Source organism: Pyrus communis, chromosome 15 (assembly GCF_963583255.1).
Source record: "Pyrus communis chromosome 15, drPyrComm1.1, whole genome shotgun sequence".
NCBI lineage: Eukaryota > Viridiplantae > Streptophyta > Magnoliopsida > Rosales > Rosaceae > Pyrus > Pyrus communis.
In genome coordinates, this window is record NC_084817.1 from 5,749,419 (window position 1) to 5,821,141 (window position 71,723).

At 37.1% G+C, this 71,723-nt stretch overlaps 7 protein-coding genes across 8 annotated transcripts in view; 3 read left to right on the forward strand and 4 right to left on the reverse strand.

Moving 5' to 3' along the window:
* The window catches only part of LOC137718491 (protein DCL homolog, chloroplastic-like), a 2,617-nt gene extending 1,892 nt beyond the window's left edge, over positions 1-725 (reverse strand). The window contains exons 1-2 of the mRNA XM_068458054.1: positions 332-725; positions 137-251 (exon numbers count right to left, since the gene is read on the reverse strand). Of these exons, the coding sequence (XP_068314155.1) occupies positions 137-251; positions 332-669 (453 nt within the window). The 5' untranslated portion in view covers positions 670-725. The remainder of the gene's footprint in view (positions 1-136; positions 252-331) is intronic.
* Positions 726-8,992: 8,267 nt separating this feature from the next.
* On the forward strand, positions 8,993-13,126 carry LOC137717623 (putative disease resistance protein RGA3). 2 transcript variants are annotated; one of them, XM_068457042.1, is made up of 2 exons: positions 8,993-12,082; positions 12,379-13,126. In XM_068457042.1, exons 1-2 carry the CDS (start codon positions 9,103-9,105, stop codon positions 12,387-12,389), a joined length of 2,991 nt encoding a protein of 996 aa, XP_068313143.1. In that variant the 5' UTR covers positions 8,993-9,102; the 3' UTR covers positions 12,390-13,126. The 2 variants fall into 2 exon arrangements, with proteins under 2 accessions (XP_068313143.1, XP_068313142.1); XM_068457041.1 differs by having other exon boundaries at positions 12,427-13,126.
* A 7,599-nt stretch (positions 13,127-20,725) lies between these two features.
* On the reverse strand, positions 20,726-23,720 carry LOC137718303 (protein DCL homolog, chloroplastic-like). Its single transcript, XM_068457822.1, has 3 exons — positions 23,241-23,720; positions 23,046-23,160; positions 20,726-21,013 (listed from the first exon to the last, which is right to left on the reverse strand). Exons 1-3 carry the CDS (start codon positions 23,585-23,587, stop codon positions 20,843-20,845), a joined length of 633 nt encoding a protein of 210 aa, XP_068313923.1. The 5' UTR covers positions 23,588-23,720; the 3' UTR covers positions 20,726-20,842.
* Positions 23,721-26,028: 2,308 nt separating this feature from the next.
* On the forward strand, positions 26,029-28,008 carry LOC137717546 (F-box protein At1g47056-like). Its single transcript, XM_068456944.1, has one exon. The coding sequence runs from the start codon at positions 26,259-26,261 to the stop codon at positions 27,849-27,851; it is 1,593 nt and encodes a 530-aa protein (XP_068313045.1). The 5' UTR covers positions 26,029-26,258; the 3' UTR covers positions 27,852-28,008.
* Positions 28,009-29,848: 1,840 nt separating this feature from the next.
* Positions 29,849-33,055, reverse strand: LOC137717633 (mannose-P-dolichol utilization defect 1 protein homolog 2-like). The gene is made up of 8 exons (XM_068457054.1): positions 32,776-33,055; positions 31,850-32,003; positions 31,436-31,508; positions 31,253-31,319; positions 31,016-31,075; positions 30,747-30,807; positions 30,618-30,659; positions 29,849-30,307 (listed from the first exon to the last, which is right to left on the reverse strand). The coding sequence occupies exons 1-8, from the start codon at positions 32,920-32,922 to the stop codon at positions 30,198-30,200; spliced, it is 714 nt and encodes a 237-aa protein (XP_068313155.1). The 5' UTR covers positions 32,923-33,055; the 3' UTR covers positions 29,849-30,197.
* A 9,784-nt stretch (positions 33,056-42,839) lies between these two features.
* On the forward strand, positions 42,840-44,839 carry LOC137716804 (uncharacterized). Its single transcript, XM_068456179.1, has 7 exons — positions 42,840-42,985; positions 43,080-43,133; positions 43,225-43,356; positions 43,568-43,676; positions 43,790-43,831; positions 43,918-43,974; positions 44,186-44,839. The coding sequence occupies exons 1-7, from the start codon at positions 42,840-42,842 to the stop codon at positions 44,783-44,785; spliced, it is 1,140 nt and encodes a 379-aa protein (XP_068312280.1). The 3' UTR covers positions 44,786-44,839.
* Positions 44,840-64,815: 19,976 nt separating this feature from the next.
* On the reverse strand, positions 64,816-68,471 carry LOC137716939 (uncharacterized). Its single transcript, XM_068456282.1, has 4 exons — positions 66,205-68,471; positions 65,805-66,113; positions 65,611-65,716; positions 64,816-65,508 (listed from the first exon to the last, which is right to left on the reverse strand). Exons 1-4 carry the CDS (start codon positions 68,469-68,471, stop codon positions 64,816-64,818), a joined length of 3,375 nt encoding a protein of 1,124 aa, XP_068312383.1.
* Between the last annotated feature and the right edge of the window lie 3,252 nt (positions 68,472-71,723).

Below are 71,723 nucleotides of genomic sequence, written 5' to 3' on the forward strand. Positions count from 1 at the left end.
AAACATATTGGCAATGACTAATGAGTTACTTACACTCAATATTTTATATATTTGATTACAATCCAACCTAAATTCTTCACAAGACATTCAATTAATGGAAATCTCCGACTGTGAATGGTGGAGGAAAAAAAGTTACCATGATAGAATCAATTGCGCAGCCAATTTTATCCTCTGAGTGTGGATGATGAGCAAGAAGCCTTTCCACCACAACCTTTTCATCTTCCTCCGTCAGCCGCTCACCATCCATATACCTGCAAACCACCAAAACCAGTTCACAAAGTAAAACGACGGGGCTCAACGTCGTTGCGAGCTAAGCTCACAGTAAGCATACCTATCAGAGTGCAGAATCTCCTTGGCCAGCAAAACGACGGGCTCGATGTCGTTTAAAATATCCCGTTCCTTATCCTTCCACTTGCAGTAGTCAGGGTCGTCCCAGCGAGGGTACTTCGGTGGCTCCTTCACGCTTAGCACTTCTCTCAGTGCAGACCTGCCCGCCGAGGACAATAGACTCTCCGGCCGAGTCGACTCGCTCGCCCCGCTGCACCACGCCCTGCCGCTCGGGACCGCAAGCCCGAGGCCCAGGCGTCGGTGGTGGACTCGCGCGCAGAGGAACGAAACTGTACGCAGCAGCAACGGGTTCAGAATCGCCATTCGCGTCGTCGTCGTCATCTCATTGTTTGAGTGGCATCAGTCGGCGGTGATGATGACTCAGTGAGTTGTGACTGATGCCGTGGACTTTGCGGGAATATTGATATTTGTTTCGGGTTTTTGGGAGAATAAACAAAATTACAGGCCCATTATGAGGCCCAATTTGAATTGGAGATAAGTAGTTGGGGCCGATAGATGGGTTATCTTATGCCTGATGGGTCCATCACGGGTTTTGTTTTGTTTATGTTTTGTGTTGTCTGAGAGTCCAACGAACTGAAAATGCGTGGCCCACACTGCTGGATTTGGGTTATCATTCAAGGTTTGAAACTTTGAACTTTATTGTTAAGTGACAGAGGTTTTGAAATGGTAACGAGAGTTGAGAGTATGAATTCTCACATAATTAAGGAGTTTTGTATATATTTATAAGGAGTTTAGGTATTATTTAGGGGCGTTTTGATATAGGCGCCTCGTTTTTTAATTTTTTAGACTAAACATATACTCCTTTTGAAAATTTGATCAAACATTTTCCTAAAATTTTGGTTATTAATTTCAGTTTTTCACATAAGTTCAATTTTGTTTAGAATTTTAGTTTTTCATGACTTCTCCTGGGCATTTCGTTTTTTTTTTCTTTTCCTATTATCCCTATATTTATGCATTTATTATCCATCTCTATGCATTTTTTTATTGTTTGTTGTAAATTTTACTTTTTTTGTGAATATAGTAGAATATTTATATAAAAAAAAAATTGTCAAATTTTATTATTTAGAAGACCCAACACATAATAAAGATTTGTTTGATTATATAGCTACGTCTAGTTACCTATAATATGGACACATTTAGTTTTATAGTAGATTTGATTTTTTGTATTTCTCGGTACATTTGGAATGTAAATGTACCAAAATGGTTATCTGATAGAAACAATTGGTTTTGTGGTACAATTGGGATTTTTTTTGTTCATTTGGTCTTTTGGTACAATAGGAATTTAAACGTACCAAAAGGGTTACCTGACAATGGGCACATTTGGTTTTATGGTACATTTGAAATTTTGGTACATTTGGTTTCTCTGTATATTAGAAATCTAAACGTACCAAAGGGGTTACATAACAATGGGTACATTTGGTTTTATGGTACATTTGAATTTTTGGTACATTTGTTTTCTCGGTACATTTGAAATCTAAACGTACCAAAAGTCGATACTTTTGTTCTCAAATGTACCATAAGTTTTAAGTATATTTTTTATATATCTATACAAGAAAAAAAATATGTATTGAAGACCTTTTATTGAGACAATTTTAATACAAAGAGTTTTTTTAAATGAGGAATTAGTTAATTAATTTTTTATTTTATTTTATTAAAAAATGTCATTTAATGCGTAGAAGGGGATTGACGAAATTAAATTTCTATATTATAGACAATTAGTTACTAAACTACCTTATGCCTCTATATAAATGCATTTAATGACATGGAAATTAAATAAATAGAAAATTATTGAGGTGTCAATTGATCAAAGCTCCTTAATTAAATCTTTTAAAGGGATGAATGTTTAATCTAACAACTATAGAAAATATGTAGGGCGTTCTAATTTTCCCTATTATTTATATGTATGTCAATTAGTTGTATTGTGTATACTTTTAATTTTTATCATGATACCGAAGCAGCTTAGTTTATGTGTTGTTGAGCCAACAACCTATGTCGGGGCGGAGCCACTAAGAGACCAGGATGGTCTCGAGCCCAACCTAATCACAGTCTTCCCTGAATATTCTAATTTTGATGATGAGGGTGAAGGCATAGTCGAGGCAGAGGATGCTGTTGAGTTAACTGAGAGGCCTTCCACTTCTGGTGAGAGGGTGAAAGCATAGTCGAAGCAGATGATGATGATGTTTAGTTGCATGATAGGCCTTCCACTTCTGGTAATTAATCTCTTTTCTATTTATTTACCAACTCACTCTATTCATTTTACATCAATGTTCTAATTTCTGGGTAGAGCTTTTATCATACTTGCCAAATTACAAGATTATTCCAACAAGTATAACTGTATATATAATGTTGCAATGTACTTGTAACTCCCAATATCGTGATTTGCAATGCTCTAGTTTTGTTTTATTTTTAAAATCTCTAGAAACTATATGCAAGAAAGTAACAATTTATAGTCACAAAATTTTGCAGGAAGTTTCATGAGCACGCTTTTGGGAGGCCGGAAGACCTCAAAATTCAAATGGCTGGATTTGCCAAGACCTTCCTGTGGTCTGATTCAGCTGCTAGCAGGTACAAGGTTTACAAACAATGTTGCCTGAAATAAACTGAGACCACTACACCGGAGCTCACTTTGGCCGGGTGCAAAAATCATCGAAAAGGAAGAGTGTGGAAATAGGTAATCTCAAATTAATTGGGGTGTACAGTTTATGCATGCATGTTTCGTTGACCTCTTGAAGTTTTTTCATTAATCCTACCCACCTGACTGTTGCGAGTGCTGTTAATGAACGCAGGGCTCACATACTTTGGCTTTAGAGGAAGTGAGATGGAAATGGAGAGAAAGCTGCATGCATTACTAGAACCGGTGGCTGGCTGCTGGATTACATATTTCACCGGAATGGTCTTTTCCTTTGCTTTAAGGCAAAATGAAGATCGTCTGGACATAGGCACATTCAAAAGCTCCATTGCGTGGTATGTGTAGTATAATGCAGGGAGCTCCAGACTTGTTTGAGGTCTTCAGTATATTTCTCAGAAAAATGTTGTTCAACTACTAGAATATTATTCACTGGACCTGCCGAGTACAGTGCAAACTTTATGTAAATACGAAACAAATTAGTAAAGTTTGGCAAATTGAACATAAACAACTGAGAAATTCAAATAGAAAATGTATTATGAAATAATGGTACACTAGTTAGCACCAAGTTTGCTTCAATGTCATCAAATATGCATAAACCCGGGGAAGAAAATAATTCAAATAGCATTGAGATAACCTTAAGACGTTCTCATCCAGGAAAAAAAAAAAAGAAGCTTTCTTAGATTAATGGACCGTGATTTTGAAATTTTGAATTCTCCAACTAAAATATGAATTTATTTATGTTTTTTTTTTTTTTCGTTTCATTTCAATTTTTTATTTATTTATGATTTTGGAGTGTATTGCCTGTAAAAATGAACTTTGAATCCTCCAACCGAAATTGTTTAAGTCGAGGACCAAAGTCAGAAGCTCTTTAGGCTGCCATAACTTGTGTGGAGTGTACCATCAAACTGGTTGTGCGACGAATGCAACTCCTGAATACACACTTCCAGTGGAATTTACTATCCCACCAGCAGCGCATGACAACTCAATTCCTCTTTTGTACGAAAAGTTGGTCTCTCACTCTCTTCTCTCTCTCTGCACTGCACTCAACCATTATGTTTACAACAACAGCAAATAATTACAGAAGAGAGAGAAGACGTAGAGAGAGAGAGTTTGCGCGTATCAATGTATGTCTTCAAGTTTCTGTGTGTTTTTCCCGCTATGCCATGCAAACAAAAAGAGAGGAAAGGAAGAAAAGGGGACACGTGGAGGGCTTCTAGGTCTTTTTCTTTTGAGATGTGGCTCTCTTTTATTTTCTTTTTCTTTCTTTTCTTCCATCTTTATCTTCTTCGTCTTATTTTTCCTACTTGCGGTCCATTCGCCGGGAAATGAAGCTAGAGAACCAAGGGAGGACAAAATGTGTTGGTGCCATTGCAGGCCGTAAGAGAAATTTTTAGTTATGACAGGAACATAATTGGTACATTGTGTGTTTTAATAAGATTAGTGTGAAATTTTATTTTTTAAGTTATTAATTTTTTAGCATACATATCCCACCATTTGTATAGTGACACGTGGTATATCATCTCGTGTACCAATCACACTAAAAAAATCTCTTGTAGAGTGGGACTCTGCATCAAATTAGATTTTCATGGATTTGTTTTAGTTTTTGTTGTGGTGGAGAGCACTTAGTAAACAAAGTTAGATCGTTATCTTAATATTTTGTGTTAATAATATAATCACATATGAAAAGAAACTCACACTGAACATCCCATGACGACAGTTTATTCATCCCATAAAATTATTCTCATGGTGTTTTGAGTTTTTAACGCAGTACAGGCGAAATTACACAAATCATCCATGTAGGCATGTATCTTTCATAAGTAAATTTATTATATTTTGTATAAATAAATATTTGTTTATACTTAAAATATATATATGTTCAACATAAATTACAAAATAGAATTACATATATATTACGAAGTAATAGAACATAATGATAAAATGAGGAACCAACATATAATGTGGGTTCATTTAAGTATTCAACAAGTCTCTTACAATTTATTTATAAAAATAAAATGTAAAGTGAAAATTATTTATCTTTTGTCTAAAGTGAATTACAACTTAGGTAGGTTTGAGTGGGCTAGGCAGATGCCTAGGCAAGCACCTTAGTAGGTCTATGCGTTTTTTTCTTAATTTTCAAATGCCTAGACTTTAATCGAAATGGTGACCGACCGCTTAGCGCAATGCTAAAAGGAGTTTTTTAAAACAGTGAATATGTTTTAATATAACTTATTACCCAATTTTCTCTTGCTACTTGAACTAACCTCGAGAGAGATTCAATTTGCTAATTTGCACATCATGTAACCATCATTTTCAAGGGCAGAAATGTCCTTTGAACCCATCCAAAGCATGTTTGACATGTAAATCAGGTTTAAAACATAATTACCTATGCAAGCTAGTGATGTACGGAGAAGAATTTCAATGCAAAATTCTAAGTATACTAAGATTATTAACGGACTTAACCACGATATAATTGTTCATAAAACAGCATGAACATAGATAACTCTTGAAATTTAGCGTATACCAAAAATACCCCTCTAAAATCAACCAGAACTGAACAAAGGTTGGCACTGTTTTAATATTAGAATGCCATCTAAGCAATCTCCTTTTTCTTTTTTTTTTACCCTTTTACTTTTTATACGATCATTGTCAATTTTTTTCTCTTTGGTTTGTTTGTTTTTTTTTCTTCTCAGATTTGTAAAACAATAACACCTCCTCTTTCATAATTCTAGTCAAAGTCAGATATGCCCACTCCTCTGAAAACTCGGAAAGTGGTTCATTTTCCTTGCATGCATTTCAATCACAGCAACGGAAAGCCAAGGCCTTTATTGGAACTCATCAAAGCATCCTCATAGTTCGTGGTCTAAAGTTGATTAGACCCTTGCACATATCACAACCCTTCAAATGCTATGCTTCACCATCGAGGATTACTTGCCCTACTTATTCGGAACGCTACTATAACAGTATTTTAAATAAATAGCATGATGTCATGTGCTAAAGTTCAAACGCACGAAAAAAAAACATTCCACGTGCACCAGTACAGTAAGACGGTTAGATTTGCACAACTAAATTCTTAGAGTCTCAACCTGACTGTTTAAACACTGCCAATGCAACCTAAACTTGAAAAACCACCACACTAACGTTCCAAAGAAAGTCTATGATTCAAGATCGCTAAAGATCTTTCAATCCCCATGTCTAGCAAGCAAAGAGAAAATATGGACTGTGAGGGGTAAGGTCCCACATGAATCCTCCCTCCAGCTGTGTGGCACTCTCAAATTAGCGGGAGGCCCACCAAATACAGTAGGAAAACCTGATGATAATGTTTGTCCCGTAATTATTAGAAAGTTTTAACAAAAATTTTATGGTACTGTTCACTATAACGAAAATTTACATTTTTACATTAAAAAGTCAAATTTGATACTATTCATTTTTACCTTTTATTTTGTCTTTATCGTTAAAACTCAAAATTTTCAAACTATTTTTATTAATTTTCCATAATTATTATGGCACCACCCTTATACTTCAGAACAACCATGAATTTTAATTTACCTGCCGCATTCCTTTCAAACATGTTCAAGTTTTAGTCTTCAACACTCAATACGTTCACCACAAAATTAATACACGAACCCTAAGCTCCCTCTTTCTATGATTTCAGCCTTTGAAACCCTTTTTCAGCTTGTTTCTCTATACAACAAAACTATCATACTTAAAAGAAGGCACACATTGTGCATTCACACCATGATAGAATCAATTCCGCAGCCAATTTTATCCTCTGAGTGTGGATAATGAGCGAGAAGCCTTTCCACCACAACCTTTTCATCTTCCTCCGTCAGCTGCTCACCATCCATACACCTGCAAACCACCAAAACCAATTCCCAATGACTCAGTGAGTCGTGACTGAACCGGTGGACTTTTTGGGGATTATGATATTTGTTTCGGGTTTTTGGGAATAAAATTACAGGCGCACTATGAGGCCTAATTTGTGTTGGAGATAAGTAGTGGGGCCGATAGATGCATTATTTGATGCCTGATGTGTCCTTCACGTGTTTTGGTTTGAACTACGTGGCCCACACTGCTGGATTTGGGTTATCATTCAAAGTTTGAAACTTTGAACTTCACAAATAAGTGACACAGATTTTGAAATCGTAATGAGAGTTGAGAGTATGAATTCTGGAGTTTTGAATGTATTTATAAGGAGTTTAGTTGTATGGTATACTTTTAATTTATATTATGATACTAAAGCAGCTTAGTTTACATGCTGAGCCAACAGTCCATGTCGAGGGGGGAGTTAAGGGACCAGGATGGTCTCGAGACCAACCTGGCTACGGTGTCGGAAACTTTCCGATGGTCCCAGGCTTGCAGTTTTCATGAGACATAAAGAGGAAGATGAATTGTTGCTCGTCAGAAAGTCGAGTCGAACCACATCTTTTGTTGTTTTACCTTTGTAGTTTAATGAAACTGTGAGTTTGTAGAAGAGGTTATTAAAATAGATTTTAATATTATTTCTAAATCAACCTAATCAAATATTATTTGCAGACCTCTTGTTTTGCCCTCCTCCTATTAAAGGATGCAAACCAGAATTATTTTTTTTGTATGTTTTTTTATATTTTTAATTTTTTTTAGTGATTAAGCTGCTCTTACCGCTTAGTACTAATGTCTCTTCACTTGCAATTGAGAAGTCTTATATTTGATTTTTACCAAAAGTGAATTTGAACCATATTATTTCTAACAAACGGTGATATAGGAGATTTCTTTCGGTTGGTATAATTTTTATTTACTTTTACTCTACTTTACTTATGCTTTGAAGTCAAATGTGAGATTTGTTCAATTTCGCTCACATGCGCACTCTTGTAATAGTAACTTTTAGGTTTAAATTTATTCACATTTTTTTTCCCACATTACTACACTTTATGGATTTGTCACCTTTCGGGTGTCGACCAATAGAGCTCGATTTGGAGTCCAAGTGGACATTCCGAATCGGGGTGTGTCACTAACTCTCTCCACCAATGCTAAACAAAAATAAAAATCATAGGCGATTTAGTAATTACATGTAACATGTTATAGATATTATATTAAAGTGTGATTGTATAAATCTTAGATAGATTTGGTTATTAGTTATTCGTTCCCTACTAGGATTGTATTTACTTGGAGGACAAGTATTTCTCTCATCTTTACTACTATAAATAAATACACTGTATAAAGGGAATAACATCTCATATATCAGAGAAACCACTACACTTTCTCCACTCTCTCCCTTGTCAGATAAACTGGCCACAGCACAACATGAATTTTGTTGTTTTTTAAGACTACCTTTACAACCATATAAACGTAGCAAGCCTTATTTACAATTTAAAAATAAAAAATAAAATAAATAAATTTATTCTAACCTCTTTCAAGCACACTCGTAGTCGTACGGGTCTGTACAGTTTGGAAGTATATGATACAAATAAGCTGACAACTGACAAGGTAAAAAGTATCAAACTTTAGGGCAAAGTGCTTTTTTACACTCCTTTTTTGGGGGTGTTAATCAAAATGGACCACGACCTAAAGTTTTTAAATCGCACAATTTTATGCCTTTTTGTTGGTTTAACCATTATGTATGCCGTTAAATTATTGATGTAGCTTTTATGAAATCTATCTTGAGTTGTGTCAAAAGAAAAAATTGCAATTTAACAGCATATACATAACAATTAAACTAACAGAAGTCATAACATGATGCAATTTAATATCTTAAGAGTGTAAATTGACAAGAAAGATGATCAATAATGGCTCTTGAAGAAATAAGTGAGGGATGACTCACCTCTACCCTATTATTTGTCTAGCAGCCCATATTCTTATCTCAAAAGCATAAATAATTTTCAGATTAAAGTTTAAAAGTATGTGTGAATTGCCAATCTAACTTTTGACTTTTGAGATAAAGATTCCTGCTTTCTTCCTGATCAATAATGGCCGTTGAAGAAATAAGTGAGGGATGACTCACGTCTACCCTACCATTATTATTTGTCTAGCCAGCCCATATTCTCATCTCAAAATTTGGGCAGAAGAGAAGTGATACCATATACCATACCAATCCTCTTCTTCTCACTTCATATCTCTTGTTTTTCTCTGTTTCCACTGCTAACCGAAACATGGCTGAGGCACTCATTTCCGTGCTTCTCGAACAACTGGCTTCAGTAACTTACCAATACGTTGGAGAAGAGGTGAAGATGGTTTTGAATGCGGAGAAAGATGTTCAAGAATTCGAGGCCAAACTTAAAGTGATTGGTGCTGTGCTTGAGGATGCGGAGCTGAGGCAGGTAAAGGAGGCCAGCGTCAGAAATTGGCTGGAACAGCTGAAAGATGTGTCGTACAAGATGGACAATGTGCTGGATGAGTGGAAGACTGAAATACTGAGACAACAAGTTGAGAAACAAGAAGAGCACGGTGGAAGTACTTCTCGTGTTACTAAGAAGAAGAAGAGGGCGGTATGTTTCTCTATTCCCTCCTCTTGCTTTTGTTTTGGCCAAGTCGGCCAAGTCAGTCGGGTAAATCTTCGTCTTGACATTGCTCATAAGATCAAAAGTCTGAATGAAAATTTAGATGTGATTGCTGAGCAAAGAGAAACATATAAATTTCAATTCACAGAGAGAACGACCACTGAACAACTTGAGCGAGAGAAAACTTCTTCTTTTGTTGATGAATCTATCATATTTGGTAGAGAACAACAAAAGGATGTTTTGGTTAGCAAGTTGTTGACTGAGAGTAGTCAAGAAGAGAGGGGCCTCCTTGTCATCCCCATTGTCGGGATGGGAGGAATGGGGAAGACAACTCTGGCCCAACTGGCTTTTAACGATGAAAATGTTAAAGCTTGGTTTGAGATCAAAATATGGGTTTGTGTTTCAGACCCTTTTGATGAGATCAAAATTGCCAAAGCCATCATTTCTGGTGCCAAAGGTGTCGGCCCAAATTCGGATGAGTTGCAAGATTTCTTTCAATGTATGTCTGAATCCATCAAGGGAAAGAAGTTTCTCCTTATCCTAGACGATGTGTGGACTAAAGAGCAAAGAAAGTGGGAGAAATTGAAGTTGCCATTAGTACAAAGTGGCGCCCATGGCAGTAGAATATTGGTGACCACTAGAAACCAGGTGGTTGCCGATATGGTGGGAGCTCCCACTCACACCATCAATTTGGAGAGGTTGAGCGAACAAAATTGTTTGTCAATATTCAACCGTATGGCATTTTATAATAGGGATAAGGATGGTGTGTTGGAAGCCATTGGTGAAGAAATAGCAAAAAAGTGCAAGGGTTTGCCTCTTGCTGCAAAGACTCTGGGTAGTCTCATGCGTAACAAGAAAACGAGGGAAGAATGGCAAGAAGTTTTGAACAGTAAGATATGGGACTATGAAGAGGTTGAGCAACAAGTTTTCCAACCACTATTACTGAGTTATTTTGATTTGGCACCTGCGGTCCGACGATGCCTTCTATATTGTGTTATCTTTCCAAAAGATCATTTGATCTCTAAAGATTATTTGATTGAGTTGTGGATGTCACAAGATTATCTCTATTTGAAAAAAAACATGGAGAAGAAAATAATTGGCCAAAGGTTTTTCAATAACTTAGCAGTGCGATCTTTCTTCCAAAACTTTGAAGAAGATGTTCTAGGAAATATCTGGAGGTGTAAAATGCATGATATTGTGCACGACTTTCTGCAGTATCTTACTCAAAATGAATGCTTTACAATGGAGGTTAAGGGTGGTAACGATACAATAGAGGCCTTGGGTGACAAGATCCGCCATTTGACCTTAATGCTTGCACCCGAGGGTCCACTCTCATGTGTTTCGTTTTCCAGCTGCGATCTACGTACTCTTGCAACTTTTGATTCAAAATTTAATGCTGTGGACTCAACTTTGATCTCGCAGTTGAAACATATTAGGACATTAAATTTGAGTGGTGGTTGTATTGAAGTGCTTCCGGAAGAGATAGGTGAATTGGTGCATCTGAGGTTCATTGATTTGTCTGACAATGATGGTTTGAAAAAGCTACCGAATGGGGTGTGTAATTTATACAATTTGCAGACGTTGCGCCTTCGCGAGTGTAGGAAACTTGAAAGTCTACCTCGGAGCATGGGAAAGTTGATTAACTTAAAGCATCTTTATGTTGAGGGTTGCGATGAGCTGAAGTACTTGCCGAAAGGGATTGGGAGATTAACAAATCTAAGAATACTAGATCGGTGCCCTGTTGGCGGTGGTAAAGACGACGATGAAGCGTTCAAATTGGGAGATTTGAGAAACTTAGACCAACTTCGTGAACTCGGCATAGATATTGATGGGGATGTGGAAGTTGCTGTGGGTGAGGGTGAGAAAGCATCAACCCTAGGGAACAAACAACAACTCTTAGAATTGAAAATAAGTTTTCAAGATCGGGAAGATGACGAGGGAAGAAGAAGCAGCAGTAGTGCAGAAACACTGAATTTTTTACGACCGCATCCAAATTTGGAATTTTTAAGAATTAAAAGGCATAATGGAAGCACTGCCCCCAATTGGATCATTTCATTAAACAATTTGAGATTTCTCTCTCTCTTTGAATGGAATGAATGTGAAGTTTTACCTCCTTTGGGAAAATTGCCGTCCCTCGAAACACTCTGCCTTTGGGGCATGAAAGGAAAAAAGGTTGGAGTTGAGTTTCTGGGAATAGAAAAGGAAACGTCATCAGCATCATCATGCATTACTCTATTCCCAAAATTGAAAAAACTCGAATTTCTTTACATGGAGGCGTGGGAAGAGTGGAAAGGAGTGGAAGAGTGGAAAGGAGTGGAAGAGTGGAAGGAAGAGGATTCTCATATTACCATAATGCCATGCCTTTCTTCTTTAGATATTACTCGGTGCCCTCAGCTAAAAACACTGCCAGACTTCTTGCGGAAAACACCACTTCAGACACTTGAAATCATTTCCTCTAAGAGTCTTGCACGAGGTTGCCGAGAAGGCAGAGGAAAGGAGTGGCCCAAGATTTCTCACATCCCCAACATCACAATCACGCCTAAATATTCTTATTTTGATTCTGATGATGAGGGCGAAGGCATAGTGGAAGCAGAGGATGATGTTGAGTTGCAGGAGAGGCCTTCCACTTCGGGTAAGTAAGCTCTTTTCTATTTATTTACCAACTCACCCTATTCATTTTACATCAATGCGCTAATTTCAGGGTTGAGCTTTTACTATACTTGCCAAATGACAACATCTCATGTTCCAACTAGATAAGTTATTATGCAACTTTAAACCGGAAATTATACTTGCCAAATGACAAGATCTCATGTTCCAACTAGATAGTTTTATTTTATTTTTAAAATCTCTGGATTTGAGACTATAAGCAACTTTAAACCGGAAATTATATGCAAGAAAGTAACAGTTTATGGTCACAAAATTTTGCAGACCTCCAGTAGTGTGATTTAGCTGCTAGCAGTTAGAGGATGGACGCAGGAGAGGAAGTGAGATGGAAAGGGAGACAAAGCTGCATGCATTACTAGAACCGGTGGTTGGCTGCTGCATTACAGATTTCATCGGAATCGTCTTTTCCTTTACTTTCGGGCAGAATGAAGATCGTCTAGACTCTAGACATAGGCACATTAATTGTGTGTATGTGTGTACAGTATATTGCAAAGATATCATTCACTGGACTTGCGGAGTACAGTGCACATTTTATGTAAATACTAAACAAATTAGTAAAGTTCGGCAGATTGAACAAAAATGCTATCGAGATACAATCGATGATATGCAAACCATACTTGCTGTTAAGTGGGCTCTCGGCATTAACCACAGCAACCGACATGTAGCCCTCTCTAGCACCGGCAAAGAAGACATTTTAACCAGGATCCAAAGCAACCGCATCAATTATAGTAGGGAAAACAATATTTCTGAATAATCTCCCACTTCCTACGCTCCAAACCTAAGAAATTTACATCCAAATCAAAATTACAAAACACATGCAATTTCAAGATTGCATTGCTATTTTGTTTATTGGGGACGAATAAGAATGCAATAGGCAAAAGACGTGTAATAGATATTGAGGGACTTAAAGAGTGTGCTCCGTAAAATCCATTAGCATTTCAGAGCTCAAAAAAAGATCAATTCAAGGAGATAAAAAAAATGATTAGGAAAATTAACCTCCCATAAGTAGATATTCCCCTTGCGGCTGCACATCGAAATTCTCAAAATTCAATTAAAATGCAAGCTTTATCAGTTGAGGCAGTTCATCAAACAGATTGTGTGCATAATAAAGGAGGTCATCTTACCTTGGACCAGGACCTGTACTGGACAGAGCCAGAGGAGGCAGAAGGCTCGCGGAGCTGAGAGGAGGCGAGGAACCGTTTGCTGAAACAAATGAGGCCTTGAGGCGGAGAGGCGCAGAGCTTGTAGTGGAGCTGGTCGGCGCCGGTGCAAAGGTCACAGCAGCCGATGGTTCGTTGGATATTCAACTTGTAGCGGAGTATCGATGGATTGGACTGGTGAATTGGGGTTTCTCACAAGGGTTTTATTGAGCGTTTGGGAATCTCGAATAGAGTAATGAATTAGGGTGCGAATGGTTCGTTTTGGTACGGTTTTGAGTGAAATCGAAATTTTTTGCGGTTTAGTTCGTGCAATTTTAAAGTTAAAATTAAAATGAAACCAAACTGCTTGATCTGATTTGATTTTTTAAGAAGAAGAAATGTACAGTTTAAAATTTAACATATTGATATGCATTTTCATATACAAATTTTAAAAGTTACATTTAACAATAATTCCTGCAAAACATCAAGAAGTTTGATTAGAACAAATGCTAGTACGCACCTAGTGCAACAACAGCAACATGAAAAAGATATTTGTTATGGAAACAATTAGTATAGTGCATGCAGTCGTGATGTTAAAACAAGTTTGTGCAACAAAAGGGTGTCACATACAAGGTGTAACACAAAACAGGTTGAATAACTTTTAATTCATATATGTTTTTGTGTGTGTGTGATGTATAAAATAAGAAAGGTCCTTCAAATTAATGAACGAAAGAGGTCCTTCAAATTAATGAACGAAAGAAAGTGATGAATGATGATATTCTAGTGTGGTTGAGTCCATACTAAATGCATAGACTCTAACAACAACCAGTTAAACATGACATCTACTATAGACATTTAATTAAATGTTAATTAATATTTGTGGTGCGGTTTTCAAAAACTGAAACCGAAACCAAACCGTTTACTACACCTTGATTCGGTTTCAAAATCGAAACCATTTGAAAACCGCAAAATCGTTCGGTGCAGTCTGATTTGTTTCGTGTTTCGATTTCGATTTTCGATTCCAAGTGCCTACTCCTATAACAGATACGTAAAATGTTGGTGGTGCTGCTCTCTGAGAATTTTGCTAGGGTTTTTGAATGGCTCGTAGCCAAGAGAGCAATTTTGCTAGGGTTTTTGAATGGGTTTTTGAATGGCTCGTAGCCAAGAGAGCAATTTTGCTAGGTTTTTGAATGGCTCGTAGCCAGACACAAAAGGTCGGAAAGGTTCTCAAAATGAGGTCGTTGGCAATTGTTTGAATGTTTCTAATTGTTGTCCTCAACTCATGGGAAATTTTTTTTGAAGTCATATAATCTCTTTCTATATCCAACTTAAGTTTTAAATCTGAGTTGTCGTTTTGGCTATATTATAGTTACCATCAAGTATAAGATGAAATTAACAATAAAACTAAAATATATCAATAAACCCACACTTAGTAATCAACTCCTACCATCACGTGATCTTTTATCCTACGTTCATTTTTGCTAAAACCATAAGACGCTCCCACAGAAAAAGACAAGCTTTCTTTGCCTGATGGATGATAATTTTGAAGTTTTAAATCTTCCAACAAAGGTATGAACTCATTTACGCAAGTTTTTTTTTTTTTAATCGTTTGATTTCATATTTTTTAGGGTTTAGGAGTGTATCACCTGTAAGAAGGAACTTTGAATCCTCCAACTGAAATTGTTCAAGTTCAGTACCAGAGTCAGAAGCTCTTTATTCTGCTATAACTTGTGTGGAGTGTACCATCAAACTGGTTGTGCGACGAATGCAACTTCTGAATACATGTTGAACATATCAATAGGAATATGACCTTTTAGGGCATTGGCCTGCACAAACAAACACTCCACCTGATCTTTATTGCCAATCAAGTTTGGAAAAATCAACACCATATGTATATTGTCAACCCGAAGGTAGTTGACTCTAAAGCTAATCCGAAAATAGTCTTTTAATCTATTTGGGCAAACGAATCTTGGTGGCAATTACATATTATCAACCTGGTAAGTTTAAAAGTTTAATGAATTTATTTGATTATTTTATTTTTTGAATTGGTGTAAGGATAAATTTACATATTGAATTGGATTTGTGAGGGTGATTTAGATAATAAATTTGAATTCAAAAAGATATTAATAGTTTAATTAAAAATAATATGAGTTTAGAGAGTAAACTGGATGTAAAAAGAAATTATATGAGTTCAAATAAAATTTTTCGACTCTCAATTATGGATTAATTTTGTATACCTTTCCATTGTTCAAAAATTCATAAATGATATATAAAAAAAACAAAATTGTTAATTGGTGTCCATTGTTGATTGATTCCGACATCTTTCACTGACACTTCTTTAGGTTTTTTGTTTTTAATTCGACCGTCGATTTGAATTTTAGAAATTTAATAAATTTAATCGGCATTTTTTTGTACCGGACGGATCATAATTAAGGGTCTTGGACTGGATGTCATCTTTATTCTCATTCCCGCCTTATTTACAAAAGAGAGAGACCGTTTGCGCGAATCAGTGGGAGTCTTCCAAGTTTCCGTGTTTTTCCCGCTATGCCATGCAAACAAAAGGAGAGGAAAGGAAGAAAAGGGGACACGTGGAGGGCTTCTAGGTCTTCTTCTTTTGAAATGTAGCTTTCTTTTTATTTATTTTTTCTTTCATCTTTATCTTCTTTAGTCTTATTTCTCCTGCTGGGGTACATTCTCCGAGAAATGAAGCTAGAGAGCCAAGGGGAGGACACAACGTGTTGGTGCTATTGCAGGTTGTAGAGTGGGACTCTGCATCGAATTAGATTTTCATGGATTTGTTGGTAGATTTTGTGGTGATAGAGAGTAACTTATTAAGTACAATTGGGTCATTATCTTATCATTTCGTGTAAATGATATAATAAATTAGTGCTAGAGTCAGTATGCGTGACTGACTCTAGCACTGATTTACTATTCTCAAATGAGCGACGTTCAAACTAGTTTTGATGTGTTTGTTGGGGGAGGGGGGGGGGAACTGGTTTTACCATCTTTGTGTGTTGTTCAAAAATTAATGCAAAGTAAAAGCTTAGATCATCTTCAAAGAAGATGTCAAATTTTAAACCTAAAATTTAAATTTAAAAGCTTACATGGCACTTTGGCATCTTTTAAATTTGATGTGTTTGTTGGGGGAGGGGGGGGGAACTGGTTTTACCATCTTTGTGTGTTGTTCAAAAATTAATGTAAAGTAAAAGCTTAGATCATCTTCAAAGAAGATGTCAAATTTTAAACCTAAAATTTAAATTTAAAAGCTTACATGGCACTTTGGCATCTTTTAAACTTTTGCTCTATAACCGATATGTAGCGGAGTATCGATGGATTGGACTGGTGAATTGGGGTTTCTCACAAGGGTTTTATTGAGCGTTTGGGAATCTCGAATAGAGTAACGAATTAGGGTGCGAATGGTTCGTTTCGGTACAGTTTTGAGTGAAATCGAAATTTTTTGCGGTTTAGTTTGGTGCAATTTTAAAATTAAAATTAAACTGAAACCAAACTGCTTGATCTGATTTGATTTTTAAAGAAGAAGAAATGTACAGTTTAAAATTTAACATATTGATATGCATTTTCATATACAAATTTTAAAAGTTACATTTAACAATAATTCCTGCAAAACATCAAGAAGTTTGATTAGAACAAATGCTAGTACGCACCTAGTGCAACAACAGCAACATGAAAAAGACATTTGTTATGGAAACAATTAGTATGGTGCATGCAGTCGTGATGTTAAAACAAGTTTGTGCAACAAAAGGGTGTCACATACAAGGTGTAACACAAAACAAGTTGAATAACTTTTAATTCATATATGTTTTTGTGTGTGTGTGATGTATAAAATAAGAAAGGTCCTTCAAATTAATGAACGAAAGAAAGTGATGAATGATGATATTCTAGTGTGGTTGAGTCCATACTAAATGTATAGACTCTAACAACAACCAGTTAAACATGACATCTAATATAGACATTTAATTAAATGTTAATTAATATTTGTGGTGCGGTTTTCAAAAACCGAAATCGAAACCGAAACCAAACTGTTTACTACACCTCGATTCGGTTTCAAAATCGAAACCATTTGAAAACCGCAAAATCGTTTGGTATGGTCTGATTTGTTTCGTGTTTCGGTTTCGATTATCGGTTCCAAGTGCCTATTCCTATAAAAGATACATAAAATGTTGGTGGTGCTGCTCTCTGAGAATTTTGCTAGGGTTTTTGAATGGCTCGTAGCCAAGAGAGCAATTTTTGCTAGGGTTTTTGAATGGCTCGTAGCCAGACACAAAAGGTCGGAAAGGTTCTCAAAATGAGGTCGTTGGCAATTGTTTGAATGTTTCTAATTGTTGTCCCAACTTATAGGAAATTTTATTTGAACTCATATAACCTCTTTCTACATTCAACTTAAGTTTTAAATCTGAGTTGTCATTCTTGCTATATTATAGTTACCATCAAGTATAAGATGAAATTAACAATAAAACTAAAATACATCAATAAACCCATACTTAGTAATCAACTCCTACCATCACTAGTAATCAACTCCTACCATCACGCGATCATTTATCCTACGTTCATTTTTGCTAAAACCTTAAGACGCTCCCACAGAGAAAGACAAGCTTTTTTTGCCTGATGGATGGTGATTTTGAAGTTTTAAATCTTCCAATTAAGGTATGAACTCATTTACGCAATTTTTTTTTTTTTGTTCGTTTGATTTCATATTTTTTAGGGTTTAGGAGTGTATCACCTGTAAAAAAGAACTTTGAATCCTCCAACTGAAATTGTTCAAGTCCAGTACCAAAGTTAGAAGCTCTTTATTCTGCTATAACTTGTGTGGAGAGTACCATCAAACTGGTTGTGCGACGAATGCAACTTCTGAATACACGTTGAAGACATCAATAGGAATATGACCTTTTAGGGCATTAACCTGCACAAACAAACACTCCACCTGATCTTTATTGCCAATCAAGTTTGGAAAAATCAACACCATATGTATATTGTCAACCCGAAGGTAGTTGAATCTAAAGCTAATCCGAAAATAGTCTTTTAATCCATTTGGGCAAATGAATCTTGGTGGCAATTACATATTATCAACCTGGTAAGTTTAAAAGTTTAATGAATTTATTTGATTATTTTATTTTTTGAATGGATGTAAAGATAAATTTACATATTGAATTGGATTTGTGAGGATGATTTAGATAATAAATTTGGGTTCAAAAAAATATTAATAGTTTAATTAAAAATAATATGAGTTTAGGAAGTAAACTGGGTGTAAAAAGAGATTATATGAGTTCAAATAAAATTTTCCAACTCTCAATTATGGATTAATTTTGTATACCTTTCCATTGTTCAAAAATTCATATATGAAATATAAAAAAACAAAATTGTTAATTGGTGTCCATTGTTGATTGATTCCGACATCTTTCACTGACACCTCTTAAGGTTTTTTGTTTTTAATTCGACCATCGATTTGAATTTTAGAAATTTAATCGGCATTTTTTTGTACCGGACGGATCATAATTAAGGGTCTTGCACTGGTCTTTATTCTCATTCCCGCCTTATTTACAAAAGAGAGAGACAGTTTGCGCGAATCAGTGGGAGAGGGCTTTTATTTATTTTTTCTTTCATCGTTATCTTCTTTAGTCTTATTTCTCCTGCCTGGGGTACATTCTCCGAGAAATGAAGCTAGAGAGCCAAAGGGAGGTCAAATGAGCGATGTTCAAACTAGTTTTGATGTGTTTTTTATTTTGTTTTTTTTGGGGGGGGGTGTTGGGAACTGGTTTTACCATTGAAAGAATTTAAGCTAGGATTGTAAACATAGATTGTATAAACTCAACTCAATTAATTATGAGTGAGGTATGGACTTCATTATATAGAGATTACAAGATGTGGTTGGTTACATATCATCTGATTACATTTGAAATTCAAAACTAAGTTACACATGAGTTTTAGATAAGGAAGAAGTGTGATTCCTTGCTATCTGTTGAAGAGGTTGAAGAGTATCCAACTTGTGTGGCTGACTTGGAGAGACGTTTACCATGCATTTCGGACGTGGAGAGATATCTTGAATAGTTGGTTTATCAACCATCTTTGTGTGTTGTTCAAAAATTAATGCAAAGTAAAAGCTTAGATCATCTTTAAAGAAAATGACAAATTTTAAACCTAAAATTTAAATTTAAAAGCTTACATGTCACTTTGTCATCTTTTAAACTTTTGCTTTATAACCGATATGTTAAATTTTAAACATAAAATAATAATTCCTATGTACTTTCTTTGCATTGGAAATGAAAAGAAACAAAAGGATAATGCTTTAAACCAATAAAAAATTAATAAAAAGCATTTAATAATTAATTAAAAAATCTGAAGGTGCTGTCAAATTTGGCAGCAAAAGAGGAGAGATGTTAATCTATGTCATGCCACATCAGATTTGGCTTCTCGATTGGAAAACATTAATGCTATCTTTTGTTACCGTTATTGCTGATCTGGACAATTTGATATCTCCTTTGGAGATACTCTTATCGGTGGGGAAAGCATTTTTTCTGAGCATAATTTACCACCAGAAATATGATGTTCGTCTTCAACGTCAACCACATTCCAGCAGGCATTTCACGTTTTTGACAGCGCAGATAATCTTGGGTGCTCCGGAGTACTCAAGAAAGTCCCCCGGAGCCTAGACAACGTCCATCCGTGAGAGCTCGACTCATTTGACTCACAATACCAGTCTCAACTACTCGATTTCTACTCGTTGGTAAAAAGTATGGGACCACGTTGGCAAATAACTTCAAATTATCAGACTTCTAAGCTGTCAGAATATACAAAATTTCCATATCTTCACTCATGTTACTACCTAAATTGATCAAGACCAGGTCCTATTGGATGGACCATCCATTGCCGGCCGATTAAACACGATAGAAACTAGACTACGGGTGCTTGACTATGCCATCCGTAGGGAAGCTCTCACCCAACCCACTACATGAGAAATTTGAGGTCAGCCTACCTTACCGAAGTTTTTCTCTTGTTAATCACAGCCAAACAACGACACACGTACCTATCATCATCATTTGTCACAATGCAATGTTATTATCTCCATCGAAGGTCAGCCAAAAAGCTACAAGATCAATGATCACCACATCGGACATCTTCCGACTGATGGACTCTATTGGCACAAATCCTGAACGCCGGACATAAGGACTCACATATTTTCCTCCATCTAAATTCTCTAATTAAGCTAAAACGATTGACAAAGCTTCTAATCAATGAGAGAGAGCCAGGTTGTTATCTAATGAGCTTTGCGGACTTCTAGGTGCGAAGCTAAGTAATTCAACAATCCTAGTAAAAGCAGGTCCTAGGAAAGACAGAAAAAACCAAAAGTCATATAAAAATTTAAAAAAACATGTTAAAAGCAGGTCCTAGGAGAGCCATGTTGTTATCTAATGAGCTTTGAGGACTTCTAGGTTATATGTGGGTCACTGAAGATCTGAATAAGAAAGACATTCCCCTTCCAAGGTATAATTTGAATACCATTTCATACGCATCTGTAATTATGAAAGCAAAATTAAACCCCAATACAAACGTTAGGAAGGAGTAACGCACATTTAGCCACTACCACGTTTAAAATGTTCCCGAATGAATCTATCTGCATGGGATGGGTACTTATCTCGGATATATGCTCGAAGACACTTCTGGTAGGAGAAGTATATCCATACACCATCAGTTCTGATGACAAATAGGCACCTTGAGTGTTTAAATTGGGGATGCCGATCAACCTACAGCAACACAAGTTACAAAGAAAGTGGTTAGTTTGCATAGACAAACACAAGAATCCACATCAAACAAAATAAAGGTTGATCATATATAGAAAGGAGGACTGGTTCAGAAATCAATAAGAACTTGAAATTCAATCAATAAATAGTTTACAAATACAATGTCAACAAATAGTCAGTTTAAGTTCTATTCAAGTAAAGATCAGACTGAAGAAGAGAAGTTTTGAGAAAGAGACAGAGACAGAAAATTTCACGTCACAGAAACAATAATAGAAAGATCTTTATTTACGGTTACATATTACACTCGTAACTGGTTTCTGAACCAACGTGCTAAGGAAAAAGTAGCCAAAGAAAAAGTAGAAAAAAATTAGACCAAAACTTTAATAGTTTACACATTCAGCTTCCGCTATCATTGAATTGTACTGAAAAGGTACGAAATAAATAATCTGTAGAAAATAATCTAGGAAAAACAAGCCCCAATAGTTAAGGATAAGTTATGAACACGCAGATCTAAAGTTCCAAACATGCACTAAAAAAGGTTAAAGTGGGAAGAAAAAAGCCAAGGCCTGTAGCTCATTAAGCTAGAGCACCTGTGACTGGCCCCCCATTGAACTTCATCTTACACAGAGGGGACAAAAATAAATTTCAGGCTAGATAAATGCTTTTCTATTCACATAATCATTAAGAGATGCCACAAACTTCTAGTTGTGTATGTTTGTGCAGCGATATTTCAATGGTTTCTTCTCTTACTCGGTTGCAATACAGTTAACATCTTGCATTCATCCAAGGTTTCCTATTACATAGGTTGGTGACACCAATTTCTTGTTAAATCTTTTGGTTGTGACAAAAATTGGAATGACCCATCAGCAATAGCATATTAAAAATAGTAAAAGACAGGAACTGTTTTGGAGAGCAATCCTTAAAGCTACATGAGCAACAACATCAAAGAATAGCTTTTGCTCAAAAATAAGTGTCCTGATGTTTGTTAAGACATTAGCGTTTTAGTTCAAGGAGTTAAGGATACTCGAATAATGTTGAGTTCACTGGACATTTTCCACAAGGGTGCTTCTATTTGGACTGACATTTTTACTCTTTATACTCGCCTTCCTAAAGTTTCTTTAACTTTCTCATATTATTCATCAATATTTTCAATTTCTTTCTTTTAAACTTAAAAATAGATACCTGTAAAGGCAAGTGCCAAGGTTCTCGGGGAAGAAGAGAAGAAGGAACTGGACAGGGAAGGGAGGAGGTAACAGGGAGAGAAGGGCATGTAAAGATAAGGAATTGAACCAACAAGGGTAATAGAATTGGTACATAATGTTTTTAACCAGCGATGACTAAGAGATTGATGCAAATAGGATGAACATTTAGGCCTCCTTATACTTCAGAACAACCATGACATTTAATTACCCGCTGCATTCCTTTCGAACATGTTCAAGTTTTAGTCTTCAACACTTAATACATTCACCACAAATCTAATTCACAAACTCTAAACTCCTCTTTCTATGATTTCAGCCTTTGAAACCATTTTTCCACTAACCCAAACCGCTCATGAAAACATCAACAGGCTTGTTTCTCTATACAACATAAACTATCATACTTAAAGAAGGCACACATTGTGCATTCACACCAACGGTGATTTGTGACACACAACAGTGCGTCTTCCAAACCATCCTTCACACTTCAACAAACAACTTGGTAGATACTACAAATTTAAAATAGACCTTCCTAGTCAATCATTCGATGACAACCATTTCTAGTTAAATTTTTCAGCCCACACAAAATTTGATCGGTGCATGAGTATCAACACTATATATAACTAATTAGGGGCTCAATTCCAAAAGAACGAATGCACCGATGCTCCAAAAACCGTCATTTGCACCATAGCAAACATATTGGCAATGACTAATGAGTTACTTACCCTCAATATTTTATAAATTTGACTACAATATAAACCTAAATTCTTCACAAGAAATTCAATTAATAGATAACATAGGGCAATCTCCGACGGTAAATGGTGGAGGAAAAAAGTTACCATGATAGAATCAATTGCGCAGCCAATTTTATCCTCTGAGTGTGGATGATGAGCAAGAAGCCTTTCCACCACAACCTTTTCATCTTCCTCCGTCAGCCGCTCACCATCCATGTACCTGCAAACCACCAAAACCAGTTCACAAAGTAAAACGACGGGGCTCAACGTCGTTGCGAGCTAAGCTCACAGTAAGCATACCTATCAGAGTGCAGAATCTCCTTGGCCAGCAAAACGACGGGCTCGATGTCGTTTAAAATCTCCCGTTCCTTATCCTTCCACTTGCAGTAGTCGGGGTCGTCCCAGCGAGGGTACTTCGGCGGCTCCTTCACGCTCAGCACTTCTCTCAGCGCGGAACTGTCCGCCGAGGACGATAGACTATCCGGCCGAGTCGACTCGCTCGCCACGCTGCACCACGCCCTGCCGCTCGGGACCGCAAGCCCGAGGCCCAGGCGTCGGTGGTGGACTCGCGCGCAGAGGAACGAAAATGTTCGCAGCAGCGCCGGATTCAGAGTCGCCATTCGCGTCGTCGTCGTCGTCGTCGTCATCTCATTGTTTGAGTGGCACCAGTGTATCGTGGATCATGGTAGTGACTGTACTAGACTCGTCTGAGTCGGTGGTGATGATGACTCAGTGAGTCGTGACTGATGCGGTGGACTTTGTGGGAATTCTGATATTTGTTTAGGTTTTTCTGGAAAATAAGAAAAATTACAGGCCCAGTATTAGGCCCGATTTGTGATGGAGATAAGTAGTGGGCCCGATGGATGTGTTATCTGATGCCTGATGGGTCCACCACGTGTTTTGCTTTGTTTTTGTTTTCTGTTGTCTGAGGGTCCAACGAATTGAAAATACATGGCCCACACTGCTGGATGTGACTATCGTTCAAAGTTTTGAAACTTCGAACTTTACAGATAAGGACGGAGATTTTGAAATCGGAACGTGAGTGGAAAGTATGAATCTCACGTAGTTAAGGAGTTTTGTACGTATTCGTAAGAAGTTTGGATACTCTTTATTTTATTAATGGTTGCATGGTATAGTTTTAATTTTTATCATGGTATGAAAGTAGCTTTTTTAGTAACATAGGGGGTTGAAACCCTAAAAACTAGCTCAAAGCGTTACCACGTTAATTTTAGTCTTAGGGACTCTCATCATGTTATTAAATAATTGAGTTCCAATCCAATCAGGAGGATTCCTAAAATAATAGTACCCGAGATCTATATTATAGCTTAAATTGACAGGGTCATCTGCCACCATGTTCTTCGTCCGTTAAACATACACTAACTCGCACTCGGCTATGCATGTTAAAACAGCTTAGTTTATGTGTTTGAGCTAACAACTAGCATGCTCTTACTCAGGTCACAAAATACGTATATGATATTTAAATAATTTAAAACCCGGTCTCTTTATCAATTAAGTTCGTAGCTCACTTAATTTCGAAAGAGTAGTTACATGTAATTAATTCAATCATCATCTCGACATTTTGATATTACACTAAATATATACATTCACATGAATAATATTTAACTATCATCGATAATTATAGTAAATACATGCATGTATTTTAGTTAATATCTCCACATTTTGATATAATTTCAAAAGTACGATATTCATGTGTTGTATACTAATCGTCACACGTGTTCCCACAACCTCCAAGTGATGTAAGAGTGGTGCAATTTAAATGGTCGTATACGGAAGAGGCTTATCAAAGAGAAAAGTACATGAAGAGCCCATCAAATAATAAGTTAAGATTTTTAATACAAAATTCGTATTATTAGATAAAATGGAGGTGATGATTATGACATATGAACAAAACCGCTACTAGAATATTAGGCTGTATTTTATGTGACAATCATTAATGGATAATGGTGGACAAATATTTGTTAAACATTAATTTTGCAGAGTAGTTGTACCATCATAATCGCAAAAAAATTATTCATATGACGTATAATGCGTATCGTCTAGACAATCAAACTAAAGAAAAAAATTATGAATTATGTATGTAATGCACCTAACGTGTGACTAGTATCTCGCATTATAGAAATGTATATCTAAGTTGAACCAGTTGATTTGTTTCACGTTCTTACCTCCAAATTTTAGTTATCCTTATTCATATAGATTAAAATATCTCAATCATATTATGGAATACGGAACGTTCTAAAAAATAATTTGTTAAAGTTTTGATATTACACATTTTATGAGTTTTAATTCTCCTTCCTCAATAAATAATAGAGTCGAATTTATTTTTAATTTTTTTAGTAAAGGTGATATTCTACATTTAAATTCCCATTATGAGGATGGAATAGGGTTCAAACTCGAAAATCAGAAACTTAAAGAAAAAAATTCTACATTTAATCACAAAAATTCACAATTTTCTCATTATTCGCAGCAATTGGTTGAGATTGAGAATTGCTCGGATCCTTTGAAAATCGAAAAACTCACTTATCCCACTCTGAAGCCCCAAAATTTTCGAAATGCAAAGTTTCAATCTTTGTCAAAATTCAAAGACCCCCTTGGTAGGACACCAAAACCAAAATAACTATTAACAGGTGAAATGGATAACTTATTAGTTTAACGGGTTGAGTTTGATTGGCCCATTAATTTAACAAATTGAATTTAAGTAATCTAGAACTTAACTAATCGGGTCAAACTCGACCCAAACTCAATAAAACGGAACTGTTTACAAATCTAGCTGTAACAAACGTGAGCATGGTCAAAGACTCATATTAGGTGTCAATTTTTTATTTTTGGAACTTTTGGTGTAAATTGCATCGTAGTTGCTATTTTTGATTTAACACCCACAGACGACGACGCACCTGAATTGTCGCTATCCACACTCCTAACTTCAAATTTAGTTTTGGTTTTACTAGTCGCCCAAATCTTTAATCAAACCAATTAACAGGTTTAAACTTAAATTCGAATCAAGATCGCGGGCCCCACAAGCCAACGAGCAAAATAAGGAAAGAGTGCACACAATAATCACATGAAAGCGCCCGCTTTTGATTTTTCCTCCGGAGAGGAGGTTAATTACTATTATACCATTACCCAAACACTGAGAACAGTTTCCAGAAGAAGCCAAGTGCAATCGGATTTCAAGTCCGCCCTCCCATACATTTCCACAGAGGGGTTGTTGCGAGAAAAACCGCTCCTCTACGACGCTGTCTACGGTTAACCGTGCTGACGTGGCAGAGCTCAGCTGTTGATTTCCGGGTGGTTTAGTTGATGGGCCAGTCAGCTTCGGCGGCCGCCAATTCAAGCCGCCGTGAGAGCAACAACCGCATCCATCGATCCAAGTCCAAAGCAACGGCCGCGATCTCCCCGATGCTGCAGGCCGAGGAGGAAGGCTCTGAGATCGTCGACTGCGCCGATTTCATCTCCGATCTTCCCGACGAGTGCTTGGCCTGCATATTCCAGTCCCTCGGCTCCGGCGATCGGAAGCGCTGCTCGCTGGTCTGCCGACGGTGGCTGAGGATCGAGGGACAGAGCCGGCACCGTCTCTCCCTCTCTGCCCAATCGGATCTCCTCCCTATCATTCCTTCCCTGTTCTCCCGCTTCGACGCCGTCACCAAACTCGCCCTCAAATGCGACCGTAGAGCCGTGAGCGTCGGCGACGAGGCGCTCATCCTCATTTCTCTGCGATGCCGCAACCTCACGCGCCTAAAGCTCCGCGCGTGCCGCCAGTTAACCGACGCCGGGATGATGTCGTTCGCCAAAAACTGCAAAGGGTTGAAGAAGCTGTCGTGCGGGTCGTGCACGTTCGGAGCCAAAGGAATGAACGCGGTGCTCGATAATTGCTCAGCTCTGGAAGAGTTATCGGTTAAGCGGCTTCGCGGCATCACCGACGGATCCGCAGCGGAGCCGATCGGTCCCGGCGTGGCAGCCGCGTCGCTCAAAACGATTTGCCTCAAAGAGCTCTACAATGGACAGTGCTTTGGTCCTCTGATAATCGGCGCAAAGAAACTGAGGACTCTGAAGCTCTTCAGGTGCTCCGGCGATTGGGACAAGCTCCTCCAAGTGATAGCTGAGCGAGTGACCTCCATGGTTGAGATCCATCTCGAAAAGCTTCAGGTTAGCGATGTAGGCCTCACTGCCATCTCCAATTGCTTGGATCTGGAGATTCTGCACCTGGTCAAGACCCCCGAGTGCACCAATGTAGGATTGGTCTCCGTCGCCGAACGCTGCAAGCTGCTAAGGAAGCTTCACATTGACGGATGGAAGGCTAATCGAGTAGGCGACGAGGGTTTGGTCTCGGTAGCAAAGAATTGCGCAAACCTTCAGGAATTGGTGCTCATTGGTGTTAATCCAACAAAAGTGAGCTTGGAGGCATTAGCTTCGAATTGCCCCAATCTCGAAAGATTGGCATTGTGCGGAAGCGATACCGTGGGCGATGTCGAGATTTCGTGCATTGCTGTGAAATGCGTGGCGTTGAAGAAGCTCTGCATTAAGGGCTGTCCCGTCTCGGACATCGGCCTCGAAGCGTTGGCCGGTGGTTGCCCTAACATGGTGAAAGTGAAGCTCAAGAAATGCAGAGGAGTAACAGCAGAGGGAGCTGATTGGTTGAGGGCGAGCAGGCCTTTATTGGCCGTGAATTTAGATACAGGTGAAACAATCCCAGAGGCCGCCATTGATACCTCCGTTGTGGCCCACGATAATTCTGTCGAGTTCCCGCCGTTGGCCATCCAACCGGCGTTTCCGGACATTGCCTCAAGCAGTGCTGGGCGGCCGACCTTTAAGTCAAGGTTAGGGCTTTTGACGGGGAGGGGTTTTGTGGCTTGCACTCTGAGAAGGTGGGCGTCGAATCGGAATCATAGTTAGTGTTATTGAAATTGAACCATACAGCAAAACCTCCCCTTGTTCATTGTTCACTTTTTGGCTGCATTATTTGGATTCTGACCTTTTTTTATGTACTTAATTTGATGTTTGTGTGCTGTTTATTGCCTTTTCTCAATCGAATTTTCATACTTTTTTTTAATTTGCTTTTATATTCCCATTTGATTTGTGTATAAGGTTTTGGTCTTTGTTGGGTAATATTTGGGTACTAGCGATGCCGGGAGGGAAAATCGAACTTAGGACCTTGGGTGTAACGAGTGAGCGATCTCTTGATTAACTATAGCTGGTCAGTTTGATCTTTTCTCCGTTTGTGACTAGCAGGCAAAACCCGGTTACAAGCAGTGACGAATTCAGGATTCGAACATTAGGGAGTCCCATTGTTAAAGATCTAAAACTCGGCTACCAGCCTTGCCTGCAAAAAAATTTAGTTTATTGGCATTTTGTCGAACACTTGATAGGTTTGTTGTCATCAGCCGAACCATTACATATGCCGAAGCAAGTTGATGAGTGCTCTTGATGTAACTTGTCGAGTGCTGTCGAGGTATATCTAGCAGGTATTACATTAAACATTTAGTGGGCACAAAAAGAACTTATACCAATTCAAAGGGTTCTTAGAACATGTGTCTGCCACTGGCTACGAGCCAGATTCTCTCACAGTTCGGATAAAGGGATATAGCCTACTACAAGGTAGATTCTCTTGGATATCAGGCATGGAAGTAACTTGTGTGCTACTTCACTTGTGTCATAGGTGTTGGAAGATATTGACACATTTATCCAAACCAAAACGAAAAATATTGTATTAGGTGAGAAAGGCCAGTTTAGGCTATTTGATTGCAACAATCTTGCCGGTTGCTTTCTGCAGCAAAGCAGGCTAAGAGTAGTTCCACCCTTAAAAAAATACGTCAGCACTTAGGCTATTTAATTCATTCAGTGAACAGTGATAAATCCCAATAAACAGTAATAGACAATGCATCTCCGTCCCTAAAAAAAATAGCCTATTCAATTTTATTAAAATATTATTATTATTTATTATAAAATAATAAAAAATAATAATTTTATTTTTAATTTCTATGAGGAAGCAAGTAAACATTGAGCAACCGTTTTGCTTTCTCATTTTCTTTCCGTGGTACAACTGTTTCGCTCTCTTTTTGACGAGCAAGCAAACTTTGGTGACAATGATCACAAAGCAAGACACAGTGAAGAAAAATAGAGTCACAAAATCCCTCGCATTCCACTTCCTCACCTCCTTCGCTTCGACTCTCAAACTCTTGGCCCTCCTCAACGCGTCGACCTCCTTCAACAAATCAAACTCCAACCCCTTCTTCTTCAACTCCTCAATGCACTTTCCCGGTAGGTTCTTATCCTCATTTTCTCTCTCCAACAACTTCTCCAGGTGCCCCTCTGTGTCGCTTTTATACCTTATCACCCAAATGATCCCCAACGAGAAGCAGAGATAGCAGAGCGACGGGGATCCAAGACTTGCGGCACGCGAACCCTTGCGGGTCCCGTGATGAGGAACTGAAGAGAAGGGTGAGAGATGTGGAGTGGAAGAGGAAGAAGAAGATGAAGAGCATCTTGATCTCCTTTCAAACCGAGTCGATTTGGTACTCCTTGATATTAGGAGACCAGCTTGGACCGGGTGCCAGCCTATCTGCTGGGCTGGAGTGGAATGGCTGGGTGCCGGGCCAATAATTTGGCTAAGTGCTGGCCTATTTGTTCCCCGGTGGAACTGCTCTAATGGGGTGTGACAAGGTTTCTTCTATGTAAGATTAATTGAAACCCCATGCATACTGGTTATAGCTGATAATTTCTCTAGGAAGAGGCTTTCCCGTTGCTTACGGGCAAGGACTCCCGCGCTTGACGACGACTCTCGCGTCACCCAAACGATGGGAAATTTCTTTTCTATCCTTGAATTTGTAAACAATTCATGATTATAAACAGAAGCCGTCATTAATCAAAACAAATCCAAAAGAAATCTGGTCTAAAGCAAAAGCTATAAAACGAGCATAGTGACATGTAATGATAAAAGGAGTCGATGTTCACTTCGAAAAAAGAAAAAGAAAAGGAGAATCTGCCATAATTTCATGTTAATCTCAATGTTTAGCATTAAAAAAAAAAAAAAAGGACAAAAAAATACTGACAGTTTGATGGATAACGTCGTCTCACTTCTACAAACTAATGGCTAACACCTGTAGAAATATATATTACGAATTGGACGATGATTGCTGATTTCCTTCCTTGAGCACAATTGCAGTGTTTCGCTGACTTCCTTGCTGGAACTGTTGGCTTCTTTAACTGAAGCAAACCTACCCACATCTCGGGTTCAGTTTTCTACTCCGTTTTCTTTCCCTTCTCAGCACGCGGCTTTTGCTTTTGGTATATCAGTATCTGACTCAGGAGGGTAAAATTCGTTGCGATGCCAATCACAGAGCCCAACAGAACTAGTAGAGGATTAAGGAGAAGCAGATGAACGAATACATATATGTGCACGTTTAGTGTCTATTTTTGGTGATGCAAACAAACACTAGTCATGATCATCTTTGACGAGGAACTCAATTTTGTCGGTCATTTTAGGGGAACGAGAAAGAAACTAGCGGTAACTAGGTTCTGAGGGAACCCAATCAAGATGCGCGAACCTGAGAACTTGCTACTTCTACACAGACTAAGACTATGAAAACAATAATAATTTTTTTTGCTGAATTATATTTCAATAAAAACGCAACTTATCTGATAGACATGAAAAAAGGATACCACTTTTGGGTGCTTGTTCTTGGATGCTGGTGAAAACTCTCACTGCAAAAGAACGTTAAGAACTCTGTGAGTCTGACAATATATCAATTATATTCTACGCCTATAACCCTACTAATATGTTTAACATACCCATGGAACCTGCAAAATTCATTAAGTTCGTTAAGAAGCTGAGCTCCCCTGTACTTTTATTCTGCTCAAGAAATTGTTCAGCAGAATCAGAAAAATAGCTAAAACAGGTTGAGAGAAAGAACTGAATATTGATATAGTAGGAGATTAAACTGGTTGCCATGCCAGAGATTGTGCAAACTCAGAATTACAACTTCGGGCAAGCAGTCAAATCATCCATGCTCACATCAACAAAGAGTACTAGACAAACGTCTAAATTAAATCCCACTTACAGAAAAGTTCGCCCATATCTGTGGGATCTTGGCACCGAGAAAGATTGCATGCTGGGATGCCTGTATCAGATTGTTTCCACATCAGTACATCTATGCATAAAGAACCATATAGATAAGAGAAAAGATTATATTTATGCATAAAAATAGCTGAGTATGGAAATGAATACAAGGCAAGGGAAGGAAGGAAAAGTGCTTGTCATCCCAATAGTTTATAAGCCATTGAAATCGGCTACTTACATATAGAGCCTCAAAGAGAACAGGATCTATCTGGCCAGCTAATATTGTTGGTGCTACAGCACAATATCTGGAAAACCATCATAATTAAGGAAGAAGTTGACCACATTTCTCCCTTACACAGAATGAGAGATTAGGAGGAAAAAAAAAAAAGCGAAGGCTGAACTGATTCTCAAGAAAGGATACAGTAACGCCGTGATCATTGTTCTGGTACTCATAGGTCGGGAGTAATAATAGATAATGGCAATCAATATTAGAGCTGTAAAAGAGAAACATAAAACAAATTGTGTTAGATCTTGTGCGAGTGCTATAAATTAGCTCATCCTAATGCCATAAAATTGAAGTCAAAATGCCCAACAAATTTACCAAGAGCTTAGATCTATACGTGTCAAAATCATCATAAAGGTATAATCAACGAACCACAACTCTTTGTTTGCCACAAAACTAAAAGTTCAATCACATATGGCTAATCTGATATAACTAACTCACTCTACCGTCAAAATCATGCTTCTGTACCTCTACTTTCACTCTCATATCTCTATGAAGCAATTCCCTGGTATACGTTTACTGACACAAAAGTACAAGAAGCCTTTGACATACCTTGGATCAAAAGAAAGGCCAATTCCCCATAAGCTGAGAACGGAAGCCCTTTATGAAGGCAATACGCCAGAGCAATGGTGTAACCAACTACTTCGAGCTCAAAAGAGATAATACTAAGACCTCTGACACTTCCATGTTGCAAAATTTTTATTATCTGCAATCAAAGAACAAAAGCACCATACCGTGTACAATGTCAAAAATAAATTCAAACGACTACATAACACGGTGCAAAGCTTTTCAACACGAGGACAAAATAGGGCGATGGCACATTATTATTTAATTAACAAGAAATTCATAATCATTTTTAAACTTAAACATAAAGAGGAAGATTCTGTTCCTTCCAACAGTTTAGATCCCATAAATCGTCAATAATCGAATTTGAAGGATATGCGGGAATTAAACTACCGGTTTCCAGTTTAAACTGTGGCAATTTAACAATGACTTTGAATTGAAGGAGAAAGAAAAAAATTCTATTCGTTCCAACATTCCATAACACTTTATCAATAAAACTTCAAGGATCTGCAGGCATTAAACAACTGGTATCGAGTTTAAACTGTCAAAATTTAACAACGAATTGAGTGATTGAACATAAAACACACAGCTAGTGACTTAATGGGTCAGCAAAAAATGCAAAAAATCTAGAAAACTCAAATATTTAGATAATTTTCTGGGAAAAAGGATTTGGGTTTTAGTTCAAAATCCAACAATTTCAAATCTTTTGGCAAAAAAATTACTAAACAAACACTAATTGAGAACATAAAATCCTTTTTTAACCCATTAATCGATGGTGCCCATATCAGAGATCTGCCTTCTGTTCTTATAAAATACAACAATTTCAACAGAGATTGTGAAACGAAAACAAAAGGTAATTGCTTTAAGTAATTAACGATGATAGGCGAAAAGCAAAGGGAGGAGAAAGAAAGTGCCTGAGGAAGTTTCACGGTGGTGGAAGCGGCGACGATGGCGTAGCCGAGAAGCTTGGAAATAAGGGGCAGCAAGCAATCTTTGTCGGGGAAGTGGCCGTCGCCGAGGGCCCCCAAGGCGCAGCTGAAATCGATTCCTAGGACCTTCATCGCTGCGTCAAATCAATGGAGATCCTTTACAGTTTTTTCACTCCTCCAAGACACGAACTTCGTATATGTCGAAGACTGAGAGCCCAGGTACGCTATGACTTTTTGGTGCTTTCAGTATTTTTACCGACGCGCGTACGCCAACCATTTTTATTCAATTTACAATTAGTTTTTACAAAGTTCTATATAAAAAAAAGTTCATATTTATTGATCTTAGTGCAGGTTTGATGTTATCAATTTTTATTTTTTTTAACAACTATTACAGACACGAAGAACATTGAAAATGAAATATTGACAAGTTCTTTTTAGTTGGTACCATCTTACTAAGGTCGGTCTTGAAGGTAGCCGATTAGGCATCTGCCTAGACCCCCAATATTATATATTTAAATTTTTACAATCCAAATTCACTAAAAATATTAAAAATTAAAATCATAGGCGTCTGAAAACTAGATTATGTAAACTTATTAAAAAAATTGGTTGAAAATTAGATTGTGTAAACTTAATTAGTACATTTGCATCTAAAAATACAAGATGTGTATTATTTAAGTAATTTTTGTATATCATCCTTCTTTTAATATTTATTTTTGATCATATTTGATGTAGAAATAAACTTTTTCATGTATTTAGCGATTTTTTTTTATACAAATCAATGTACAAAGAATCAGAGGTCAAAGAACTCTAGGGCCCCACTTTGAAGGCCGCCTAAGACCTCCAAAGTCCCAGGGGCCACCCCTGGTAGGTACAACGATATTTTAGACGAAAATTTGAGCTAAGTTAGATGATCAGTCAATTACAATAATAACCTTTCAAACTTGTCATTCTGTTAGTATAAGAGAATCTGATTAGGATATATTGGGTTAGGTTAAGAGATAAAGGCTCTAAAGAAAAACGACACTTGGAAACTAATCACGCTACTAAGAGGCAAACATATGATTGGATGCAGGTGGGTCCCTAAAACACAAAGTTGGTGGCTTCATCGAGAAGGCTCATATTGTAGAACAAAATACTTGGCTCATTCTCATTACAGACAAATCATAAATTTATACGTGTGTATAACCTTTTATTTTGTAATTTTAATAATTTTGACATATATTCCTAAGGTTTTTAATCTCTAACGTTGTTTGAGGCCACCAATCGACCCCTCTTTTTATTAAAAAGAAAAGAAAAAGAAAAATGAACTCAAACGAAAGGTGTTGATTAAAATAGAAAACTCCAAATTTGAGATTTTTTTTTTTAGTAAAGATGAATACTATTAAACTGTAATACTAAGTGACTCAACTCTAAGATTTTAACATACAAATAAAATCCTAGTTTAGTGTAAAACATATCAAATTTCTTTTCCTAATCATTATGGCTGGCAGGTGTCATGTGATGCCATCCCAACTTGAGATTGGGCTTTTTATTTTCTGTGGGTTCATAATTTTAATTGTCTCGTTAGGGTTTCGAAACTTGCCTACAACAAGAATTTCATGTGGGGAAATCCAAGCCAGCAGCGAATTATCTTCAAGATTTTAAAAGATGTTAGGCGTTAGTCGGCGGCGGGCTGGGGCCTAGATGAATTTAAGTAAATATATTATATTTCGCGTAAATACGTGTCTCTTTATACTTAAAATATATATAATTACATTATAAATTACAAAATAGAATAACATATATATTATAAAGTATTGGAACATAATGAAAACATGGGGAACAAACATATAATGTCTGTTCGTGTAAGTATTCAATGAGTTTCTTACAATTTATTGAAAAAAATGATATGTAAAATGAAAGTTATCTATTTTCTGTCTAAGTGAGTCGTAACCTAGGTGGGTGTTTAGGCGGGTCTGGGCGGGCTAGGCAGGTGCCTAGGAAGTCTAGGTGGGCACGTCAGCAGGTCTAAGTGCCACTTCTTAATTTTCAAATGTCCATACATTAATCAGAGCAGTGGTCAGCCACCTAGCGCCTAAGCGGAAATTTTTAGAATAATGACTATCATACCTTTCAACTTTTATTTTTTTCCACGAATTTGTGTTTTCTCCTTTTTTCTCATGAATGTGCATGCCTTTTTAGACCATCAATTTCTATGAGAAATATTTTTAAGTACCGAGTATTAAAGTGATACTTTAAATATTATAATACAAGTGAAGAAAATAATATATTTTTTTCGCATTTCTCAACTTATCTTATAACACATAAGTACCCACTTGAATACGAACCGACACTTCGAAATTTTTTTTCCATATCTCTGTGGTATATAAATGGTTGATTGTTTTCTGATCCATCATTTTCTGGGGAGGATGGGTGAATTGGAAAGTTCCGATCCATCATTTTCTGGGGAGGATGGGTGAATTGGAAAGTCACAAATGTGGACTGTCAAAAATTAGGTTGTGCGAGTTACAAATAAGTTGTTGGGAAAGTTGAGGGATTTTTCATTGGAGTCAACACATTGGGCCATTCCACAATGTAGCCATTCACTTCACTTCGTCTAGTCTAGTATTGTTGCTGGACCTTCTGCTATAATTTTGACATTGAATAACATGATGAAGGTTAACAGTAAAAACCAAAAAAAAAACTTTCCAGAGATTCTATAAATACTATGTTTGAAGTCGACGAACTAGAAAGTTTGGACCACACAATGTAAATCTCCAGCCCTCGTTAGCCCATCACATTGACCCAGTTTACACAAAATCAAGCCCTTAACGGCCCAAATCTATCCCTCTTTCTTGAATGGCCCAAATTTTTGAATCCGTCAGCAGATAGATTCGAAGAAGATTTCAACTCCAATTGATAAACACTGACCAAATGCTAATTTCTTGCAAGTCCCATCATGAACAGGCAACCCAGGGTGTACATGCTTTGTGTACCCAAGTTGGCAGTGTTGGTATTTGACAGTTTACTAACTCAATACCAAAATATGTGGGTGATAAGTTTACAAACTCTATCACACCTCTTTCACTTTGCACTCTCAAATAAAATTGGACAAAGAAAGAAATAGAGAAAGGAGGGAAGCAACAAGCTTTGGCAAAACACTTGAACTTTGATATATGAAAAGGTTTACAAACTATTGGAATAAGAAAGCTTACAAGCTTCTTCACAATTGGAAGTGGGATTTGGATGGGATGATTTACAATGCTTGAGAGCTTGGGTATTTATAGCAAACCAAATGATTAAACTAAGATTATTTATTACCACACAAAACACATTAATTGCACCTAATAATTTTTATTCAACCATACCTAATATTGCCTAACTTTCAATGCCTAACTTTGACATTGATTTTCAACAATGGCTAGCACCAACTTGTTTTGAGTTGAATTTCCAACACACCTCCTCAAATCAAAACGCCTTCATTCCTAGCATTTCACGCAGTAGCCGGAATGTTTCAATTGGCAATGGCTTTGTGAAGATGTCTGCCACTTGTTCCTTGGTGTGACAGTAGACAAGTTCAATTGTCTTTTGCTTCACATGGTCCCTTAGAAAATGGAACCTGGTATCAATGTGCTTGCTCCTTCCATGTTGAACAGGATTCTTTGCAAGTTTGATTGCAGACACGTTATCTACATGAATCACAGTCGATTCCACTTGTGGATGACACACTGACTTCAACAGATTTCTTAACCAAATTGCCTCACACACGGTTGAGGCTACAACAACATACTCGGCTTCACATGATGACAAAGCAACAATTGATTGCTTCTTTGAAGTCCATGAGAAAGCTGTTGATCCTAGAAAAAACACATAGCCAGTTGTGCTTTTCCTTTCATCTTGGTCACCTCCCCAATCACTATCTGAATAACCAAATAATTTTGCATCTTCACCAAAATTATAAAATAGACCATAGTTTAGAGTACCTCTTATGTACCTCAAAATTCTCTTGGCGGCCAGCCAATGAGACTCCCTTGGTGTTTCCATGTATCGACTCACGAGTCCAACACCATAAACTATATCAGGTCTTGTGATTGTAAGGTACCTTAGGCTTCCAACGAGGCTTTTGTACACTGTTGAGTTTACAAACTCACCCTCTCCTCCTTTGGACAGCTTCAATCCAGTTGCGACTGGGGTATTGACAGTGTTGCACTTGTCCATATTGAACTTCTTCAATATGTCTCTCATGTACCTTTGTTGAGAGATGTAGATACCATCACTTTCTTGCTTCACTTCTATGCCAAGAAAGTATGACATTAATCCATTGTCAGTCATCTCAAATTCACTGAACATGGATTGCTTGAACTCATGGAACATTGCCTCATTGTTTCCTGTAAACAATAAATCATCTACATAGAGACAAATAATTAAGAACTCCCCTTTTTCACCATTCTTCATGTAAACTGAATGCTCGTATGGACATTTCTGAAATCCATTTTGGTGAAGGTAGTTGTCGATCCTTGAGTTCCAAGCTCGTGGTGCTTGCTTGAGGCCGTACAAAGCCTTCTTCAAACGATACACCTTATCTTCTTCTCCTTGTACTTGGAAGCCTTCCGGTTGTTCCACGTACACTTCTTCCTCAAGTACTCCATTAAGGAAGGCTGACTTGACATCTAGTTGATAAATTTTCCATTTATGATGTGCGGCAAGAGAGATTAGCAATCTTACCGTGTCAAGTCTCGCAACTGGAGCATAGACTTCATCATAGTCCACTCCATACTTCTGTTTGTAGCCCTTTGCTACAAGCCTTGATTTGTATCGATCCACACTCCCATCTGCAGTGCGTTTGATCTTGTAAACCCACTTGACACCAATAGCCTTCTGATTTGGTGGGAGCTTTGTCAGCTCCCAAGTGTCATTCTTCTCGATGGCATGGATCTCTTCTTCCATGGCTTTCTTCCAACAATCTTCTTCCACAGCTTCATTGAATGAGAAAGGCTCGTGGTCTGCATACAAGCAGAAAAGGTTGGTTTCTTCTTCTTCTTCTTGTCCATAAATCTCTGTGAGACTCCTTAACCTCACTGGAGTTGAGGAGCTGCTTTCCTCACTAGATGTAGGACCACTCCTTGCAATTCTGTGCACTGGAGTTGTTGTGATTGTTTGAGCAGGCTGTTGCTCAATCGGTGGTACAACTTCTGGTTCTTCAAAATCAGTGGAGACGATCTTCTCTTTACTGACTTCTTTGTTGTTCCACTTCCATGTCTCTTCCTCACTGAAGATGACATCTCTACTAACCACTAGTTTGCCAGTTAGTGGGTTGTAGAGCTTGTATGCCTTGGACTCTTCACTATAGCCCACAAACACACACTTCTCACCTCTATCATCAAGTTTCCTCCTCTTGGCTTCTGGAACTTGAGCATATGCAACACACCCAAAAATTCTTAGGTGTGTAACATTCGGCTTGTATCCACTCCAAGCCTCTTGTGGTGTCATCCTCTTGACACTCTTTGTTGGACATCGATTCAACAAATAAATCGAACAAGCTACAGCTTCTGCCCATAACTCTTTTGGCAAATTCTTCTCCTTAAGCATGGACCTTGTCATGTCAAGGATGGTTCGATTCTTTCTTTCGGCTATCCCATTTTGCTGTGGGGTATAGGCAGCAGTAAGTTGATGCCTAATTCCTTGCTCCTTGCAGTATGCTTGGAAAGCATTGGAGGTGTACTCTCCACCTCTATCTGATCTCACAGCCACAAGCTTGTGGTTACTTTCTGCCTCTGTGAGTGCCTTGAACTCCTTGAAAATTTTTAGGGCAGCTGACTTCTCCTTGAGAAAATAGACCCAAGTCTTTCTACTGAAATCATCAATGAAGGTAATAAAATACCTATTACCTCCATAAGACATGGGATCCAATAGACCACATATATCTGTGTGCACCAACTGCAGTGGTGCCTTTGCTCTCCATGTATCACCAACAGGGAACGATAGTCGTGCTTGCTTGCCAAGCACACAACCTTCATATACTTGGCGTGTGGCTTCAATCTGGGGTAGACCACGAACCATTCCTCCACTTGACAGCAACTTTAGGCCATTGAAATTAAGATGGCCAAATCGAAGATGCCATTTCCATGACTCATCTTCCATTACACCGATGTTGCAGCTTCCAATCTTTGTGTTCAAATTCAACGGAAACATCCGGTTCTTTGACATTCGAACACGTGCAATAAGCTTTCTCCTTGCATTCCTGAGAGTGAAAAGCATGTTCTCCATATGTATAATGTACCCTTTCTGGAACAGTTGACCAATGCTCAGAATGTTGCTCTTCATACCTGGTATGTAGTAGGTATCGGAGATGTATTCTTCTCTTCCATCCTTCTGGATGATCTTGATCTTCCCTTTGCCTTCAACTGGCAACTTTGAGGAGTCACCAAGACTTACAGATCCATATGCCCCTTTTTTGAGTTCGGCAAAAAACTCCTTCTTTCCACACATGTGATTGCTTGCACCAGAGTCCAAATACCAAACATCTTGTTGGCTACTGGAATCATGGTGTGCTAGTAAGACTGTAAGTTCTTCATCAGTATTTCCACTTGATTCTGCCATGTTGACATGCTCACCATTTTTATGTGAACATTCATTGGCATAATGTCCATATTGCTTACAGTTGTGACACTGGATATGCGCCTTTCCTCGAGTAGATCTCCACTCCTGAGACTGACCTTGATTTTGTGCATAGCCTCGACCTCTTCCTCGGGCTCGTCCTCGGCTACGGTTGGATGAGCTCCCACGACGTGAGTTCCACTGCCCACGACCTTTATTTGGTTTGTCAATATTCAACTTTGACTCCAAAGCTTGCTCTAGCGTTGTGGGGCTTGCATTCTTCTGAATGCGTTGCTCGTGAACTAGGAGGGATCCTAGTAGCTCTTCTGCGCTCATCACCTCCAAATCCTTGGATTCCTCAATGGCAGTCACCACATGCTCAAACTTAGATGTGAGTGACCGGAGTATCTTCTCCACAACTCGTACTTCATCGAGTCTCTCGCCATTTCTCCTCATCTGATTTACTATCACAATGAGCCTTGAGTGATAGTCGGAGATGCTCTCCCCTTCATTCATATGAGCAGTTTCAAAATCTGCTCGAAGTGATTGTAACCTCACTTTCTTGACTCGATCTACTCCTTTGTAGATTGTACTGAGTGTATCCCATACTTGCTTGCTCGTTGTTGCTTCTGCAACCTTCTCGAACGTTGAATCTTCCAAACCCTGGTATAGAAGATACAGCGCCTTTTGGTCCTTCTTTCGTAAGTCCTTGAGAGTGTTCCTTTGATCCGCAGTATATACGGCTTCTTGCTCGGCAGTGGGTACAACATACCCACTACTGACAACTTCCCATAGCTCCTGTGATCCAAACAATGCTTTGAATTGGATGCACCATCTTTCATAATTTTCTTTCTTCAATGTGGGAACTTGGAGTTGCACTAAGTTGGACGCCATAACTGCTGCACCTGCCAGAGTGGTATTCTGGCTCTGATACCAATTGTTGGTATTTGACAGTTTACTAACTCAATACCAAAATATGTGGGTGATAAGTTTACAAACTCTATCACACCTCTTTCACTTTGCACTCTCAAATAAAATTGGACAAAGAAAGAAATAGAGAAAGGAGGGAAGCAACAAGCTTTGGCAAAACACTTGAACTTTGATATATGAAAAGGTTTACAAACTATTGGAATAAGAAAGCTTACAAGCTTCTTCACAATTGGAAGTGGGATTTGGATGGGATGATTTACAATGCTTGAGAGCTTGGGTATTTATAGCAAACCAAATGATTAAACTAAGATTATTTATTACCACACAAAACACATTAATTGCACCTAATAATTTTTATTCAACCATACCTAATATTGCCTAACTTTCAATGCCTAACTTTGACATTGATTTTCAACAATGGCTAGCACCAACTTGTTTTGAGTTGAATTTCCAACAGGCAGGTGGTCCAGATTTACGTCTACAGCAATGGCGATCATGACACATATCATGTTTAGTGATTGAGAGAGGCTTACTTACATTCGATTGGAGGAACACTAATCTAGCGTTGTGTTTAGTGATACAGAAGACAAAGGAGTTTGGATTAGTTGAAATATACTATTTCTTTATTATGGATTTAGGGCGCCGAGATCACTGGGTCGGTTCTCTTGAGTCTCAGAGTACTGGGTTTGGATTTCGTGTCTAAGGTCTCAAGCACAAATTAGAGTAGTGAAATTGAAGCATCTCAAGTTTTCACAAGATAAACAATCCTGTGTAAATGCACATGATAGGATTAGGGTGAAATTATTTTTGGATTGGTAATCCAATCCTACAACTTATCCTACCCCCAAAGGAAGACTCAAATTAAAAAAAAACGTTTAAAGCTGATTAAACAGGCATGCATATCGCCGTTGCAGATGAGGGGCCATTAGAAGGACAACGTTTGGTGCCATTTATTTGATGAAAGCGGAAACCAGTAGGGATTTGAGGACCACTGCAAAAAAAATAGGCAAAACCATTAAGGCACCGTGAGCTGTTAAACACTGCTCATCGTTCATGACAAATCAAGGATTGCTGTTGTACGCTTCCCAATGTTCTAAAAAAGGGCCTAGGCGTTGGGCGATGGTGATCCGAGATGTTTTCTTGCAAATCGGTTGGAAAAATCGGCTAGGCTTGAGGCGGCCCTAAGTGGGCTAGGCAGCTAGGTGATCTTTTTTTTTTTTTTTTGAAATTAAAAAAAAAAAAATCCTATCTAAGTCTAAGTGCCGTGCATTGCAGCTCTTACCCTAATTTCACAAACAAAACCGAAGTTGAGTTTGAGTCTGACATGGAGAGAGTTTTGGAGGGATATGGTGAGGAACAGTTTGATGCCTAGCTTTGTAACTTTGCAAGTATCTTACATTACTATATTTCCTTATTTTCCTCCTATTTTGCATTTTATGTGGTTTTAAATTGTGAACTTGTTGTACATGTGTCATCCTACAATACTCCTCACTATGGTTATATGACATATATGCTTAATGTGTTTTTAAATTTTGGACTTGTTGAATACTCTTTTTGCATTTTATCATTATTTTATTATCTTATCCATGAATTTCATACAAGTATATATTTTTTTAAGTGTCAATATGCACTTATTTATAAGATATACAAGAAATTTATCTAAATCCGTCTAGGCCACCTACGCGCCCGGCGCTAAGGGCCAGCCCACCGCCCGACTAGCGCCTAACATTTTTTAGAACCTTGCACCTTCCTAATTAGCCTACACCTGGTTGGTGTTTTTTTTTTATTACTTATGTTTTGATTCATGATGAGAATTTGATTAAGATTATCCCGAAAATTCTGCAATGGTATTTTATATAGTCCGCCTATTCCTATTCCTTATCAAAGAATGGACTTTTGATACGTACTGATGTGTTATTGATACATTGTTGACAATGTCGATGAACTTTTGTTCTTTAACCATGCACGAATACAATGGTGAAGCTACATACAAAGCTACCATGAGCTATAGCCCAGGTGCCAATAATAATGCTAAAGTTGAATGTCAGTTAATCAAATTAATCCTAACAGCGAAAAATTAGGTAGCCCATAAAAAATTTCAAGCTCCGCCCTTGCACAGAAAATTACTGGTATTTCGTACATGATAGCATAATAACTGATTCACAGCGCAAGTTAGTCGGGAGGATCTTAGGTTTTAGCTCTCTCCGACTGTATATCTGTTGTGTGACTTGTGTCTATTTTTCTTTTGTACGACACTCTTCTTAACTCCTCCTTTCTGAGTTGTAAATATATAGGTCCCACTGTGAAACAAACTACAGGGATCCCAGCGGTCCACTACGCGGTGGGTTTGGTTGGAGCCTCACTCCAATGTCCCAACACAGCCAGCGGACATTGGTTGTTTGTTCCCAAGTTTCCTCTTTTCCTATTAATTGTGATGGAAACAACAGCACACTCACACTTAACTTCACTCTAAAATTCACCCCCCCCCCCCCCCCCCCCTTCTCTCTCTCTCTCTCTCCGTGTTTCTGTTTCTGTGTGTGGCAATGGAAAGTGGACTTCCCGTGCTTAATTGTCTCTTGCAGCACACGCTGAGGAGCCTCTGTTCATGTTCAGATTCTTCTTCCAATTCCTCCAAGTGGGTTTATGCTGTCTTCTGGAGAACCTTGCCTCGGAACTATCCTCCTCCAAAGTAAGAAAATTTCACTATATAAACAGAATATATAGCACACTACACATGAAAAGCTACTTTCATGAAACAAGTCACATTGCTTTGGTTTTTTCAGGTGGGATTATGGAGAGAGTGCTCTTGATCGATCCAAGGGAAACAAAAGGAACTGGTAAAATGATTAACAAGGAACTGTGACAAAACAAAACCCATGTTTCTGATTTCGATGGTTTTCGAGTTTTTAAGTGAATGTTTGGTTGCAGGATTCTTGTTTGGGAAGATGGGTTCTGTGATTTCTATGAATGTGAGCGAGCAGGAAGTGGGTACATTAAGGGGAGGTTTGGAGCTGACATCTTCTTCAAAATGTCACATGAAGTATATAATTACGGAGAAGGGTGAGAATTTACTTTCTATTGGTGATGTTGGTTAGGCCAGTTAGTTGTGCAGTCTGCCCGTCCTAACCGTCCTTTGCATCCGAGTTTGAATTTCCCTCCACAAAGATTAAATTAGTTCAAAGTATCACATTGTCGGAAAAAGCATCTTCCTTCTAATATTTTTGTTGGCAAGAAGGTAAGTACAAATTTATTTGCATTGAGTTGGCTGCAGATTGCTTGGGAAAGTTGCAGCAGATAATAGTCACAGATGGATTTTCAGAGATACCCCAAATGAAGGTGATCCTAACTTCATTTCCTCTTGGAATGCATCCACCGAACCAGTAAGCCAATTCATTACATTATTCGTCTTACAAAAGTAAAAATGCAAGCATGAATTTTTTTTTTTCTTCTTCATTTAAATCCTTAATTTCCCTTTATTCATTCTCACATGCAGCAACCAAGGGCATGGGAGTTTCAATTCCAATCAGGCATACAGGTTCACTTTCTAAATCTCAGTTTTATAGAAACAGAAAGAAAATTTAGTAACACGATTCACTGGCTTGTTATATCGAAATTTTGCAGACAATTGCCATCATTTCTGTTAGAGAAGGCATAATTCAACTCGGCTCATTCGACAAGGTATGTGTCTGTCTTCCCTGATTTTTCCTTCAAATTTCAGCAAGTAGCAATTTTCACCCCATCTTTAGCCATCTGCACTCCAAGTTGAATATTTCACAATTTTATCTGCACTCATATAAGAACTAAGAAGTAAGCGTAGGTGGCCGAAACAAGTGTCAAAATTACTAGCCTTCGGTGAAGCATCAATCGATTGACTCATTGGGATTTTCAGGTATTGGAGGATCTCAATTTGGTGATCAGTATACAGAGGAAATTCAACTACCTTCAGAGCATACCAGGGGTTTTTGCCATGCAAAGACCGTACCTACCAATCCAACATCCCTACATCTTCAAACCAAATCCTCAGATGATTGGAACTGAAGATCAAACAGCTTTATCAGTCTACGAAAAGCGCCAACTGACCGGTGTGAAAAGATTGTTCAGTGAAGTTCCTGATGATTCCCAAATCAAGTCTATAAACTTAGGCTGGAACACACCACAAAATGGATTAGCAGGATCACCACCTTGGCCAATTGCTCCTCTTCTGCCCTCTATTTCTTGCAGCCTTGGAGCTCTCCTATCGAAGCTGCCTTCGGTTAATATTCCATCGCATAATGTCGCTGAAGCCCCTGACATGCTTATGAGCAACAACAGGAACAATTGTGCAGACCAGATGCAGAAGATTAGTGGTGACCTTACGAAAATAGAGTCATCCTGTCATTTAGATGTAGCTCATGAAGAAAAGCACAGTTCCGTAAACCCTAATTTGGGTTTGGAAAATGGAGGAGGGGTAGACTTAGGATTCGGACCGGTTCGAAAACAAGAGACTTAAGACTTAGAGTGCTATAAACTTAATTAATTACGAAGCTGGTTTTATTCCAACTTAAGCGCAAGTAGGCGGACATATTGTCTTGACCAACTAGCTTAATTCACGTATGTAACTTAATTTTATCTATTGTCATAGAGCAATATATATGCAATCACACTTTCATGAAATAATAATGTCTGCAACATGAGAGAATTTCTAATTGTCTCCTGATTTGGGTCCAATTTTCAATCATTAGGGAGACCAAATGCAAATCAAATACATTAGGGTTCAAATTATTGGTGCTTATAACTCCTGATGATCATGTGGCACCATCTCCTCCTAATTCTACTACATGTGCACTCATTGAGGATTGGTGGTAGGGTTAGAGTACTGTGGTCTATCCCTATCCCTTTGGGGGAGTGGTCTTCCATGTTTCCATGGTCCCCAAAACCCAAGGAGGACCGAAACTGACCAGAGATTGTTGTAGGGTTGGATCAAAGATGTTGCATGAGACATATGGAATCTACCTCCCGGCAAAATAAATGGTCCCAAACCCTCAATCTCCCAATTTTTCTTCATGTTAATGGTCGGAGGTGGATGTGTACTTGAAATCTCTTTCAATATTAAGAAAAATATCACCGAACTAAGAGCAGTATGTTATTGAGTAAGTATGATTCTAAGAAAGCAAGTTAAGATACTATTTATGTGGCTGTGTTTAAGCCATTTGACATGTCGTCTAGACAAGTGGTCCGGTTCTCTAAATGTCGTATTTCATACTCCATACTGGATATGTGTCTGTGCAACTTGCCGTTTGGAAATCCCACACAACTGATAAGAAGGATGGACCCATTTTAGTTGGTAAGTTTTCAATACCAATCCAATTTGGTTGAGGAATTCGTAACCAAACGAAAAGCGAATTGCCTTCCTTTTGACAAATGAAGCAAGTGGGTTTATTAAACAGTGCAAACTTTACATCTAGAAGAAGGTCCACAACGCACTCATGCATTCGCAAAAATACGGACCAAAACTTGCAGAATGAAGTGACCCTCAAGTCAAAACAAAAGACCAATATGAAGGTCCTAAATTTTAGTTAAGTCACACAATAGACAGTTATAACAAGATTTTGTTTTAAAGAGTTACATTTTTCTTTGAGTGTAGAGAAATTACAGTAGGACCAAACAAATAACTCAAATCCTCACTTTGGTTCCTAAAACTTAAAATCGATATGAGTAGTCTTTAAGTTTGTTTACTATCAATCATTTTAGTCGTTCCGTAAAAAATCTCTATAAAATAAGGACCAAAATAATAAAAATACTCTAAATTTAATAAACAATGAGACAAAAATTAAGGTATTTTTGCCATTTTCTTCTTATTTAACAATGATTTGTTACGGAATAACCAAAATGTTTGATGATGGACAAAATTATAGACTAGTTTTTATCGATTTTAAATCTCAATGACCAAAATGAATAATTATACCAATCTTGATGACCATTTTGAACAATCCAATTGCGAATGATGTAACTCAAAGCCAACTTAGGGACATGGCTCGTGTAGTAGAAAATATTGCAAATCCACGTCATGAATCGAAAGCGTTCATCATCAATAATATTTAGATCATCGTGTTTTATATCCCGGTTCTAATAAATATTTAGTCATCGTGGACGAACTCCTAATACAACGATATGGAGCTTTTTTTTGTGAAAAAATTATTATCATATTAGTCTATAGAGACTATTTTGTTTTAATTTTTTTTAAATTCCATTAGAGACGATTTGGGCAACTCCGCATATTGTATAAGCTCGTGTTCGGATGGAACCTCAACTTTGTTCAAAGTATAAGAGGCTAAGGAGCTCAAGTGAAGGTATAACTGCTCCTAAATCCCCTTGCAAATTATATTTTCAAATGTGTTTTTATTTAATTCAATCGCCTCCTCGTGAAGCACAAATAGTACGTTAGGAAATTTCAAAATTATCAGATTGTAAGCGAATTTAGACCAAACGAGCGATTACCGTTGTTGACATTAGCAATATGTTTTGACGGGTAATGCTAGTGAGTTTAAATTTTTAACCAGATGGCAAACCAAATGTTCTGTCATCAATAAGAAACAAGCAGGTTAACTGACGCTTAATTAATAATTCAATCATCTGCAACCACATCATTTAATTTATAAAATTTGATCTCCCTATCATTACCTTGTTTTGAAATACACATTTTATGCTTTTTATTGGACGGAAAGTTCTTTAATTGACAAATTTCAAAGTTTAGTAAGTACGATCGCAAATCTGTATTATATTTGTTGCAGTAGAATTCACATTTCGTCTCTCGAAAATGTAAAACAAAATACAAATATGGTTTTTCGTATCAAATTTGCATATCTCCAATAAAGATGCTCTTATTGATATGTTCTATGAACTAATATTTGTTCTTTTGATTGAAGGGCAAACTTACATACATGTTTGAAGTGGCTGTAATTCTTATCAATTTCTCGTCTCAAAGTTGAGTAAAATTTGAAGACGTGGATGCAGCAACATTGTTTGGAGCAGATTTATTCCCTAGTTCGAATCACCCTTTTTGTATTTTGAATTTATTTGAAGCATAACATCGCTTGTATTATGAAGAGGTCCTAATTAGTTGAAACGAGAAAATATGCCCGCGCGTTGCTGCGGGACTTAAAAGTATTAGTCGCTACAGGCATGAATAGTTTCCACACAAAGCAACTAAAAAGACGTAGCACCTAAGAATCAATGAACAATTGGGACATCTTACTCATGTGAGAGTCTCAATCCCTATTGAACAAAAGTCCTATTTCTTCTTCAAATTGAATCGATATCATTGATCAAGCAATTGAACATTCCTACTGGCAAATAATTGACCCAAGAGTTGAGCAGATATATAGGGACTGGAAATAAGGAACGCAATTAAACTATAAAATTAACGAAAGTAAAGGTCAACACAACTCTTCGAATTAAACTACATATCTAATTTACCAGAAAACTTTGTAAAATTGACAGTTTACCTCTTATAAGCACCTTATCTTGAGACATCCAAACGTTACAAAAGCAGTAATACAAAGTGAGCACCAATGATACCACACCAGTACAAAGGGCATGTCACTCACCAGCTAATCTAGATTGAAATGATAGGGAAAGAACCTTGAATCAGATCTTCAATCCACTGAGACAGCCCAAATGAATAGAGAAAAACACAATTAATAAACACCGGGGCAAAGAACCTGAGAAGCAGAAACAAACTTCTATGCACAAAAATTTTGTGCAAGTAAACAAACATCCAGTTGTACAGAGACTTTAAATGATCCATGTTTTCTAATATAACTTAAACCCAACCATGAATCTACTTTGTAACTTAACTTAATATACGAAACCACCAATTTAGTCACCTAAAATTCATAACCAACACAGAAAACAACTCCAAATCCTTAAGTTTACGCATGTATGAGCCAAAGGACAAGTTTTTACAAAACACTCATCCCACAATATGAAAAAGCAGGTTTAAAAATTTAATTTTTGTATAGAAATAAGCCAAAGGTTCAATTTTTACAGACACGGTCATTTTATACACAATAAGCATACATAAAAACATAAAACTTGACAAAATTTCATTAACTTCTCAACCAATACAAAGAACTCCATGGGTGCTGATGAATGAAAAATAATTCAAAATTGTTTTTACATTTTTATTATTTTCTAAGTTTTTTCACGGAGCCAAATTAAACCGACATGCTTAAAACAAATTTGATACCTGTAAGGCTGGAGACTGCTTTCAAGGCCTTTTTCTTTTCTTTGTCATTATGTAAATCCAATTTCACTACCACCTTCTGCAGAAAGAAAACAATTTTCAATTAACAAATTGTTTTGGGAGAGAAAATGGAAATTCATTAATACAAATACCAATACCGATTTTTGGGATTTTAGGGTTTTCTGATACGCTCGCAACTGAAAGCCTAAAACTCCCAGAAAAATGCCAAGAAGCTGAAGCAGAAAAAAAATCATATTTTCAACAACTAAAACCCAACATCAATTTAATCATAAACGAAAGAAGAAATTAAAATGTAAACATAGAGTGACAAATTAACGAATTGAAAACCCACAAAAAGAAACATAAAATAAAAATAAAAATAGGCAACTGACCTTAAAACAAAGAATAAATACATAGAACAAAGAGAAAAATACCCAAATGAGAGAAAATGAAACAAATATATAGCGAGACAACCATCCCCCAAAACCTGACCTAACAGTACTAAAAACTTTGAAAATAATCCATAGCCTTTTAATCACTACATGTAGGTGACAATATTGAAATCCAATACAAAACTAAGGATTTTCACATGCCACGATATTTAACAACTACCATACATAGTTCTTTAAAAATGAGTATAAACTAACATGTAATCACAACAGCAAACAGCAAAAAAAATCAGAGAACGCAGTATTCTCTCATATTTTCCAATTGGCCGATGCTTATCCAATAATCCAAATATATTCGTATTGAACCATGATTTGGCATCGTAAGTTTCAAGCATATTAATTAAATTTGTAGTAAAAAGTGCAGGCAAATGAAGAACAATGTTCTCTTTCATAATGAAAATTTTATCTCAACCTTATGCTTGCAATGCATCCTTTGCTTCTTTTTTGTCTTCAGCATCTACAGTTCTTTGAGCCGGGTTTTGCAGCGTCTGCATTCACCTATATAGGGTTTAAAATTTTTTTAGTCAGAGAGTAAGGAGAAACGTAATGAAATGCTCCAAGGGGTAAACCCCAGCAAGCAGTAAAGTATTTTTGAATGCAAAATGGCAATTAGGAGTCATAAGTACCTTAAAAAATACTTTTGAAACGCAAACAGTCCCATATAAGGGTAAGAAAATTATTAGAGCGGAGAACAAAGTACTCACTATAAAAGATTTTAGTTCTTTAAGAAAAATAAAGCAGGGTTCAAAAAGGATAATGAAGCATACCAGTAAGTTCGCAATATCAGATAATGATTTCCTTCTTGGCCATTGTCAATTGATTCTGCCGGCTTCTGAACTAAAGCATTTTGAAGTAGCATTGCACCTTAGGAAGCCATTGAGCTATCCTTCTCCACTTCAGTTGTATCTGAGCAGTTCAAAATGTCATCAGCCATCTCTGATTGTGACAACTCATTCAACTTAATTTGGTTATCATTTATAGCCTAAATCAAACTAAAACTTTATACCGCGAAATCGAGGAAAACTACTTGTGTCTGATTTCATGTCAACACCTCAACTTATATTGCATCCAATTAAACTACTACAACAACATACTGACAAATTGAACATGGAAATTCATATACCATTTGACAATACCAAATCAAGCAATTTCTAAAGACCAGAAATAGATCCTACAAAGCAGAAACCCTACCTAATATGCATTAAAGCGATTAACAAATTCTCGGTGAATCATCATAAAATTAACCCAATTTTTCAATTCCAAAAACAGGAAAGATTAAGAAAGGGTTCTGAGTTCTCACCATAACCAAAATAATCATACTGTTTCAGTTTGAACTCAGGTCGATTTCCGTCATCCGCATTAACAGAAACAATAACTTCTGTCAGTGCATTCAAGCCACCATAAATCAATTCCTAAAATCAACTGCATATCACAAAGTTACACAAAAGACACAAAATACCTGAACATTACTACATTAGCTCTCCCTCCACCTCAAAATCAGAAAATTAGAAAATAGAACTTGATAACACTGTACATAGAAAGCAAGGGATCGATAATTTAGGTGGTTTCCCAGGACAATAATGAGCTTGCAGAGATCATATTCATACATAGATGCACAAACACACAGAGACACTATAGAGACCATTTGATGAAAAAAAAAAATAGAGATGCTCAGAAACTCAACACACACTATTCATAGATCCATGACTTAGAAATTCTCATATCCGGTTGAAATTAATAAAATAAAATAAAATTTTAGGGATGTGAAAATATACCTCTGATAGTCTGAGCTCCGTTCCCCTGATTCCTTCGCCAGCTTGAGGCAAACCTGAGGAGATCAGCGATTAAAGGATAAGAAAACTGGCGGCCATGGTTTAGTTTTTTGATAGAGAGAGTTCAAGAGAAAAAGAAGAAGGGGATACCCCTTCCCTTCTGAGATCGTCAATAACATCTGAATTACTTAACACCCATACACTACATTTACACACCTACACTAATCAACACTCATAACATATCAATGGTCCAACAATTAAGGAGCTCGAAATTTCTATAAGGGCCAATCAAATCATAAATTAAAATGAAAACATGTAAGTAATTAAGAATTATTACTTGGCTTAGTCGGCTTCTTCTTGTCACTTCAAGGATTATTCAATTCAACCTGATTCGATTAAACTGCATCACCTTGAACCGGTGGCTGGTGAGGGGCTAATGCTCTTCTTCAACTTCTTGCTTTCCCCATAATGACATGTTTGTTTAGGCACTACTCTCATTCCCGCTACTATCACCTGATTCAATCACACGCTTGTCCATCCTTCCAGCATCACGCGGTAAACGTCCATGTTCTCTTTCAGCCCTGCGATCCTGAAATTTGTACAAAAATAATCATAGATGAGAAATTCAAATCCATGCAGGTAGAAGTAGAACAGGGATAGAAACCTCACTTGCCATAAGAAAAATTTGACATAGAAACGGCACCAATTTGCAGACAAAAAGTTCACGTGAAACCTACACACTTATTAGTTAATCTGATTGTTTCTCGGAAAAAATAGCTTGCAATTATTGACCCAACACAGATTTTGCAGCACTAACTAAGTGAGAATTATAGTTTTATTTACTTGTGACTAAATCTTTCTTGTTTTGTGCTAATTTGTATAGCAGACAGCCAAACAATATATATAATTATTCAAACAGATTAAGACTCCCAATCAAATCAAATCGTTTCTGGTGCAGCTGCTGAACAATCGAGAGCCGAAGCGACTCCTGCTTTTGAGTGACAGAAAACTCTGCATTCACTCAAACAGAGAAATTGAACTAATAATAACAAAGAGTTGGGATCACGATACTCACCAAGACCAGATCAAAGAGAACATTCTGATCAGCTTTGATCTCGTTGATGAAGTCCGACAAACTTCTTGATAGTCTAATCGCCGCTCTTGCCGACGTCGGTGTTATCGCCGTCTCGACGTTCGACATGCTTCCGGCCATACTCGATGACCTTGGTGACGATGTGGTTGGTCACATTGGGGAGAGGTATCGCATTATTGGCGTAGTCATCTTCCACCATCTGCTTGATGGTCTGCGACTCCATAGCAATCGCCTCATCGACCTCGAACACCTCGCGGCTAGCGAGACTAAGACTGGCGAGAGAGAATCGGTGAGGGATTTTAGGGAAATTACAAAGTGAGAAAAGGGAGGGATGAGGGAATTTGATGGATGGTTATAGAGAGAGGGGAGAGAAAAAGAGGAAAAGGAAAGGGGAACAACATTTACTAAAAACAGAACTAAAATTAATAGAAATAAATTACTGAAATTAAAACCCAAATTCCAGAAATGAAGAAAAATGGAAACCCAATATGGAAATTAATCGCCTTGGGGAAAACCTTCGTGTGATGGAGGGACTTGTGGATGTCCATGGCGTAGTCAACCGTGCTGGTCATGTTAAGGAGCTCGATCTTGGACTTGAGGATCTGCTCATCTGGATACATCTGATGCTCCTACAGGAACGGGAGGAGGGAAAAAATGAAGAAATTTGCGTTTAGGGATCTGGGTTTGTCGTTGAATACTGGAACGATACGAAGAAATTTGGGTTTGCGGAGAGTAGCAGAAACTGATAATGGCCTCCCGTCCGCCCTACAATCCCCTCACCATCGTCCCAATCAGTTCTGACAATTAAGATGACAAAAGTATCCTCCAAACTTTTAATCCGGGCCGTCCGATCCTAACCCTAGATGGGCATTCCCATCATTTGAACACCCAAAGGGCTGGCCTCATCAACAATTGAGGTAAGCCCAAGCAAACACAGCCCAAAACAAACTAATCCAGCCGCCTTCAGCATAGTGGCAATCTTGTAAATAAATTGAAATGTGGTCCAAAACACTGTTCATATGAATAGTGCCAATTTCCCTCCTACTTTAGACTAAAGTAATGAGAATATAAGGATGTTCTCTATATATATATATATTCCAGTGCATAAATAAAAGACTGCGTCTCTACATCCAGTCGATGACCGAGAGACTGCAACACACATCACTAGAGTATCATTGCATGACTTTTGACCAATGTTTCCGTACTTCCTTTCTATCCTGAAAGGCAACTTCTGCGTTGGAAAACATCTTTCTTTTATTCAACATTCCGAGGGAATCTGGTTGCCGTTCCGGAAAAAAAAAAACTTAGGATCATTTTTTCCAAATTCCGAGCATGCTCAAGCAAATACCTTGCAAACTCAATTCCATCGTACCCTTTGACAAGTTTCATAATTACCTCCTTGAGATGAGAGATGCAAGCAAGGTTCTGAAGCCCCCAATATCTCTTACTAAACTGACATGCATATGCCTGGAAAGGAAAGAACAATCATGTCAATACAGATAAGCCACATAAAAATAAAAATAAAAAACCAGAAATCGGGAAAGAAAACCTGGATCCCAGGAAAATAAAACATGTTCGATTAAGACGACAAAAAAGCAAAACCTGGATCGGACTTTTCATTTACATCCCCCATATAGTCACTTTCGGCCATCACGTAAAAAGAATTCAAGTTTGGAAGTGCTCTTAAAGGAGAAATCAGCGACGGAACTAGATGGCTGTCAATGAAATCATCAGCATCAACACACAGAAAGCGAACATCCCTGCATATAACCTACAAAACTGAAACTAAATTAATACTTCAATAATAACACTTTCATTGAAGCCATGAAAAGGCTAATTAGTACAAGGTACATGAACATCCTCCTAAAGAAAGTCACAGATTACAGATGGAGGAGCATCTAACCAAGTACAACCATTACCACAATGTAGAGCAAAACGAGCTAATTGATGAGCAACCGAGTTAGCTTGGCGACGAATGTGGGCAACACAAGGCAACACAAGCTTCAGCAACCGTAGACAATAGGTGGTTTACATCTTCTATAATAGGTCCCATGTGCAACATAATAGTAGAAGAGTCATGCAACGCCGAGATGATATGAAACGAATCACTCTCGAAGTCGATCATATTTAAGCCCCATTCAACCGCAGTCTCAAGCCCCAACTCTAATTGCCAGCGCCTCTACTTGGATAGGAGGAAAACATCTTCAAACATCCTAGAGACAGCACCCAAACACTTCCCCTCCGAGTCCCTAAAAACCACGTACCCCTACACCACCTACCTTGTTTTCCTTATCCCACGCCCCATCCACATTAACCTTGATCCTGCCAAAAGGAGGGCACGACCACCTAGGTATGGCAGATTGATTGTCAGATCGTGATGCATTGGTTGTAACCTTTCAAAAATCATGCCACCAATCCATCGCACAACCAACAACACTGGACGGGTTTGGATTGAGATCTTCTTCCCAGCACTTCGCATTTCTAGTTGTCCAAATAGCCCAACATAGCATAACACATTCGAAGTCAAATGGCTTATGTTCCAGAGCCATTTGCAATGCCCATTCCTTCAGTGAACATTCTTTCCAGTGAGTTGGTCGCAGCCCCAAAGGAGAAGCCATCCAAATACATCACGCAAAGGGACATTGGAGCATAATATGCCTCAAAGATTCAACATTATTACCACATAAAATGCACAATGGGTCAACCAAGATTTTTCTCCTGAGAAGGTTAACCCCCGTAAGGATTATATCAGAAAATACTCTCCAAGTAGTCATTCTTACTTTGGGTGGCACTTTCGCCTTCCACAACTTACCCCATAATGCAGCGAAAGGGCTGCAATCAGAAGATGATAAGGAAGTGAGAGAAGGAGGAGTAACCCACATACGAGCCACATGATACATGATAAGCACTTTTGACAGTGAAAGTTCCTTTTTTATCATAGTGCCATATCAGTTGATCCCTAGCATTTTGTTTGCTCGAAGGAAGGGTGCGTACACGTTCAACCTCCTCGGTCGATAAAAAAGAATTTAATATCACCAAATCCCATTTAGCTTCACTCGTAATGAGATTGCTGATCATGGAAACATTACAATTCGCATGTTTTGGGGAAAAGACTTAGAACGTAGATGGTTGAGGGATCCAACAGTCACCCCACACCTTGACAGAACTTCCATTCCCTATCTGCCATCTTGACCACGCTTGATCACTTCCCTTGCTGCACAAATACTCCTCCCCACATAAGAAGCATTCGACCGGACCACAACTTCCATAAATGAAGATTGAGGAAAGTATTTTTCTTTTAAATTCATTGCTATTAGGGATGACAGATCATGTATAATCCTTCACCCTTGCTTGGCAAGGAGAGCGAGATTAAAACCGAAAAGATTACGAAACCCAAGGTCACCCTCAAGTTTAGGTAGACAAAGCTTGTTCTAGGCCATCCAATGAATTCTCCTTGTATTCTTGGATTAAGTCCACCAATATGATGCCACTAACTGATTCAGTTCATCACAGAAATATTTTGGGAGTAAAAAACAATTCATGGTGTACATCAGGATGGTTTGAGCTACAACCTTTACTAACAGCTCTTTACTGGCAGCACTCAAAATTTTCTCTTTTCAACCTTGAAGTTTCTTCCAAAGTCTCTCTTTGATATGATTAAAACATACCCCACGATTTCTTCCCACAAATGTTGGAAGCCATGAATTGTTCGCTTTCTAGCCTTGAAGTTTCTTCCAAAGTCTCTCTTTGATATGATTAAAACATACCCCATGATTTCCTCCCACAAATGTTGGAAGCCCCAAGTACATCTCATATCTGTCAACTCTTTCCACTCCAATCAAAGCTGCCAGTAGGTTTTGGTCATTCCTTCTGATATTACGACTAAAACACATTGCTCTTTTTTGTAGGTTAACCTCTTGGCCCGAAGCCCTCTCATAGCAAGCTAGAATTTTTTGAACCGTCTCACAGTCCTCCTTTCTAGCTCTACCAAAGATGAAGCTATCAATGGCGAAGAGTAAATGGTTTATAAAAGGGGCATTTTGGCACACTGAAATTTCTTGAATAGCCCCAACCCACTCCATATTTGCAATAAGGGCAGAGAAACCCTCTGCACAAAGCAAGAACAGGTAAGAGGAAATGGGATCTCCCTGCCATAAACCTCTAGACGGGATTACACTAATTCCAGTCCAAATAACCACAGAATAATGAAAATTACCTGCATGTTGTGAAAATCCAAAAAAAAAAAAAGTTTAACCTTGCGAATACTGCAAAGAAACTTAAATACACTGTCCAAATCATCAACTTTATCAAATAGATGAAGAACAACCTTTTATAGACTCAACAATTTCCCAAGATATAGGAGGTGTATTTAATTGAGAATTTAAGAGACTTTTATGAATTTTTATGGAGTTTAATTGATTTGTAGAGATTCCATATAAAATTTTAATTTAATTCCCTTGAAATCTCGTGGGAAGAAGTGAGATTTGTGAATGCTTAAAATACACTACAAAATCTCTCCAATTCCCTCTAATTCCTCAACTTTCTCAAATTCTTTAAAATCAATTTCTAATTGAATACACCTGGAATGTTATAAACTTCTTTAAAATCCTAATTGAATACATCTGGATTTCTAAGGATTTTAATAAACTATTTTAAAATTCTAATTGAATACACCGTGAATTTCAGAGAATCACTTAAAATCTTGATTGAATACCCCTAGATTCATTAAAAGAATTAAAATCCCCCAAAATCCTAATTGAATACGTATACTATCATTCATCACATTCCCTTGCCAACTCAAATACGTAAGACTTGGAGCAGACATAATAAACGATTTGCCAATAGGCAAATCACAGTGCCAGTGGATGTCTAGACGTTCAAGTTTCTCACAAGATATTTTAATTAGATCGAGCAGGTTCCCTAGACAAGATACCTCAAAAGATTGTAAAGAACTTTCAGTGGTGATATTTTGCATCCCGCTCACTTCATCAAGGCATAACTCTAATACATTTGCAACAACATGAAATCCATTCGCAAAAACCCTCTTCTACAGAAAACAGAAATCAAACTGAAGGACACAAGATTAGAAAAAGAAGCTGATGATGATATTGGTGATTTAAGAACAGCACAATTCATTGTCAATAGAGATGGGCAACGGTTATGGTAGACGGGTAACCGCGGTTATTTACCCATAACCGTTTACCTGTTGGTAATTGTATAAACGGTTATATCCATACCTATAACCATTTATAAACGGTTAACCATAACCATTACCCGTTTTTGAACCCGTTTATCATTTTTTTTGACCTATTTAAACACCATTATAGGTACATTTTAGCATGCATTTCCCTATTTTAATCATTTAAATCCTCGTACAATTCCAATAATTGAAATAATAGTTTACGAACGATATTTTTCTACTGTTAGGAAACGAAGCAACACAATGGAAGCCTCTATGATTCTTGCAATTGCAAATTCACTTCGAGCACCATAGTTGTCCATACCCAAGAATAGTAGAGCCCCATTGGCTGCTGAGACGCCACCAGCTTGGCCATACATCCTGTTGTACCTAAGAAAATGGCATATAAAGATCCAAGGTATGAGTGGTAAGAGCCTGAATTTCTCAAGTCCGTGGAAGATAAAAAACCATAAGATCCCGTAGATTGATCCCAGTGCCGTTCCTTGAACTCGGGCATTCGTAACTGTGAATGTTGCTTGCCTACCTATTACAAAGGTGATGGTAATGGTGAGGCCTGACCAGTATCCGTTTTCCTTGTTATACAAGAAGCCGAATAACACAGCAAGGCCTAATGCAAGTGAACACTTGAGAGCAAAAATTAAACTCCTGCGACTCGGGAGAGATGAGAGAGAGGGCAGCGAGGAGGGAGAGATGAGCAGGGGACGGGGCGTTTGAGTCTGGTAGAGAGATTGAAAATTTAGGGTTTTAAATTTTTTTTTTTAATTTTACATATATTAAATTAAATAGGTAAGGGATACCCGTTATAACCGCGGGTAATACCCATAACCGCTCACTTAAATTTCACGGATAAACGGTTATACCCATAACCGTTTGTTCATCTAAATGGTTACCCATAACCATAACTGTGAACTTTAAATGAACGGGTAATGCGTTTATTCAAACCCATGAGTATTTTGTCCATCCCTAATCTTCATAGATAAAGACCGCAAAGATTGACAAAGAAATACACAAGACGGAAATTCGAAGAGTCTCCCTTCATACGGTTCAAAACAGAAGTACGGATAAATTTCAATTCCAAGTACTTCAACATTACAACTTACTACATTGTAAATCCACGGGATAATTATAAAGAGATCGACACCAAAGGCAGATGGGGTGGCATTGTGGTTGAAAGAACGCGGCCAAGAAACACCAAAGCTTTCTATCTTATTTTCCCCACGCTGAATCAAGAATCTATCCAAACAACTTAAATAATTTAACAGCTGCAGCCGATTACTACTGCTGTGGAAAATCCGATTGAAGTTCAATTTGGGAGTTGATAATTGAAGCCTTCTGCATCTTTTGGACACGCTACCGAAACAAGCTAAATATTTTATATCAAAGAAGGAAAGAATGTGATGAGAAATTTGTCTTGAAGATCACTAAATCTGTCCATTTACAGTTTCTCCAGACCTAAAGCCTTTGCAGCCACTAAACACCCTATCCCATTAATTCTAGGGAACTTTAACGAAAAGCTTCCGGTACTATTCACTTTAACGAAAAACCACATTTTTACACTAAAAAAACAATCATGGTACTATTCACTTTACTCTTTGTTTTGTCATTATCACTACTACAATATATGCTATCACCGGCGGAGAACAAACCGACGAGAAATCAAATTTCTGTCGAAAATTTGGCACAAATCCGACATTAAACAATGTAATGTCGCTTTTCAATAGCGACACTATTGCTAGCGTCGCGAAAGGGCTTCAGTGTCGCTTTTTGAGCTTAATCCGCCACTACACAGTGTCGCTTTAAAGCGACACTAACCTTAACGTCGGTTTAAAGCGACGCATACTTACACGTGCATCAGCCATTTAATTATAAATATGCAGTCTACTGTCGCTTTAAAGCGACATTATATTAAAATTAAATAAATAAAATATTCCTTAAACCGACGTTAGATAACAATTAAATAAATAAAATATAAAATCTAGTAACGGTCTTAACCGACACTATATTTGTTAATAATAATAAAGATAGATGGACAACTGCATGCAATTTCAATTAATTCCAACTAAAGTAAATTATATAATCAAAATTATAAATTTTAAGATCTAAATAAATAACAAAAACAATAATGCCAAACTGTACATCTAACATTTCACATAAAATCCAAAAAGTCGTCCGTCGTAACAAACATTAAATCCGACATTACAAACATAACATAAAAAAACAAAAAGATAGACCAATTATACTGTCGTATTTAACCGACAAGAAAAAGAACCAATTAAACTACCCAACCGAATCTGCGCCTGAACGTCGTCCAGATCCTTCTGCTTGAGAACCTTCTGCTTGAGATCCTCCTCCTTGATATCCTCCATCTGATCCAAAAATCCTCGACAAGTCCACATCAAATCCAACACCTGCAAGCATTCCAGAAAACCCCCCCAACTAGAACTTCAGGAAAAGATCCACTAGGAGCAGCCATCTCAGGTCGATATACTGGCACTTGACAAAGTGGCTGCTGCATGTATGGCATGGGCGGCTGCTGCATGTATGGCATGGGCTGCGCAGGCATCGGATACACAGGATATGGAGGTTGCTGATTATGGCCAGCATACGGATATGCAGGGGGAGGCTGACTTTGGCCCGACTGTTGAGGAGGTTGACTGTGGCCTGATTGTTGGGTTCCCGGGCTATACGGTGGTTGTGGCTGAAATCTTTGAAAAAACCATGCAAACAACTGATTTTGCTTGTTCTCTAGTTCCGAAATCCGTTTATTATTATTTTCGTCCCTCATTTTCAACTCATTATTTTGAGTCATCAGCAACGCCATTGAACTCTTAGATGATCTCCTGGAGGAAATTGATGTAGAAGATGAAGAAGATGCATAAGACACCATATCAGGAGTCACACCATGACCGTATCCTCTGACTCTATTATACCTCTCAGGACCCATAGTATCAACATAAACTTGGGTCCTAAGATCTTCATTATCGTCTTGGCCCGACTCAATCAATGTTTGCAGGTTGCTCTCCATTGTTGACTTGCATTACAATTTTTAAAAACAAAAATTCAATCGTAAAACAGAAATATAAGCTATAGATAATAAATACTAATAAAATCAAATACTAACACGAAAAAATCAATTACCCCTGTATGCTCCGATGTTTCATCAATCCATGTTTTATCTTTTCGTGTATGACATTCACGAAAAAAGGTTACAGGATCTGCTTCTTTCCCATGCTTCTTCCGCTTTATCAAAAATAAAATTTCACACAAACAAATTAAGCAAACCTCATACTAAAAATAAATATAATTATTTAAAATTCATCATCTCTTCAAAATGTACAATCCATACATATTCTTCCCGCACTCTTGCAAAGGATTTTGTACCAGTAGTATGGTTCATTGATTTTAATCCCCGATTAATCTTATTTTTTTCAGCAACCTCCTGAAAAAAAACGAACGAAAAAAAAAAAGATTATATTAGGCAACTTTAAAGTTATAACGAAATAAATCGTGTAAGGTTTACCTTTGTTTTGTCTCTATTCCAATATGCCAACAAATCATCCCACTGGGCAGGAATCACATCAGGAGGAGGCTCGCTGCGCACCTCTTCTGCTCTTTTAGTATAATACTTTTTTTTTAACTTATTTCTAAACTCTTTGTGCGCATGCTCTGCAATCTTAAGCGTCATATGACGGATCAAAGGCATTTTTACTATATCTGCATCTTCAAAAAAAATATTTCCCTACATACATAAAAACAAAAAACAAAAAAAATCACGCTAGTCAAATATTAATACAATCATTGACCTATTATTCTATTTTCAACTAAAAATAAAAACATCTATATATACCTTTATTCTATTCCAGAAAGCTTCCTTATCTTCTTCCGTAACCTTACGCCAATCTTTCTCCAACGGCAGATTTCTATAGTCCCTAACCTCCGCTGCTACATGTTTTGAAAAAGCACTAGCATTATCACTAATGCATTTTCCGGACGAATCAAACGAACAAAGCTGTTTCGTCCATTTAGGAATTGAGGGTCCACGCCTCCGTTGAGATGTACCTTGTTAATACAAACACACAATTAAAAACCAGGAAACAAATGTATATTTTCAGTTTAGCAATAATAATAGTTCAAACACACACACACAAAAATAAAAATAAAAACTGAGATTAATAACAATTAAAAAAAGAACCAGCATCACCCTCGTCCTCTTCCAAGTGACGTTCTTCAGAACGTTGATCTTCACGAGAACTATCCATAGCAAAATTTAATGGAAGGAGAAGGAATATGGCTGAAATGGGGGAAAGAGACGAGAGACAGAACTGGAAGGAATATGGCTGAAGTGGGGGATAGAGATGAGAGACAGAAGTGGGGATAGAGATGGGGAAGTGGGTGGGGAAGTGGGGGATAGAGACGAGAGACAGAGATAGGAAATCAAGAAGATTAAATGTGGATAATTGCATAGCGTCGAAATATGAACACTTTGCGTCGGTTAAAACCGACACAACGTCTGACTTTGACAGCAAGCCTACACAGACCTGACATACTTTGGGCAGAAAGCTACAGACCTGACATACTTTGGGCTTGACATACTTTGGGCAGAAAGCCTGACATAATTTTCAGACCATTGCGTCGGTTAAAACCGACGTTATGTGGCATAGTGTCGAAATAAGGAAGCATTGCGTCGAAATAAGGACCCATTGTGTCGCTTAAAACCGACACTATGTCTTATAGCTTTTGACTGAGGACAGTACCGTCTGACTGAACCATCATTATAGGCTGACATACTATGTCAGTACCGTCGAAATTAGGCCACATTGCGTCGGTTAAAACCGACGTTAGACTGACAGATTTTTATAACATCGAAATAAGAACAAGTTTGTGTCGAAATAAGATAAAATTTGCGTCGAAAAAAGAACAAATTTGTGTAGTGTCTCTGACAGAAAATCCATTGTAGCAGATACTCTCGAAATTGTATAATTTTGCATCGGTTAAAGCCACTATAAGCATAATTTGATATGATAATGACTGACAAAGTCTTCCAACCCATTCCCCCGTGCAAAAAAAACCAGGAAAATTCCCTCCCAACATAAAAAAAAAAGTTTTAAGTTACAAAAAAAAGAGAAGAAGGATAAAAATAGAAACAAAAAAATTAAAAAATTTTAATCCAAAATTAAAAAGTAATCAGTTATCTCATATAATATTTTAATAAATAAATTTATTAAGTTGAATCAATTTTTTTTGCACTGTAATTGTTATTTTAATTTGTTTTTATTTTGATAATTTTTTGTTGTTATTTACTAGAATGGATTAGATGAACATAATTTGAGTTGTTTTGAGAAAATGGAATGAATAATATTTATAAGCATTTATGTTAAATTAACAATATTAAATATAACATAAACTTATAATATTTAGTAATATAAGTATATATTATGGATTAGATGAGCATTTCTCAAAAGTTTAACTTTGATAACATTTGGTTGTTATTTACTATAATGGATTAGATGACTTTGATAACATTTAATTTGTTGTTATTTTGATAATTTGATAACATTTGGTTGTTATTTACTATAATGGATTAGATGAGCATTTCTCAAAAGTTTAAACCTTGCCAATGTAATTCAAAGCTTGCATTTTATTCCTTTTACAAAATCATCAATTTTCATTGATCATCACACTTTCATTAAGTATAACGTAAGATTTTGTGGTATCCACTAGTATAAATATTTTAATTTGAAGATCGAATTCATTCATTGTATTCATATAGGTTCAAGGAGTGTAGCTGTAAAAAATCATCAAAATCAGGCTTACAATAACCGTTAAATCGTCATTTTTAGTTGATAACCGTCGATCATGCATGGCCCGTTACTTCATCCCAGAATGTTTGTTTTTTGCGATTTTTTTCGTATACGATCTCGAATTATATACAAACATGTTTGACGGTTGGATCGTTGAAATTAGTTTCGTAGAATGCGTATCCCATCAAAACGATAGATTCACTAAGACTTAAGAGTTTATTCACACTTTCATTAAGTATAACGTAAGATTTTGTGGTATCCACTAGTATAAATATTTTAATTTGAAGATCGAATTCATTCATTGTATTCATATAGGTTCAAGGAGTGTAGCTGCAAAAAATCATCAAAATCGGACTTAAAATAACCGTTAAATCGTCATTTTTCGTTGATAACCGTTGAAATTTTTTGTCCCGTTACTTCATCCCAGAATGTTTGTTTTTTGCGATTTTTTTCGTATACGATCTCGAATTATATACAAACATGTTTGACGGTTGGATCGTTGAAATTAGTTTCGTAGAATGCGTATCCCATCAAAACGATAGATTCACTAAGACTTAAGAGTTTATTCACACTTTCATTAAGTATAACGTAAGATTTTGTGGTATCCACTAGTATAAATATTTTAATTTGAAGATCGAATTCATTCATTGTATTCATATAGGTTCAAGGAGTGTAGCTGCAAAAAATCATCAAAATCGGACTTAAAATAACCGTTAAATCGTCATTTTTCGTTGATAACCGTTGAAATTTTCTGTCCCGTTACTTCATCCCAGAATGTTTGTTTTTTGCGATTTTTTTCGTATACGATCTCGAATTATATACAAACATGTTTGACGGTTGGATCGTTGAAATTAGTTTCGTAGAATGCGTATCCCATCAAAACGATAGATTCACTAAGACTTAAGAGCAATGTAACATTCAGGAAACGCAGCCTATTCATTTGTACTAATTATGTTATTGTTAATTATTTTATAAGATATATGTAAGATAAGATGTCTACCTAAAGCACATGTTTACCTTATAGAACTCCACTGATCATAAAATACTTGTTGTATCAGTTTTTAATCAAGTCAATTAATTAACAGTTTGGGTGTTTTACGACTTGAAATTTATGGCGTACAATACTAGCATGCCTTAAATGATATTATTCACAACATTCGTAAAGTTCATGTCATAATACTTGCACATAATCTAGCATTCACGGCATCACTTTTGTGCAAGTTATTAAATAAAAATATTTACGGCGTAAACATTGTGTGTCGTATTTAACAATTTACACGACGTACTTTCCTTCTCTTTTAAGGCATCGTGTTATGTTGTAAAGTGAATTTTATATATATTTAGGTCCCTACCTTTTATGGCACGAATCATCCATTCTGCCAAAACTCATATCGACACCTAAATCTTCCACTCCCAGACACATGAGACAGCCGTTTTTCTCCTAATGTACCTTGCGTCAAAATAAGATTAGGGGTAATACATATGATTGACAACAAGTACCTTGCGTCGAAATAGTCTCATATTGCATCGAAATAGGCTAGGGTTGCGTCGGTTAAAACCGACGCCAAGTCTGACACACATGTCGTATTGCGTCGAAATAGGCTACGATTGCGTCGGTTAAAACCGACGCCAAGTCTGACACACATGTCGTATTGCGTCGAAATAGGCTACGATTGCGTCGGTTAAAACCGACGCCAAGGCTGACACACATGTCGTATTGCGTCGAAATAGGCTAGGGTTGCGTCGGTTAAAACCGACGCCAAGTCTGACACATCATATTGCGTCGGTTAAAAGCGACAGAAACCAAGGAAAAAAAAAAAAAACAGAATAAAACAAAGTCTAATTAGATGAACATAATAAAACAGAATAATAAAAAAAAAACAGAATAAAACAAAGCCAAAAGGATTATATGTTATGATACGATATCATAGCATACAAAATAAAATAAAGTCTAATTAATACAAAAAATAATTAATATATTTATTCCCTGTCATCATCTGTTAGCTCTTCGTCGGTATTGGCATGATTAACGAACCCGGTAGGCAACGCTAATGATTCAAGAAAGGGAGTCTCTTCCACGCCAACCCTTGTATGGAAATTTTCATTATCAAGAATTCGATCATCCAAGTTCGGCGTGGCATAATCATCAATAGCATCACTATCCTCTAATACGTCAAATAAATCTCTTGGCTGAGTTCGAACAACTACGTGCCAATCTTTTTCAATCGTGTCCTCCACGTAAAATGCCTGTAATGCTTGTGATGCTAGTATGAAAGGATCCTCTTTAAATCCCAATTGATTGAAATTCACCATAGTAAATCCATATTGATCAGTCTTCATTCCTCGTGGACTTTCACTATTAACCCATTCGCACTTAAATAACATCACAGCTCGACCCCTATCTCCTGCTTCAGTAGGACCGCAATATTTGACCTCGAACATATCTACAACTCTGCCATAGCAATTTACTTGCCCAATTGCTCCAGGAACATTTGCAGGTACAAAGACACCACAATTTTGATTCTTATGCTTATCATCCACAGATTTTATACGAAATCTAAATCCATGAACAATGTGACTTTTGTATCTACTCACAACCCTACTAGGATAATTAGCTAGCCAATGCAAGTCTTGAGATATCAATGTGTCATTATCATCATATCTTGAATTCATCTGTAATAAGTATGAAGATAAAAATTGACAGAATAACTATAAACATGTTATAATTAAAATGCAAAACAATAAATAAATAATATGATTGTTATATCAACTCACATGTTGCTTGAACCATTCTGGAAATTCTTTCTTGCTTAGCTCCTTAATTTGTCGCATAGTTAACCTTTCTCGACGATGTTTAGTTTTCAAGAATTCTTCATGTTGCCTACACAATTATGTCCAATTTAGATAATTATTTTTTCAAAGTTAAGAAAACCAATAAAACATTAAGACGTATGATTAAACGTTCTTACCTTCTAAATGGGCTAACTTCATCACAATTATTTAGAATGTATCTATGGCACTGATCAAGAACATTTAGATCGAGCTCCACATTTTCCCCTGAACCCATATAACATCCTTTCGAGTCAAAAATTGATAACCCACCAGATACTCCACGTCCAATACCATCTTCATTTCGGCCTCTACGGGTACGACGAGACTCAACGTCTGTAAGATACATGGAACAAAATGACAAGCACTCATCCACCAAATATGCTTCAGCAATAGAACCTTCAGGACGACCCTTATTACGAACATAGCGCTTCAATGTTTGCAAATACCTACAATTATAAAACGAAATACAAATTATTATAATTATTAATTAAAGTTAAGACTACAATTGTAAAAAAATTATAAAAATTTATTCATTACCGTTCAATTGGATACATCCATCTATATTGAACAGGCCCTGCAAGAGCTGCTTCATCTGCCAAGTGAACTGGGAGGTGCACCATTATATCAAAAAATGCAGGAGGGAATATTTTCTCAAGTTGACATAATGTCAAGGCAATTCTTGAATTCAGTTGCTTAAATCCTTCCTCAGACTCCTTCTTACTACATAACTGTCTGAAAATTGCACTCAACTCTAATAAAACCATAGTAACAGCTTTAGGCAAAACCGGGCGTATTGCAAGCAGGAGTAACTGCTGCATTAAAACATGGCAATCATGACTTTTCAACCCATGTATTTTTCGTTCATTCACGTGCACACATCGCGACAGATTTGATGAATATCCATCTGGGACCCGAATAGTAGACAATACTTTACAAAACGCAGTTTTTTCTTCTCTTTTCAATGTGAACAATGCTGGAGGTCGAAATGTTCTATTTCCTTCTCTACGTGGGTGTTGACTATGTCTTATGTTCAAGAATTCAAGATCTGCACGTGCCGCCAATCCATCTTTAGACTTTTCTATATCTAGCAATGTTCCCACCACACTGTCACATATATTCTTCTCGATATGCATAACATCAAGATTGTGTCTAATCAACAGATGCCTCCAATAAGGTAGTTCATAAAAAATCGATTTCTTCTTCCACTGACTGTTACTACTTGTATTGCTCGAAGCTCTTCTTCTGCGTTGGCCAACTGAAGCATCTTTGTTTGGTTTTCCAAAAGTAAATCTCAATGTAGAAAGTTCTTCGAGACATTGTAAACCAGTCCACTGCCTTGGTGCACTACGATGCTCTCGACGACCATTAAAAGTGATGGTTTGCCTTCGAAACCTATGATTATCTTCAAGAAAACGTCGATGCCCCATATAACAAATCTTGCGACTCGCTGGCAAGTAAATAGATTCTTTATCATGCATGCAATGTGGACAAGCTTTATAGCCATGTGTACTCCATCCTGACAACATTCCATAAGCCGGAAAATCACTTATAGTCCATAACACGGCAGCCTTCATCGTAAAACTTTGGTTGGAACACGCATCATAAGTGGGAATGCCCACCTCCCACAACTCATTCAGCTCGTCAATCAATGGACGCATGTATACATCAATCTCTTTACCAGGACTGCGCGGTCCTGGTATTAACAAAGACAATAACAAATTTGGTTGCTTCATGCACATCCAAGGTGGCAAATTATAAACAGAAAGCACCACAGGCCATGTGCTATGATCATTCCTCATTTTCCCAAAAGGATTAAATCCATCACTGGCCAACCCTAATCGGACATTTCGAATTTCTGACGCAAAATCCGGATATAAATTATCCAAATGCTTCCATGCGGGAGAATCTGAAGGATGTCTCATAAACTCATCCTTAGGACATTCAGTTGCATGCCATCTCATATGTTCAGCCATATGCTTCGACATAAAAAATCGTTGCAATCGTGGTTTTAAAGGAAAATACCACATAACCTTAGCTGCGACCTTTTTCCTCGAGCTATCCTCTGCATTGGTAATTTTATATTTTGATTTACCACAAACTGAGCACACGGTCAAATCTGAAATATCTTTCCAATAGATCATGCAATCATTGGGACATGCATCAATTTTCACATACGATAGCCCCAAGTCATTTATAAGTTTTTTGGCCTTATAACAGGATTCAGGCAAACAATCCCCTTCAGGCAACATTCTTTTAATTAACTCCAGTAAAGTGGTGAAGATCTCGTCAGGCATTCCCGCTAAACACTTGATCTGATACAATCTTACAACTGCTTCCAATTTCTTAAACTCCTTACAACCTGGCCACAAATCTTGATCTGCCTCTTCAAGCAACTTAAAAAAAGTCTGCACCTCTTCTGGACGCCCTTCCCCAATAGGGGGTTCAGTAGATGGCCCAACACCTTCTTCTGTTAATGGTTGGACAAATACATCATTAAGAAAATCATGCATGCCAATCACCTCATCTCCTGTTTCTTCTTCTCCAATTCCCACATTTTGCTCTCCAATGTTTTGCTCGCCATGATGTCGCCAACAAGCGTTTTTATAATCTTTATCCATATCATACAATATGAGATGTTCAACAATGGTGTTCCTAACAAAAGTATATCGATTACAACATCTTTTGCAAGGACATCTAAACTTATCAGGACCAACACCATTTGCAACTGCTTGATCCAAAAACAAATTAATTCCAGTTGTATACGCTTCAAAATTGCGGGGTATTGTCAACCAACTCTTGTCCATATTTTACCACTTTACGAAGGTAAAATATTACGTTGACACTAAGATGCCTACAATCTTTCAATCCCTATCATGTAGGCATAACTATCAAAATTTTCAATTTCTATCTTTCACCCCTCGAATTCTATCACGATTGCAATCTTTTAATTTTCAACACCTATTATAGTAAAAACAAATTAAAATAACAACAAAAAGTTATCAAAATTATGCTCATCTAATCCATTCTAATAAATAACAACCAAAAGTTATCAAACTTATCAAAATAACAACAAATTCAAATAACAATTAGAGTGCAAAAAAAATTAATTAATATATTCTTATATTCCTAAATATTATAAATTTAGGTTATATTCTTATATGAAAGGTTATATTCTTATATGAAAGGATATTCTTATATTATAAGTTTAGGTTATATTCTTATGAAGGGTTATATTCTTATATTCTTATATTCCTAAATATTATAAGTTTAGGTTATATTCTTATGAAGGGTTATATTCTTATATTCCTAAATATTATAAGTATAGGTTATATTCTTATTAGAGTGCAAAAAAAAAAAAAAATTAACATAATATATTCTTATATTACTCAATATTATAAGTTTATGTTATATTTAATATTGTTAATTTAACATAAATGCTTATAAATATTATTCATTCCATTTTCTCATAACAATTCAAATTATGTTCATCTAATCCATTCTAGTAAATAACAACAAAAAATTATCAAAATAACAACAAATTAAAATAACAATTAGAGTGCAAAAAAAAAAAAATTAACATAATATATTCTCTCAATATTATAAGTTTATGTTATATTTAATATTGTTAATTTAACATAAATGCTTATAAATATTATTCATTCCATTTTCTCATAACAATTCAAATTATGTTCATCTAATCCATTCTAGTAAATAACAACAAAAAATTATCAAAATAACAACAAATTAAAATAACAATTAGAGTGCAAAAAAAAAAAAAATTAACATAATATATTCTCTCAATATTATAAGTTTATGTTATATTTAATATTGTTAATTTAACATAAATGCTTATAAATATTATTCATTCCATTTTCTCATAACAATTCAAATTATGTTCATCTAATCCATTCTAGTAAATAACAACAAAAAATTATCAAAATAACAACAAATTAAAATAACAATTAGAGTGACAAAATTAATTAATTCGACTAAATTTTTATTAATTTAACAAAAATAGTAGAATTTTATCTAAGTGCTTAAATTATAATTTTTAAATAAATAAACTTGTGTATTATACAATTTAAAAATTAAAGAAGTTAGTGATACATACCTGATTTGTTGAAGAATTTCGACGTCAACAATTCTTTATGTACTCAACCAACTCAAATAAATTTCCTACAAAAATAAATTGTAACTAAAAATTAAACATAAGAGGAGAAAATAAAATTATTATAAGCAAGAAAAACTTACTGTTGTGAAGAGGAACAAATGAAGTTTGAAAACCAAAGGAGAAAGCTGAAAGAGAGAACACGGGAGACTTTGTAAAAATTGGAAGAACGAACAAGAGTGCAAGAGAAGAAAAAGAAAACACGGGGGAGAGGATATAAAGACCATCAATGTGTCGCTCACAAGCGACACTGGTTTTCAAAATATATGTCGCTCAAAACCGACGCAGGATTTAAAATATTAAAAACAATAATTAGTGTCGCCTAGAAGCGACACCCATAGTTCATGTCGCTTAAAAGCGACACTGTTTTATTTAAAGCGACGCCAGTACTTAAAAATATTAAAATATATGTCGGTTATAAGCGACACTAAATTTTATGGCGCTTATAAGCGACACTAAATATGACGTCATCTTCAGTGAGTGTCGCAAATCTCTTTTTCGCCACTATATAATATTAAACCGACGCAACAACTGACACTATTAGGTCCTTTTGTAGTAGTGTATCGTTACAACTCAACGTTTTCAAGCCATTCTCATTAGTTTTCCTTTAATTCTAACCTTCACTCTATGCAAACTCGATCCAAATCTGGCATTTACAAACCTAGAGCCTTTGCAGCCACTAAACACCCTATCCCATCTCATATATCTCTAGAATACATCCCTTTTACCTATCTCCAAGCCTCAAAACACCCTCAATGGAGACATGCTACGAAGGAGGAATTTAATGCACTTCTCAACAGTGGTACTTGGTCATTAGTTCCCTATATACCTTCACAGAATTTGGTAGGCTGCAAATGGGTATTCAGGATAAAAAGAAAGTCTAACAGTTCTATAGACAGGTACAAGGCTCAATTGGTAGCCAAGGGATTCGACCAACAACAAGGCTTGGATTACATAGAAACTTTTAGCCCAGTTGCCAAACCAGTTACAATTCGATTACTTCTCACCATGACAGCTGAGTTCAATTGGTTTTTAAATCAATTAGATGCAAGCATTACTTTTCTGCATGGTAATCTTTCAGAATTTGTGTTCATGATCCAACCCCCTGGTTTTGGGGATCCTACTAAGGTCAATTGTTTCTGCAAGCTACACAAGTCCCTATAAGGTTTAAAACAGGCTCCTCGAGCTTGGTATGAGAAGTTACACAAAGCTTTGTCCTCTCTTGGCCTTCATGGTTCTCAAAATGATCGCTCCTTATTTGTTAAGAAGTCATCTGCATTGGTATTTGTTCTGGTTTATGTAGATGACATTCTTGTCACTAGTCCCAACTCTCAAGCCTGCAAGGAGACTATTTCTCAGCTTAGTACCCTTTTTCCCATAAAGGATTTGGGACCTCTCCATTACTTCCTTGAAATTGAATTCAAACGATCTTCTTTTGGGATCTTTATTTCCTAAACAAAATATATTTTGGATCTTCTCAAGAAAGCTAACATGGATGATGAAAAACCATGTATCACTTCTCTCAGCACTTCCTCTTTGGATCATAATTCTCCATTTTTGCAGGATCCAACTGAATACAGGACTCTAGTTGGTGGTCTTCAGTACTTAACCTGTTCTAGACCAGATTCGTTATTTGCAGTTAATTTGGTTTGCCAATTCATGCAACATCCCAGAGAATCACATTTTGAAGCAGTAAAACGGATTCTCAGGTACTTAAAGGGTACTCTTGACCTTGGTCTTTGGTTTCCACAGTCTTCAAAACCTTTTAGCGTCAATGCTTTCTCGAATGCAGATTTGGTAGGTTGCCATATAGATAGACGATCTACTGGAGGTTTTTTCATTTTTTTGGGAGATTCTATCCTAAGCTGGAGTGCCAAGAAATAGACAA

Bases quoted from the DNA above. Each gene is read 5' to 3' on its own strand.
- LOC137717623 (XM_068457041.1), top strand. From the start codon at position 9,103: ATGGCTGAGGCACTCATTTCCGTGCTTCTCGAACAACTGGCTTCAGTA. The intron at 12,083-12,426 runs GTAAGTAAGCTC...GGATGGACGCAG, and splicing joins GGAGAGGCCTTCCACTTCGG to GAGAGGAAGTGAGATGGAAA.
- LOC137718303 (XM_068457822.1), bottom strand. From the start codon at position 23,587: ATGACGACGACGACGACGACGACGCGAATGGCGACTCTGAATCCGGCG. The intron at 23,161-23,240 runs GTATGCTTACTG...GGTGGTTTGCAG, and splicing joins GAGATTCTGCACTCTGATAG to GTACATGGATGGTGAGCGGC. The intron at 21,014-23,045 runs GTAACTTTTTTC...GTGTTGCTGTAG, and splicing joins GCGCAATTGATTCTATCATG to GTTGATCGGCATCCCCAATT.
- LOC137717546 (XM_068456944.1), top strand. From the start codon at position 26,259: ATGGGCCAGTCAGCTTCGGCGGCCGCCAATTCAAGCCGCCGTGAGAGC.
- LOC137717633 (XM_068457054.1), bottom strand. From the start codon at position 32,922: ATGAAGGTCCTAGGAATCGATTTCAGCTGCGCCTTGGGGGCCCTCGGC. The intron at 31,509-31,849 runs GTATGTCAAAGG...TCTCTTTTACAG, and splicing joins GGCCTTTCTTTTGATCCAAG to CTCTAATATTGATTGCCATT. The intron at 30,660-30,746 runs GTATGTTAAACA...GTTCTTTTGCAG, and splicing joins GAATTTTGCAGGTTCCATGG to TGAGAGTTTTCACCAGCATC.
- LOC137716804 (XM_068456179.1), top strand. From the start codon at position 42,840: ATGGAAAGTGGACTTCCCGTGCTTAATTGTCTCTTGCAGCACACGCTG. The intron at 43,134-43,224 runs GTAAAATGATTA...GTTTGGTTGCAG, and splicing joins AAGGGAAACAAAAGGAACTG to GATTCTTGTTTGGGAAGATG. The intron at 43,357-43,567 runs GTGAGAATTTAC...AGTTGGCTGCAG, and splicing joins GTATATAATTACGGAGAAGG to ATTGCTTGGGAAAGTTGCAG.
- LOC137716939 (XM_068456282.1), bottom strand. From the start codon at position 68,471: ATGGACAAGAGTTGGTTGACAATACCCCGCAATTTTGAAGCGTATACA. The intron at 66,114-66,204 runs GTAATGAATAAA...TTATAATTGTAG, and splicing joins TGGATGTATCCAATTGAACG to GTATTTGCAAACATTGAAGC. The intron at 65,509-65,610 runs GTGAGTTGATAT...TACTTATTACAG, and splicing joins CAGAATGGTTCAAGCAACAT to ATGAATTCAAGATATGATGA.